The sequence below is a fragment of the Oreochromis aureus genome, linkage group 6 (assembly GCF_013358895.1).
Source record: "Oreochromis aureus strain Israel breed Guangdong linkage group 6, ZZ_aureus, whole genome shotgun sequence".
Taxonomy (NCBI): Eukaryota; Metazoa; Chordata; class Actinopteri; order Cichliformes; family Cichlidae; genus Oreochromis; species Oreochromis aureus.
In genome coordinates, this window is record NC_052947.1 from 8,502,568 (window position 1) to 8,574,656 (window position 72,089).

The following is a 72,089-nucleotide window of genomic DNA, read 5'->3' on the forward strand; positions in this document are numbered from 1 at the left end:
AACGAGGCGGCCTGACCCGGAACTGCAACCGGTAACCCATGGCAACGGTTCGCAGCACCCACGGAGAGGGGGCGCAAGCGCGCCACTGAGGGAAGCGAGCAGCCAGCCCGCTGACCTGCAGCACCGTCGGCGGGGCGTTGTCGCCCCCCAGTGTGTCTGCAGGGGACTGCATCACCTGCCTGACCTGGCTCATTCTGCCCGCAGGCTGAGCATTTGTGATTGTTTGAGAATAAACAACACTCTTTATTGATTGTAACATGGGAACATGTACATTCATACATTTTGTTGGAGGCACCTTTTCTGGGGCACAACAAAGAAAAACAGCGGGAACACTTGATGTGGTCACCTGAACATTTAACACACCTGAACAGGGAGTTACCTGAGGCATTTTGTGTGCAGGGGTTTTGTGCTTGGGAGACTGTGTTAGGAAAGTGCAGCGCCTTCTGGGGCTGACAACCTGAACAGAACTTAAGTGGCACCTCTTGGGCGGCAACAGAGGGGTAAAAGCAGCGTCTCCCTGCTGCTGGACCCCTTCTCCACTCGAAACCACAGCTAGGAGGGCTGAGGCTTCTTCCTCCTGGGCGTCGGGTCAAGCCGGGGGCCCGAGGGTGGGCCTCTGCTCCAGGCCGACTGGCGTGGAGCTCGGGCCGGAGGATGTGCTCTCGCTGGCGGCGCACCCACTTCAGCAGTGGGCGCCGGTCTCTTGCCAGTCGGCAGAGGAGCGGCGGGCCTGTGAGAGCTAGCTGCGGGCTTGGGCTTCGGCTGACGTCTGGGGATGATGTCGCGCAGAGCTTCCGTCTGCTTCTTCCTCAGATCGAATCTAGCCTGAATGGCTTCAAGTGAATGTCCGAATAACCCAGCCGCAGATACTGGTGCGTCCAGATATACAGCTCTGTCCCTATCCGGGACGTCAGAGAGGGTCAGCCACAGGTGCCTCTGCGCCACTACTGTCGAAGCCATCCCTCTGCCCAGGGAGAGCGCTGCACAGCGAGACGCACGGAGGATGTAATCTGTGGCGACTCTGACCTCGTTAAGAAGAGGTGCCAAAGGCTGTCATCAGGAACCAGCGATCCGAGCTCCGCCAGGCACATTGCCTGGTACGTCTGGAGCATGGTGACGGAGCTCATGGCGCGAGCAGTGCCGGCCTGAGCCCGATAAATCTTCTCCAGCTGCGAAGCAGAGAATCTGCAGTGCTTGGACGGCAGAGTTGCGGGGCCGCCGACACCATGGTTATGGGACGGGGCCAGATAAGCAGCCAGAGATGGCTCCATAGGGGGTGGGTTAGCTAAGCCAGCCCCCTCGGCGCCGTCCAACTCCATGTACTGTCCATAGCCGGGCACAGTGATGCGGGTAGACAGAGGTTTGTCCCATGATGCTGTTAGCTCGCAGAGAAAGTCTGGGAACATGGGAAGGCAGTTTTTGGCCGTTGCGGGCTCCGGTGGGAGGAAAAAACCCGCGAACCGTGACGGCTTCTGAGCTGGCGGAGGAGAGGCCAGTCCACCTGCAACTTCTCAGCAGCACGGCGGCGAACAGGGAGAAAAGAGAGGTGTCATCGTGGCCACCGGCGCAGCAGCGGCGGCACATTGGGCCGACAATGAGCTCTCCTGCTCATCCTCCGACAAACCATGGATGTCCAGGCCGATGTCCAGCACGTCATCGTCTTCCTGGGGCGCTGGCGGGCTTCAACCCAGGCTGAAGCCCGTCAGCGCTCCTGCATGGTTCCGGCTCGTCATCGGCTAACCTGTCAACATATTCCATGTGGTCAGCCCAGCTAATTGCGGGACATCGACCGGAAATCCTCGTCTTCGGAATTGGACGAAGCTGGGGCTCCAGACTCGGAAAGGAAAGGGTCATGCCGTGCGACAGCCAAGCATCCCAGCACTTTTTCCACAAACGTCACCCGTCTTTCCAGGGTCGAGCGCCGGAGCTGGCGACAAAACGCACAGGCTTCGGGCTCCGTCAACGCTCTCCTAGTGTGGACGATCCCCAGGCAGACAGGGCAGGCATCGTGCTGGTCGCTGTCGTGCAAAGAGAAACTGCATCCCTGAGGACAGGGGCGAACACAAGATTTCTGCTTTGCTCGCTTCGGTTTGGAGTCCATTCCAAAGCGCAGCGAAACGCTGCACAGGAAAAACTTGAAATTAGCGCTCCGCATGGCAGCCTACACACCAACTGGGCGGTGGAGGCTAACACCAACAGGGGCAGTTAAGCTAAGTTCAAGTCGGCAGACAACGGAGCTAACTAGCAGCAGCGAGCTAGCCCAACTCAGCAGAGGTATTCTCAGCGAGGTGAAGAGCGTAAGAACTGAGGGATGACCGTGATGACAGCGACTATATGTGCAGGCGGGACGTGCACGCGTCATCACATCGTCATCTGCCTTAAAGGCGTGAATAAAGGTTTCTTCAGCCAGGACACGCGAGGGCGTGATATCCCATACTTATGTGTTGTACCGAGTGAATCGACTGAAAGGGAACCATCAAGTGTTCCAACAAAACTGGCTCACATGAGGACGCCCAAGGAAAGGAAGACCAAGAGTCACCTCTGCTGCTGAGGATAAATTCATCTGAATCACAGGCCTCAGAAATCGCAAGTTAACATCCACTCAGATTAGAGCCCAGATAAATGCCACACAGAGTTCCAGTAGCAGACACATCTCTACATCAACTGTGCAGAGCAGACTGTGTGAATCAGGCTTTTATGGTCAAATAGCTGCTAAGAAACCAAGACTAAGGAAAAGCAACAAGCAGAGGAGATTTGTTTGGGCCAAGAAACACAAGGAGTGGACATTAGACCAGAGGAAATCTGTGCTTTGGTCTGATGAGCCCAAATTTGAGATCTTTATCTTTGTGCGAAGCAGAAAAGGTGAATGGATGGTCTCTACATGAATGATTCCCACCGTGCAGCATTGCAGAGGAGGTGTGATGGTGTGGAGGTGCTTTGCTGGTGACACTGTTGTGGGATTTATTCAAAACTCAAGGCCCACTGAACCAGTTCATGTTTAGTTGGATCATCATACATTTTTCAACAGCACAATGAACCCAAACACACCTCCAGGCTGTGTAAGGACTATGTGACCAACAAGGAGAGTGATGGAGTGCTGCACCAGATGGCCTGGCCTTCATAGTCACCTGACCTAAACCCAATCGAGAGGGTTTGGGATGAGATGGACCGCAGAGTGAAGGCAAAAGGGCCAACAAGTGCTCAGCATCTCTGGGAACTCCTTCAAGACTGTTGGAAAACCATTTCAGGTGACGACCTCATGAAGCTCATGGAGAGAATGCCAAGAGTGTGCAAAGCAGTAATCAAAGCAAAGGGTGACTATTTTGAAGACTCTATAATATAAACATGTTTGGAGTTATTTCACACTTTTTTGTTTACTACACAATTCCATAATTTCATTCATAGTTTTGATTCTGTCAGTGACAATCTACAATGTAAATAGTCATGAAAATAAAGAAAACCATTAAATGACAAGGTGTGTCCAAACACACACTCATATATTTGACACACATATGCATGCTCACCTGATCAGCTGTGATGGAGATGTGTGGCTGGGCTGGGCTGGGGTTTGGTGGGTTTGGGGTGGGGCAGAAGACAGCACAACTGATCAGGTGAGAAGTCAGCTCGCCTGATCAGTTGTGCTGTGAAGTAGGGGTGGGGTGACGGGTGGGGCTGGCTCCGTTGTGCTGTCTCCCCCCCCACACCCCGAGGAGAAGGGGGTGGGGGGGGCAGAGGATGGAGGGGGGTTGATGGAACCTGGGGGGTGGGAGAGGTGGTAAGTGAGGACATATATGACTCGATAAAAACACTGGATGTTACAAACCCTAATGGGATTTATAACTATTAAGGAAGTGCCAACAGAATGTTACAGAACTGCTATAAAGCATTAAAGGGTAATCAGTTCAAATTACTGTTCTTTATTTATCACTGTCTAAGTGACACTAACACAAGTTACAAGTAAGTACTGTAAGTAAATTAAGCTGACGAAAACCTTTTAGAGCTGAATAGATACTTGCAAGCTCTACATTCAAGAACAATCTGAGCACACTGAAATCGTTTCGAGGTCAGTAAACACAACCAGAATTCATACATAAGGCACACGGGATTATAAGGGGCACTGTCGATTTTCAGAAAAATCAAAGGATTGATTTGAAGTGCGCCGTATTTTCCAAACAACACGGTAATAACGACGGCCCGCTAGCATGCGCTACCAAAAATAGTGCTTTGTTGTGTATCTGACGGACGAAAGCTAAACCAGCTCCACACCACTGTAGTTGCAGCATTTTTACAAACCAATTCTGGTTCATCCGTTTCATTCAACGATCCACTTTCGCTCTTCTCATTCTGCGTCGCCGCCATGTGCGTATGTAAACATAGGCACTGCGCATGCGCGCTTTACCCACATTCTATCGCGATATTTCATTTTCCTATCGTTGCCCAAAATTACACCGGTATTACCGTGAACGGTATGATATGGCCCAGCCCTAGTAGAAAGAAAAGTTTTATATTGGTATTGTGGTTTCTTGCAGACTTACAGGATGTTGCTTTTTCCTCCAGTTACCATCATTGGTAATTATGGTCTGCTTCCCCACAAAGAAAAAAAGAGAAGCAAAAAAGATATTACAATTTTGTCCAGGGATATTGTTTTGTTTCTCTGTGTTGCACTGAAATGCAATTTAAATGTTTGTTTTTTCCTAATAAATTGAAAGAGCTTGACTTTACAATATTTATGTCCATGTCTATTTTTGGTTCTCTTGCCCACTAAACCTTCAAAATGGAAACATTTGTGCTTTACAGCAAATTTTCTTGTACAATTAACTGAGATTAAGTAATTACAAAACCTCTATTTAATTAGATTAATTTTTTTTAATCGAGTCTCATCCCTAATATATACTTTTATAACACACACACACACACACACACACACACACACACACACACACACACACACGGGTATGCCTCACCTGATCAGCTGTGAAGTGGGGGAGGGGTGGAGGGTGGGGCAGGCTCCATTGTGCTGTCCCCCACAAGGAGGGGGGGGACAGCTTATGGAGGGGGTTGATGGAACCTGGGGGTGGGAGAGGTGGTAAGTGAGGACATATATGATTCAATAAAAACACTGGATGTTACAATCCCTAATGGCATTTATAAGTACATAAGTACCTCCAACAAACAATCCTGCCCAGGACAACGAAAGTGACGGTGGCATATCTTCATGCCTCATCCCACACATTTGCCACTTGGGGTGGGGTGGGGTGAGGGGTGGGGCAGGCTCCATTGTGCTGTCTCCCCCACACCCCGAGGAGAAGGGGTGGGGGCAGAGGATGGAGGGGGTTGATAGAACCTGGGGGTGGGAGAGGTGGTAAGTGAGGACATATATGACTCAATAAAACAGTAGATGTTACAATCCCTAATGGCATTTATAACTATTAAGGAAGTGCAAACAGAATGTTACAGAACTGCTATAAAGTATGGAATACTGTCTGTACTGGACATACCTGCAGACATGAGGAAAACCAGTCAGCAAACGTGTAGCTATCACATGTCAATCTGATGGGTGTGATTCTTCCAGACTGCTGCTGTATTAAGCAAGTGCCAACAGAAAGTTACTGAACTGCTATAAAGCATTAAAGGGTAATCAGTTCAAATCACTGTTCTTTATTTATCACTGTCTAACTGACACTAACACAAGTTACAGGTAAGTACTGTCAGTTAAATTAAGCTGACGAAAACCTTTTTGAGCTGAATAGATACTTGCAAGCTCTACATTCAAGAACAATCTGAGCACACTGTCGCCGGCTGATTCAATCCGAATCGGGAAATTTATCCTAAGACAGTCAGAGGACGGAGATAAAACAATCTCTTGTTTCAGACAAAATCTAAAATAAAGAGCTGCAGGTCTTTATTTTTACTACTTTCTACACTATAGATGCAAACTAAAGACATCAAATATATGACGCAAGATATATGGAATTAAGCAGCAAAGAAAAGATTGATAAAAACTCTAAACATGTTTTATATTTTAGATTCCTGAAAGTAGCCGCCTTTTGCTTTGTTGACAGCGCTGCAAACCCTTGGCCTTCTCTCACTGAGCTTCATGATGTCGCCACCTGAAGTGGTTTTCACGTCACAGGTGTGCCTTGTTCACTTGTGCAATTTCTTGCCTTCTTAATGAGGTTGGGACCATCAGTTGTGTTGTGCAGCAGTCAGGTTGGTACCCAGCTGACAGTCCTATGTGACAACTGTTAGAATTCATATTATGGAAAGAACTGATCAGCTAAGTAAAGAGAAACAACAGTCCATCATTACTTTAAGAACTGAAGGTCAGTCTATAAAACTGCTAAAACTTTCAATGTGCAAAAACCATCAAGTGTTCCAACAAAACTGGCTGACATGAGGACGCCCAAGGAAAGGAAGACCAAGAGTCACCTCTGCTGCTGAGGATAAATTCATCTGAATCACAGGCCTCAGAAATCGCAAGTTAACATCCACTCAGATTAGAGCCCAGATAAATGCCACACAGAGTTCCAGTAGCAGACACATCTCTACATCAACTGTGCAGAGCAGACTGTGTGAATCAGGCTTTTATGGTCAAATAGCTGCTAAGAAACCAAGACTAAGGAAAAGCAACAAGCAGAGGAGATTTGTTTGGGTCAAGAAACACAAGGAGTGGACATTAGACCAGAGGAAATCTGTGCTTTGGTCTGTTGAGCCCAAATTTGAGATCTTTATCTTTGTGCGAAGCAGAAAAGGTAAATGGATGGTCTCTACATGAATGATTCCCACCGTGCAGCATTGCAGAGGAGGTGTGGAGGTGCTTTGCTGGTGACACTGTTGTGGGATTTATTCAAAACTCAAGGCCCACTGAACCAGTTCATGTTTAGTTGGATCATCATAAATTTTTCAACAGCACAATGAACCCAAACACACCTCCAGGCTGTGTAAGGACTATGTGACCAACAAGGAGAGTGATGGAGTGCTGCACCAGATGGCCTGGCCTTCATAGTCACCTGACCTAAACCCAATCGAGAGGGTTTGGGATGAGATGGACCGCAGAGTGAAGGCAAAAGGCCCAACAAGTGCTCAGCATCTCTGGGAACTCCTTCAAGACTGTTGGAAAACCATTTCAGGTGACGACCTCATGAAGCTCATGGAGAGAATGCCAAGAGTGTGCAAAGCAGTAATCAAAGCAAAGGGTGACTATTTTGAAGACTCTATAATATAAACATGTTTGGAGTTATTTCACACTTTTTGTTTACTACACAATTCCATAATTTCATTCATAGTTTTGATTCTGTCAGTGACAATCTACAATGTAAATAGTCATGAAAATAAAGAAAACCATTAAATGAGAAGGTGTGTCCAAACACACTCTCATATATTTGACATACATATGCATGCTCACCTGATCAGCTGTGATGGAGATGTGTGGCTGGGCTGGGGTGGGGTTTGGTGGGTTTGGGGGTGGGGCAGAAGTCAGCTCGCCTGATCAGTTGTGCTGTGAAGTAGGGGTGGGGTGACGGGTGGGGCTGGCTCCGTTGTGCTGTCCCCCATGAGGAGAGGGGGGACAGCGTATGGAGGGGGTTGATAGAACCTGGGGAGTGGGAGAGGTGGTAAGTGAGGACATACGATCCAATAAAAAGACTGGATGTTACAATCCCTAATGGGATTTATAAGTACATAAGTACCTCCAACTAACAATCCTGCCCAGGACAATGAAAGTGACGGTGGAATACCTTCATGCCTCATCCCACACATTTGCCACTTGGGGTGGGGTGGGGTGAGGGGTGGGGCAGGCTCCGTTGTGCTGTCCCCCCCCCGGGGAGAGTATGGAGGGGGGTTGATGGAACCTGGGGGTGGGAGAGGTGGTAAGTGAGGACATATATGACTCAATAAAAACAGTAGATGTTACAATCCCTAATGGGATTTATAACTATTAAGGAAGTGCAAACAGAATGTTACAGAACTGTTATAAAGTATGGAATACTGTCTGTACTGGACATACCTGCAGACATGAGGAAAAACCAGTCAGCAAACGTGTAGCTATCACATGTCAATCTGATGGGTGTGATTCTTCCAGACTGCTGCTGTATTAAGCAAGTGCAAACAGAGTGTTACAGAACTGTCATAAAGCATTAAAGGGTAATCAGTTCAAATTACTGTTCTTTATTTATCACTGTCTAACTGACACTAACACAAGTTACAGGTAAGTACTGCAAGTTAAATTAAGCTGACGAAAACCTTTTAGAGCTGAATAGATACTTGCAAGCTCTACATTCAAGAACAATCTGAGCACACTGTCATCGGTTAGCATCAGTAGGTAACTTTAGCTAAAGACTGTATGAAAGCATTAAGGTGCTGCATCATCTCATCCTCTTCTTCTTTCTCATCTCCATCAGACCAAAAAGATGAGAGCGAATTCTTGTCATCTCTCTTTGTCTGACTGACTGCTACACATTTTGTACATGTTGAGCTTCCACTACTATTGAGGTGTATGGAGTGTGTGATCTGAGAAGGCACAGGACTTAAGTAGCTAAGCTGAAGCCTCAAAAGCTTCTTCTCACTGCAACAGTGCCCACTGCTGCTGACCTAAAGGATTACACTGTTGCATTTATTTTTTAACGCTGCTTGCTTCAATAGTTGTTTCTTATTGTCAGACAACGAAAGCCAGGATTCAACTACAAACATGAAACTTTGGATAAAACTTGTTGTGATTCATAAATGCAATCTGGATATCTTCACCAACACTCAAGTTATTCTTGAAATATTTATGCACTTCAGTTTACCTATTTTTATTATTATTATTATTATTTTCTTTCTTATTCTAGTCCAGTTATAGTAAAAGCTACCTAAAAAATCCTCATTTGATTAATAGTACACAGTACAATTGTACATTACAGCTTTGTGAAAACAAAAGAAAAGACTATTACTTATTATTTTAGAACAATAAACCTGAAGCAGATGATGAGAAGATATTGCAGAATTTTTGCAATGTCCATTAGTCTTCACAGATGCCAGGATGTCATTGTCTTTCCAGGAGGGTGGGCAGCATCATTACAGTTGAAGACCTTCTCCATGTGGCACATCTTCTGGAACAAGTCATCATCTCCACAGCAAGTAGACATGTTCCAGATGTGCCAAATTCCCTTTTTTCTTAAGCAATGAAGACAAGAGATAAAAAGACAAGAATATGTCAATCGTAAAAACAACAACTTAAATATGTATATCGACCTAGAGCTGGGCTATATATCGAGTTTTTTAAAAATATCGATATATTTTTATACGAGATATAAGATGTGACAATATCCTTTATATCGATATAGTCTATGTTACGTTATAATTATAGTTGCGGAGCCGCAAGTTTGCCTCTCTTTCGTCCACTTTTGTCTCTATGCAACGTTACTCGACCTCGCCTCTCCTTCACTGAACACAACTCCCCCTCCTCCCCCATCGCTTCCCCTGCAGGCAGCGACAAGATGGACACGGCAAATCTCCGTTAATGAGTTACTGCGCATCGCCCCGTGCGTGGGGCTGGACGGTGTCAACGTGTTAACGAGCTAACCACGCTAACGAGCTAGCCACGCTAACGCCATGCTCGGCCTGAAATCCTTTCATCTTCTCAAAAGTTGACTGCGCGCCTTTTGTGTGAATTCTGGTTGTGCTTGATGACCGCGAACCGATTTTATGTGATACACAGCGCTCAGCAGTCTGTCAAAAAATGTTTTAGTTCGACTTTGGTAAGCTACGGAGCTGCACCGCTTGATGGATTGTCGGAGCATTAGGGCTACCGAGGAGCCTCGCGGAGTAATACGTACTGTGATTCAACGTAATATTACCGTATTGTGTGTGTATAAGGACCATAAATGGCTCCTGTCCAGAGACCTGGTTACGAAGCGGATTTCAAACTCCAGGCTGTCAGTCACGCAGTAGAAGTTGGGAACAGAGCAGCTGTGAAATCTGTCTATGTTATTATGCTCAGCGTCTTTTAGTTTACATTTTGACTGCACAATTGTGAGCTCTTTGTTATGCACAAAACAACATAGTTTTCTTTTATTTATAGAGCATCATTATTTAATAAATGCTCATAATTTATTTTTGAGTAGTTTTTTTTCATGTACATCTATGCTGTATGTTAATAAAAGTGCCTGTGTGACATCTGGGACACAGCTTTGACTAAGAACTCTCTTTTTGTTCTTACTTTATGGCTTTAAAAAAATATTGAGATATATATCTTATATCGCCATCCAGCTAAAAAATATCGAGATATGAATTTTGGGTCATATCGCCCAGCTCTATATCGCCCAGCAATATAAAATGGAAATCAGTGTCAGAGATTATGAAAAACACAGGTTTTATTTCACATCTATTTAAAATCTTGGACAAAACTGTAAATAAAAGGTAGGAAAAGGACTAATCCACACTTCAGACAGTAAGCAAGTAGGGTCATACACTCAAAGACTCTTGCACTGGTAAGCCAGTAGGGGTTATAGAGCAGTATAAAATTAAAAAATTCAAACTTGTTCTCTTGGCTAACAGAACAAAATTGGATCTGAAAAGCAGTTTCAATCAGTTTTAATAAAACTGATTGATCAGAAGTAAAATGAGAGGTACTTGCAGCTTGACTAACCAACTAGAATATGTGAAGCAAGTTTACTTTGTTTTGCTCAAATTCCAAGAAATCCATGAAATCCTGCTCTTAAATTTTCTTAACTATGAAATTATGGTTCATATTTATAACCAATTAAAGTATTGATTGTTAAATCATCGTTTAAGTTTTTGTAGATCATGAGATGAAATACAACTAACTTATCACTCAGCTACTGGGTGTATGATCGCATAGAATTTACTGTTAACTTTCACACAGTAAACCACCAAAATATAAATTTTACATCAAACAAACATTACATTTCACCACAAATAGTGCATAAAGAACAAAAGTGCTTCGTTACATGCTTGTGATCCAAAATTCAAATCTGGTAAAAACAGATTCTAACACAAAAATCGTTTATATTGCTTTTAAACACAAAAAAACACTCCGTGAATTATCGTTAGCAAAATGCTAATTTTAGCAAGAGACTAGCATACTTTTTTAGCTAGCACGTGGTCTCAAATCACCAAGATGGGGTATCAGCGCGAACACAGCCACGTGGCACGTGGCGTGCTCCCGTTAACTTAGCACATTAAAGTTTGCAAGTCAGCTTTCGGACAGTGCAAACACTTGTTTATAACACTTTTTTCTGTATTAAAACTCACCAAAACGACCGACAGTTCAGCACGGACCACATGCAGCTTGTCTCATTTACTTTCAGGGTGTGAAAGACCCAGCTAATGCATGATGGTGATCTGATGCTTGGAAGGCGGGACTGCTTCTAAAGTTAAGTTAGAGAGAGGATCATACTTCCTGTTTTCAAAATAAATATTTTTCAAAGTAAAAGAGGTGAAATGCATTTATACAAATAAAAAGATGAAAGAAAATAACAAAAGGCGTTTTATCTACACAAATTTCTGTTGATTTGCTAACTCGGCCTGACAGTATTTCAAAATAGATTTTGGCACAGCTGTTAGCAAGCTTGGCTAGCCGTTTGTTTGTTTGTTTGTTTGTTTGTTTGTTTGTTTTACTCACATACACAATCACACAGAGTACACCATGCAGTGAAATGCTTGCCCGTTTGGCTACGGCAGGCAATGAGGTGCGTTTAATGTGTCTCTGTTAATTTGAGTTTTCAATGAAACCGTGATAAACAGGTATTTATGGTTCTGTGGTGGATCACTAGAGGGCTCCACTCACACCCAGTGTTAAGGAAGTGTGTTCCTCTTTTTTGTGGCGCGATATGAGCAGTTGATGTTAGAGACGAATAAAGAAGGAGTGAGAACTGAGAGCTCTGTGTCGTTGATGCTTACCTCCACAGTTCTACACTTTTACTGGCTGGGTTTATTTTGATAACAGTGTAATTGCAAACCATGCCACATGATGGTTTAAGTTATTTAATTTCGCTGAATATGTGAGAAAAGCTAAAGTAGCATTATATTTTTATGGTGATGTTTCTAAATGCAATTGCCTTTATTTTAATTAGTTCTCACAATGAAGACGCTGAGCGATCCTCTTGGTGAACTTGGAATAAATCATCTGTAAACAAAGAACTTGTCCGCGTGGTGGCTAAAAGGCAAAACAACGACTTGTGAGATAATTAACAACTAATAAATACATCTATATTTGTACAGTCAATGTTCATTACCAGGCCTCTGGAGAACTACAAGACATGTTGAGGAGGTAATTTAGCCATTTGAATCTGTAGCTGTATTGGCTCAAGGACACATCTAAAACCTGGAGGAGACCGGCCCTCGGGGCCTGGGGTTGCCCACCCACTGCCACTGAGTCTTCACTGTCATCACAGACAAGATACTGTCCTTTGTGGTTCATGACGGGGGGAAAAAAAGTATCATTAGAGTATAAGACCTTCTCCATGTGCCACATCTCAGTAATAGAATAATCTGAGTTATAAACTTCCTATTTTGTTTCATTCAGTGTTTGTTGGAAGTACTTATGACTGGAAGTAATTTTTTTTTTCAGGAACAGCTTGAATATCAGCCTCCACCAGTAAGTATTTTCCCAGATTTATTTTTCTTTATTTCCTAATGTTCATGCAACTTAATGCCCTTAACAAAGTGGTTTCTAGCTAGGGTCTCTCTCTCTATCAATATCTATCCTTAGATATTGATCCATATACATATGTATCTCTATCGATAGATAGATAGATAGATAGATAGATAGATAGATAGATAGATAGATAGATAAGGAGAGAGAGATCTACAGGGTGGGCCATTTATATGGATACACCATAATAAAATGGGAATGGTTGGTGATATTAAAGTCCTGTTTGTGGCACATTAGTATATGTGAGGGGGCAAACTCCTCAAGATGGGTGGTGACCATGGTGGCCATTTAGAAGTCGGCCATCTTGGATACAACTTTTGTTTTTTCAATAGGAAGAGGGCCATGTGACACATCAAACTCATTGGTAATGTCACAAGAAAAACAATGGTGTGCTTGGTTTCAACGTAACTTTATTCTGTCATGAGTTATTTACAAGTTTCTCTTTCTACACAGCCATTGACATGTCAAAGAGGTTAACATGTGAGGAGCAGTTCGAAATTGTGTTGATATCTGGTGAATGCAGTAACCGGGTCATTGCAGCAGATTTCAATGCAAGACACCCTACGAGACCACTCATCTCCCATGCTACAGTTAGCAAACTGCTTGCTAAGTTTCGTGAAACTGGTTCAGCGTTGGATTTGCCAAAATGTGGACGCAAGAAAACTGTCACTAATGAAGAAACATCAGTGGCTGTCCTAGCTTCATTCAACAAGAACCCACAGCGTAGCATAATGTCACTGGAGAGTGGCATTAGTTGAACATCCCTTTGGCGGATATTAGCTACTCACAAATGGCACCCTTACAAACTCCAGCTACTGCAGCATCTCAACGAGGATGACCCAGATCGGCGCACAGAATTTGCAGAATGGGCAAAACAAAAATTGGAACAGGACCCTCAGTTCACGCAGAAGATTTTGTTCAGTGATGAGGCAAACTTTTATGTGAATGGTGAAGTTAACAAACAAAACCACCGCTATTGGTCTGACACTAACCCACATTGGATGGATCCCTCCAAGACTGTTGGAACAACAAAAGTGATGGTTTGGTGTGGTATATGGGGTACAACGATAGTGGGTCCATTCTTCATCAATGGAAACCTCAAGGCCACTGGATATTTGAAATTGCTACATGATGACGTGTTTCCCTCTTTATGCACTGAAGCTGGCACGTTCCCTGAGTTTTTCCAGCAAGATGGTGCACCAGCACATTATGGGTGCCAGGTCCGAGCATTCCTAGATGAACAGTTTCCTGGAAAGTGGATTGGTCGTCGTGGGCCAGTTGAATGGCCCCCAAGGTCTCCCGATCTGACCCCCTTAGACTTTTATTTTTGGGATCATCTGAAGGCAATTGTCTATGGTGTGAAGATACGAGATGTGCAGCACCTGAAACTACGGATACTGGATGCCTGTGCTGGCATTTCTCCTGCGGTGTTGCTATCAGTGTGTGAAGAGTGGGAGAAGAGGGTTGCATTGACAATCCAACACAATGGGGAGCACATTGAACACATTTTATAAGTGGTCAGAAACTTGTAAATAACTCATGACAGAATAAAGTTACGTGGAAACCAAGCACACCATTGTTTGTCTTGTGACATTACCAATAAGTTTGATGGCATTCTCTGAATTAGCTCGATGAGTCACCTGAAATGGTTTTCCAACAGTCTTGAAGGAGTTCGAAGAGATGCTGAACACTTGTTGGCCCTTTTGCCTTCACTCTGCGGTCCATCTCATCCAAAACTGTCTCGATTGGATTTAGGTCAGGTGACTGTGAAGGCCAGCCCATCTGGTGCAGCACTCCATCACTCTCCTTCTTGGTCACATTGTCCTTACACAGCCTGGAGGTGTGTTTGGGTTCATTGTCCTGTTGAAAAATTTATGATGATCCAACTAAATGTGAACCAGATGGGATGGCATGTGGCTGCGGGATGCTGTGGTAGCCATGCTGTTTTAGTGTGCCTTCAGTTTTGAATAAATCCCCCAACAGTGTCACCGGCAAAGCACACCCACACCATCACACCTCCTCTGCAATGCTTCACAGTGAGAACCATGCATGTAGAGACCATCCATTCACCTTTTCTGCATCACCCAAAGACACAGTGGGTGGACCAAAGATCTCAGATTTGGACTCATCAGACCAAAGCACAGATTTCCACTGGTCTAATGTCCACTCCTTGTGTTTCTTGACCCAAACAAATCTCTTCTGCTTGTTGCTTTTCCTTAGTCGTAGTTTCTTAGCAGCTATTTGACCATAAGGTACGTTTTGTTAAATTAACTAACTGTTGTGGAAAATAAAAATCACAGTGATTTAACAATCATTAAAATGTGTTCAGAATTTGCAGATTGATGATGATTAGTCATGACACATTCCTTTCCCCTGCATAAGCTACCTCTATGAGTTTAAAGTATTGGTATCAGCAATACTGGTGCTGCATTTATCACAGTATTGCACAGCACTACTAAGTGGATTCAGTGACAGGCAGATATTGCCATACCCCTTTTTTTTACAGCCCTCCTGCCCCATATAAACCGCTCACCTGCCTGCAGACTTGTCACTGGAGGCATAACCCACTGAAGATCAGACCGTCAGCACAATCCACTGAAAACCATCACCATGGTATGTGGACTTTCTCTGCGTGAACAATAATCTGCATCTGCTACCTTAGTTGTGGCATTATATTCTATCCTGATGTATGTGACCATTTGCTTTGATTCTGTGGCTGAACCTCATACTCTGCCGTTTCATGGTTTACTTTTCTCGTAGCATATACAGTAGTCAAATAGTCATATATATTAAACACATAGACTAAATATTTATGAGGCTGAGGAATAAAAAAGCTCAAAGCTTGTGTATCAACCAGTAATATTAATAGAGCGTGTTTTATAGAAGTGATGATGGCTACATATATTCTGTGAACATGTGTTTTGTGTACAATAGAGAATCTCCCTTTGATTGTGAAAATGCTGAGGCTATAACCAAATTTGGGCTTTAAGTAACAGTCAAGAAAATACGTAACCCTTACACTGATTGTGCTTACCTTACAGTTATAAGTATATAAGAGATAATTCTCGAGTCACAGCCTGGTAACAGAAGAAAAATCCTATTCTAAGATTTAACATATGCCACTGTTGACTAATCTGAATAATTCAAATCCCCCAGAGGGATTAATAATGTATAGCTTGATCTTCTATCAAATTCCCTGTGAAGTCGGTGATAAACCAGCATGAATCTGAAATGGGTGAGCAGAATAAACCGAGGAATCTGTGGGTGCTGTACTGGAATATAGGGTCCAGCATGATGAAGTTCTCGTTTGCCCATTAGGTGAAGCCCAGCACATAAATAGGAAGAACAGGTGAAAGGAAGAACAGTTTATTGCTTTATTGATCAGGTGAACAGGTTCACTGGCTTTGTTAAACATTGTTTAAAAGTCATGTTGGGTTTCTCATTTGTATACATGTAAAATCGATCTTTAAACACATAAAATCAATTTAGACTTACTTCATTTCTTTGCCTCTTTTGTCTGTTAATGGGCACATATTGTACAAAGATATGGTAGATGTGACTAGTGTCCGAAGAGCTATAGGTCACTGTGTGGGTGGGGGTTTTTTATGGCGACCACGTCAGTGAACAAATACGACACCTTCCTGTTTTGTTAATTTTACAACTGTGGGTACGTTGTTTTACCTGGGTTGATCATCAACTGCTAAGATAAGACAAGCACTAATCATCAGTTTGCTCATGGCAGTTCCACTGTCTTAAACCATCATGTAGATAGTTCCTAAAATTTAATAAATAAAACTGATAGACCAGATCTATACACACTTCTACAAGGAAGAGTTTTTATCACCCAAGAATGAGGACGAGTACTGAAGTCTCCCTATTATTATTATCAGTATTTCATCTTGTGTCTTCCCTCCAAGAAGTTCCCACCATAATGCTCTGAAAGAATCCAAGTATTGTTTTTTTTCAACCTGTCTTTTCCTGTGTCGCTTTCCTTTACAGAAAATCCAGGATATGTCAATCAAGCAGGGCTTGGAGTTGAAGGTCCGCGTCAAGCCCGGTGCGACTGGTGACAGGTGGGTCCTTCTCCTAATATGTTCATGCTGAGAGTGTCCTGTCCATTTCACACAGCAAAGTCGATTTAGTTATCTGTCAGGAAGCAGCGAGTCGAGTTCATGTTCCATCCTTTCCTTCCCTTCCCACCTCTGTCGCAGTTTTGCCATCAACATTGGTCATGATAGTGAGAACATCGCCATGCACCTCAACCCCCGGCTAGACTCCAACACCATCGTCTTCAACTCTTTGTCCGGGGGCACCTGGGGTGACGAGATCCAAGAATCGAACTTCCCTTTCAGACGCGGAGAAGAATGCAAGGTTTGTTTGAAGGCGCGTGGCGTCTGAAAAATGTAGTCACCAACACACAATACTCTGAAGAGGTTCGAATGGTTTAAGTGAGGCTTTTACACACTGGCATAACCAGTTTAACATCAGTGCAAATGCCAAAACACAGTTCTCTAGAAGACAGAGAACAGTGTCATCTGTGTTACTGGACTGAGTGCAAATTTCACAATATAAATGAAAGCTCATAAAAGTTACAATGTCTCAATTGTGTATATCAGTCAGATGATAAAGTTAACTAAGATAGGGCCTTGATTTGCTGATCCTTTGATTTATCACATCTTTGCATGTCACTCTATGGGCAAGTTTTTACAGCTCATAGCTTGAAAAAATGTAATTGTACTCTTAGACACACACACACACCTGCTGCACTTTAATTTAAAGAATATTAAAGTAAAGCACACCCTGGGTAAATGAACTGCATTTCCAAGCTGTTATCATTTCTTTGACTATCAGGGTGTAATTAATGGGTTTGGTGCCTGCGCAGTAACGCTGCTAGGTCAACGGGTAATCATGCCAGGCTTTATAGGCCCATAAAAGTTAATAGCTGTCGAGAAAGATTGCCCCGGATGTTTCTGGAGGAGGATTTTCTGTCGAAACGGCAGCTTTCTTTCAGTTGTGTAACAATGAAATTCAAGGAACAGTTTACTTTCTTGGAAGTGGAATTGCTTGAAGTACTTATCTGTAGTCAGTGTATTATCTGTAGTAGATAGCTGCGTGCATGGCCACATTTGGGAGAGGCAGGAGTAAAAAAGCACCTAACTGCAGCATACTGTGGACAGAGTCAGAAGCAAATGATATAATATCAGTATCTGATTTGTTTTGTTTTTTTAATTTGGAAGATTTTTACTTTTTTATCTTGCATTCAGCTACCTGCACAACTGGAGACACAGAAATGTGCAGCAGGATGATTAAGTGATACTATTAAACTATTAAAGTTGGCCAGGGCGCCAGGCTGCACGGACACCCAAGATTGTGAATGCGGTAACTCGAGAAAGAGGTGATGTAGGATTTTGAAAATCATACCATAGGTTTATCTACTAAAAATCTCTTATGAGATCAAATATCAGTGAGCCTGACCTCAACGCTAAGGTCAGAGGTCACCTAATATTTTCAAATTTATACCATAGGTGTATCTACTAGGAGGCTGAGGGGTAGCCCTGGTGGCCCCCTGTGTTTTTAAAATCTGTGCAGTCGTGCCCTTCTAGCTGATCCTTGATATGATATTGATATTTATAACCTGGGGTTTTGTCTTTTTTTTAATAGATGGCTAAAATAAATTTGCAGCTGACTGCATCCACAGCAGCTTAGGTTCTGAGCCCAAGCTTCAAAAAAACAAAGGTATCCTTTTAACCAAAAGATAAATGTCATTCACCTCCCTTTTTCTCCCTCTTGCTTTTTCTTACTTCTTCAGTTTTACATCAGCTTGAACAACGAGGAATTTTACATCAAGCTTCCTGACGGCAGCATGATTAACTTCCCCAACCGCCTGGGTGATGTCAAGTACAAGTACTTCGATGTGAGCGGTGATGCGAGAATCATCGGCATCAAGCTGAAGTAGAGGCTGACCTCTTCTTAAGCCCCAACCCTTCACCTCTCTACCTTTTGCTTGTTGATAAAAGAGTCTCATGTTTTTACATAGCTGAAATTAGGCTTGACTGCTAATCTGAAATCTGAAAAGTAACTCTGGAAATGTCAACCGATTTAGATTGCTGATGTTGTAATGAGACGAAATGGCCTTAAGATGGAGCCCCAGCACATCTTACCTTACTATGGTTGGAGGACAGCTCAGCAAAGCTGGATTTGTTAATAAAACCCTGAAAGAAAAGAGTCTTCTTCGTCATTTACTTCCTCTGATACACAAATACGAAACACCACATGTAATTTACACCTACATGTTCTTCACAATATTTATGCAACAAAGACTTATTTCAGTTTTTTTTTATATCATTGTAACATACATGAGTAAAAGCAGTGGGTGTTTAAAAGCACTAAAAGAAGATGCCAACGCATTTTTGTCAATGTCTGTAATTCAAAAGCAGAATTATTATTTTTCCCTATTTTTTAAAGTTATGCAACATTTAAAAAAGAGGGAGAAAAAAGAAAACCTGGAATTGTATTGGTCATTATCTTTAATATGCGATGAGGAAATAGGTTAAAAAAAGAATAAAAGTGGACATGGAAAAGGAGGTGAGGTGGGAGATGTAGCACACACTTACACAGACAATTTACAGGAGGACTCAAAAGACAAGCGTCCGGAGGCTGAGGAATGTGGCACAGTGCAACGACATTCCATAGATGGAGATGAAAAATATTTGTCTGTAAAGCTGGTTTCAAATTGGGCCATTAAAAAATATTAAAACAGTTCTGTACAACTCATTCACTTTTCTATTGTATTGTTTTTACAGCAGTTTCACTTTAATTGTTACAATGTACACAGTAAAAATATGTAAATATGTCATTCTATTTTCAAATCTACAGGCTAGATGTCTATCTGCTCAACAGAACATAACAAATACAAAAATAATGATCACAGTGAATTCTAGTCAGTTTAGTCCCTACCTCTCTACACCTATAATTTTATTCATTATTTAACATTTGAGATATCTCATATGCAATTTGGTACAAAATGAACAAAGTTCGTAAGTTAAATCATCCAAACCTGATTCGTCAGATTGAGACAGAAGGCAGAACCATGTTTGTTATTGTGATTGAAATCCATTTGATTCAGCTAAATGTATAGTTTATTAAATGCTTTCAGTCAAGTTTGGTTAATTCTGCTAATTCTACTTTCTCAAAACTCACAAAACCTTAACAAGACGAGTTAACTGTCTCTTTAAGACAGTAGAGGAAGTTAGGTTTAAGCTGGGTCAACTCGATGTAGATAATAAAAAATGTCCTCTCTGAATCAAAACATATTGCGACTGGACAGTTTATGCTAGTTCACTAAAAGTCCTGCAGTGGGGTTGTCACAGCTGACCCGGGATCAGCCCTGCTGGATCCTGATGACTGTCCTTTCTGTGCTAAATAATCTTTGTAGTTCCGAGTCAGAAGAGTGTAGAGAAATGGATTTATACAGCTGTTTCCATATGTGAGACACGTGACAAAGAAATTTACATAATTATGAGCAGCTGGAGACAAAGCTTTGAGGGACTCTGGAGAGAACAGTTTGGCTAACTGCCATCCCCAAAAAGGCAAGAAGCAAGCCCAGTAAGCTACCACAATGCTAAAGATCATTGATACGACTTTTTGTTTGAGTCCTGTCCTTCTGGCAGAGCGGCTGCTACCCCCTAAGTTAGCCTGCGCTACCCAATAGCGCCTAGCCAGCCCTGCATACAGTCCAACAATTACCAATCCAGGGACTAAAACACTGGTGAAAAACAGAGCAATGATATAAGCCTTGAAGGCCTCAGGGGTCCAGGTTGGATAGCAGATTCTCTTGACTGAACCAGCCACAGTGGGTTTGCCCTCCCTGACTCGGATCATCACCATCATGGGAAGCGTTAGCAGAAAAGATAGACCCCAAATAATTCCTGACACTAGCCGTCGGTTGCGGGACGAAGACTTGTGTGCACTGAAGGGTTTGGCCACAGCACGATACCGCTCCAGGCTCATAACACCTAAAATGAAGACACTGGCATGCATGGTGAGGAGGTCCAGACTCAGCAGGATGCGACATCCGGCCTCACCAAACAGCCAGTCATGGGCAAAGTAGGTGCAGACTACAAAAGGGATGGTGCAGAGGTACAGCAGATCAGCCAGAGCTAAATTAATGATGTAAACGTACATAGAACCTGTGCGCCGCAAAGCAGCTGAGCGTGTAACAATAAGTGTGTATGTGTTGCCAGACACGCCCACGACGCACATGATAATCAGTGTAGTACCAAGCAGGGATGTCACCCACAAGCCACCACTACCTCCAGCACCGCTACCACTCCCTTGGGACTCGTCAGCTCCTGCCCCTGGGCTCAATCCAAGACCCAGCTGGGGAGTTAAGGTGGCATTAAAAGTGCAGTTCATTGTGAGTTCATGCAGTTCAGTGCAGTTCAGAGAGGTCAGAGGTCAGGCTACAAAGCTGAGGAGCCAGTTTACACAGGGTTATTTGACTCTTACCTCACAGGAAAGGTTTCATCTCTGTGGAAACATTTCACAGTGTGAGGTGAAGTGCAGAAAGAAGATGCCAGTGGACCTTATAGACAGTCAAATATTTCTGTTAAAGTGAAACATTACAACACAGTTCCTTCCAACTTGTAGTGCTTATTCCCAAATAAGTTTGTGATGTCAGATGTCTGTTTAACATCAATAAAGTCTCCAGCAAAGATTCAAGTCATATGAACACCCCAGACTTAAGAGATGTTTTCTGTTGGGCGTAGAACTTAAGCAGATCCAAGCTGGGTCATTTAAGAGCAGTGGGGAGCAGCAGTGCCTTTTAGCTGGACAAACTGTGCTCAAAGTCCCTGATAGAAAGTCCCTGCTGTGCTAAGATGTGCTTGAGAAGACTTAACTGGCTGACATCTCCAGAGCAGTCTCCACAGCAGGGGAAAAAACCAATCCTTTCTCCTACATTAGCACACAGTGCTGTGTAGCTCTTAAAAATAAAAGTTGCCTTGCTTGTGCAAAGAAAGATTCACTCAGCAGCTTCAGTATATCCATTCACATTCTCCGCATTTTTGGTCTTCTATGTTTCTGTCCTAATGTGGATTGACATACAGAGCATTAGGTGTTCCTTTGTTTTATCCACGTCATCCATATTTTTTCCACATAGCTCTTCCAGACCTCTGTGGATCCACTTGGTGACAGATGAAGCTTCAGTTTCTCCCTGAAAATTGAGCCCACCCTTATCTCCAGGTTTTGATACTGCTGTGCTGTCTTTGAAGTTTGCACGGTTGCACTTCTCTCCTCCCATCTCTCCTCAGTGCTCCCTCCTTCTCACCGCGGTGAAAAAATAGCAGGGACCTATAGATTCATGTGATATTCATCGTGGGCCTCAACCTGCAGTCTGTGTAGTGAGGGTGTAGTTTTAGACACCCAGAAATTGCTGGCAGGGGCAACTGCCTGCAACTACAAACACAGTAACCAAACCGCATCAATGTTTAGCCTAATGCTTAAAAGTAAAACACATCTATTTTTTAAAAACTTGCATCATATTATTTTTACACTCATTTATTTGCCACATTGTTTTACTTTTACTTGTAAGTACCTCATCCTTAGTGACATATTTGAAGAAAGTGATGGTGTTAGGCTCTAACACACCACTTCAGCCATAATTAAAACAGTTTATTGCTTAAATATAGACACACAAATCTATGTGGAGATCATCTGACAACATTTTAAACATTTCTTTTATTCATGGTCGGCAACAATTTCATATTCTATTGCAGCCATGGTCAAGCATATGCCTAAAAATGCACATATCAACATAAACGAGTACCTTTTAACCAGATGAAGTCTGATGTCTGATTTGGGGGTTTTTGACACTGATGACAATGAGACAAAATAACTTAATGGCATTCTTGTCTAATTTTTAAAAAGATTTGAATATATATGCACTTTATGCCACATGAAGGTGCTGTTACACCATCCAAGGTTTTGTAGCGTTAACAGCTTTTCTGCAAACCTGCTTTATTGTCTTTCCAACACATCTTTGACAGACGACTTCAAAAATATATACATTTGTGTTTGCTTTACTTGCAAAACAGATGATCAAAGAAATGCCTAAGTACGTTATATTGCTTTTAATTAAAAGAATAAAATTACAAAAAACAAAAAAACCCCACAAATACCTCAGTTTGATTTTACCCACAGTAACTGGATGATAAATGGTCTGTTCCTGTTTGACTAATATGTCTTTTTTCACAGCAGACATTTGGAATTATCACAGTACCAAAAGCACCGCTCCATTCAACTGTCAGTAAGTGAACAAACCAAGTCAGAAAATGAAATTCAGGTGTCATTAACTGTATAATGTTCACCTGTGATTTTCCCACTGTGACATGTCAAAATGTCTTTTGTGAAAACAGGCATATTTGACTACCTGCACCTCATTAGCATTACCCAATCATCACAACACATTATGCTTAATACAAGAGGTCCAAAGCAAATACTTCTAACTTTGAAATTGTTTTTTGTTAGAATATATGTTTGACATACGTTTAATTCTACTGTTCCTATTTTGTACAGCAGTATTTACATGGCATACCACAAGTCCAGGAGAAACAATGGATAGTATTATTTTGTTTACATTGTATTTGATATGGGCAGAGGCCACCATGACCACAAACCCAAAGATTGCCATCCGTGCATTTGTAAGTTAAAACAAAAATATTACAAATTTGGTTAAACCGCAAGTAATTTTATCTGAGCACTTTTACCAATAAAAGCTAATATCATTGACAATACTATGGTCTTATCAGTCAATACTTTCTCTTATTTGCATTCTTAATATCCTGTCATCCCATTAGAATTATGAAGCAAGCTCCAGTGTGACCACAGTAACAAAGAAGCTCAGACTCCAGGTCCATGACGCAGAAGCGAAGCGGGTCTTTTGTCACACTGGTCATGAACTGAGAGGTGAGGTGGTTCTTCAGGCTTCTGATCCATCAGTGCTTATGCCTGAACGTGGCTTCCACTTAAAAAAAAAGGTCCAAAGTTAGGAAAGAAAATGTCCAGTTAACCCATAAAGACCAGCCAATTTGTATGACTGGCTTTTATTGGTATTGTCATTAAAACTTGTTGTTGACAAATGTAAACTGCCACGATGTACTTTATGTTCAGTGCTAATTAGCATGTATGCCAACATGCACCCCAAGAACACAGTAAACATTTCTTTCTAAATATGGAGTTATTGTTACTGTCAGTCAGTTAACACAACAACCGGTACAATCTTTACTTTACATCTACTTATTAGACTACTAATGTTAACATACAAACTTTGGACTTTAAGGCCATTTCTACACTTACACAGATATTTTGGAAAATTTAGCTTTTTCTACACGTTTTGGCCTTTCATCCATATATAAATGACATTTTAAGTCACTCAAAACTTTTGAAAAACTTGTTGACATCAGACAGTGCACCATGTTATTGTATTATATATTATATTATATTGTATTATTGTATTACACTTTGGTTTTTCTTGATGCTGCTTGATGCAGCTTTTTGTACTTTCGTGTGGATGGAGATATTTTCAAAAACAAAGCGGAAAATCACAGTTTTAAAAAATACCCATGTATGTGTATCCATAAACTAGAAGGCATTTGCGGAAATGAGTACACTACCTAGTGTGTTTGAAACTTTCTTAAATGAAATGCTAGAGTATCTGTGGTATGCACAAAGCTTTTTACTAATGCTAATATTTCTGAGGGTTTTTTTTTTTACCTTCTTTACACAATTTATGTAAAGAAAACACAATTTCTTAAAATGAGGGCTTGGTCCTTCTCAAGCTGTAAAATCAAACACTAGTAAATATTGCCAAACTGTCTGATTTGGCAGACTGGAACAATAATTTTGGACCAGGAAAGTTGAAAAAAAATTAGCCACCATGTTTATTCAAATACAAAGTTGATTTAGAAAAATCTAACCAATAAGCTTACCTGAAAACTGTTTTTAAAACTGAGAAGGCACCAATCACAGCCCACACAGATGTAAAAGGGATGCAAAATAATTAGTCTACCCTTTTTATGAGTGTATGGGAAGCATTCAAGCATCGAGGAAAAGCATGCTAACAGTGACTGAAACTGAACAAGGGCTATAGCAATGTACCTTAAATAAAATAAGTATGTACGATTTTGCAAGTGTTTTTGGTGGACCTGTCTCTGTCTATCTATCCATGCATACATCCTTGAAGCCATCAATCCATCTATATAATACACTTAATTATTTTCCAGCATGTCCTGGGTTTCCCCCAGAGACTCCTCCTGGTAGGACATGCTTGAAGCACCTTGTTCAGGAGGCATCCATGAGCCCTCCTAGTTAAATACCCAAACCAGTCCACATCCTTTAGATGTAGAGGAGTAGAATCCCCTCCTGCATGACTTAACTCGTCATCCCATCTCTGAGGTTGAGCCCAGCCAACCTACACAGGAAATTAATTTCCGCAGCTTTTATATGTAGTCTCATTCAATCACTACACAAATACCGTGGCCATGGTTGAACATAGATCAGCTGGTAAATTGCTTTCACCTCTTTCTTCGCCATAACAGATTACAGCCTTTCGCATCATTGCTGATGCTGCACCAATCCCTCTGTCAATCCACTCTCCCTTCACTTGTGAATTAGGCCTGGAGTACTTCCACTTGGGCAAGTAACTCATTTCAGACTTTGAGTGGGTACTCCACCCTTTTCCAGGTGAGAACTGTACCCTTGGACTTAAAGGTGGTAATTCTCATTTCTGCCACTTCACACTCGGTTGAAAATTGCCCCAGTGTAAGCTGATGGAACCATATGATGAAACCAACATAAACATCATCATCAAATGGTAAAGATGAGATGCTGAGGGCTGTGATCAAATGCTTTCTCTAGGTCGAAGTCCTTCTCGAGCACTCTGGCATAGACCTTCTTTGGAAGGCTGAGAAGTGTGATCCATGCATCACTAGAGTATCACCCCCAATCTGCTAATTCAGAGAAACATCCCCAAACACATTGCAGAGACATGTCAACCAAGACAGTCCCACAACATCCAGAGCCTTAATTCATTCCGGACAAACCTTGTTAGGTGTCCATCTGCATACAGGTTCCTGTTCAGTCCCATTACCCACTGCAAAGCTACATTACATTGACTTAGCAATGGTGGTGCAGAATTTGGTCCACTCATACTTAGTGTCTCCTTCAGAAAGCTAACGCTTTGTTAGAGGTGGGAATTGAAGATTTCACGAACTGTGGCCTCTGCCTTAGCTCCCAGCTCAAACTCACTATACGTTTGGGTAAACCAGTCTTGTCTTCACCCATCGCCTGATCCAACTCTCCATCAAGTGATAATGATTTGACAGCTCAGCTCCTTACTTCACTGAATGTCCAAGATACATGGCCACAGATCTATAATTACAAAATCGATTATCCCACATGCACTTATGAGCACCTTATGCTAAAACATGGTGGACAAACTGTAGTTGGTGCTGTAATTAATAACGATCATTTAAATAACATGAAAAACCATTTGCAAAAAAAGAAAAAGCAATACATAGATACTTAGTCTTACTTAGAATATAAAAGTCTTACTTGTATATTCCTGCGGAGACATCTGAGCACTCATGATATCATTGAAGCGCTTCAGCCAGTCCTGCTGGTCACTCTCTGTCTCGCAAGTAAACAGGAAGCAGCGGTCAGGTGTTTGTATGGTGATACCATATTCAAAGGCACCATTGCAGTGGGTGCCAGCAGGCAAGCCGGAGGAGGCACTGTAACCATAGTTCTTGTTCCCAAGGAAAACTTCACCTTTGGCAAAGGCATCCTTCACGTAGAGAATAAGAGAAAAAGAAGTCAGCTGTACAGACTTGTCATCATGTATATGAGAGTGTTTATTAAGATATACACCCCTTATTTCTTTTCATTTTGTCAGGAAAATGGGAAATAGGTGCAACAATTTATTAAAATGTGCACAAACATACATTGAAATACAGTATTTAAGGCAAAAACAGAGTTTCTGCTATTCTAACAAGCTTTAAAGTCAATATTTCTATTCTTTAACAGCCTGAAGTCTCTTAAGAATTCTCAAAGCTTTATTGTAATATCTTTATTTTCACTGCTTTTTGTTCTGTTCTCTGATTAGTCGATTACACATTGCTTCAGTGTTGAGAACCAGACTCTGCGAGGAGACCAGTCAATAACTAATAGTGTTCCTTAGTGCATTGTGCCAAAGAATGGCTTCTTGATAGCCACATTTCCACCGTGACAAATTTTATTGAGGCTTCATCAAAAAGTAGATGGTTCAGCTGAAAGGCCAGATGCATGTTTCAGGTCCTGCATCAGATCTTGTTTTCTTGCTATTCCTTGACAACATGACTTTCAGATGCTGTTCATCGACTGTAGCTTGCCACTTCGTCTTTTGTCAGGTTTCCTCAATTTTTTGAAGGACACACTGCACACCAGGCTGAGATATGTCGTGTTTACACCTAACAACTCTTAGTGCAAACGTACAATATCATGCCTGTCAAACTGTGTTATCTGTGGCATTTTTATGGATTTAGTTAAAGAAATTGGAAAAAAATCTTGTGTTTATGTGACAGGCTGCTAGTAAAAGTGACTGAAGAAATGTGGTTCTCTCTAATGAGTGGACACAAAGTTAGTTCATCCTATGAGTTAGGCCTTTTTTATGCTTGAATGATTCAAATGTAAGACTCCGATGGTGAGGTACAAGGACTGGCCTGAAAATGAGTGAAAAAGTTGCCAATGTTCAAAGACACACTTTGAAACACCCTCAGAAAGCCTGGAGAACTATTACTCAAGATAATATATAAAGAAATATGAAGTTACTAAAGATTTTGCACAGTACTATAGGACAATAATCTACTATATTATAAACTAAATTATTTATTTTAGTATGCTATTATGATTCCAAATCGAAACGGTTTATAATACTGTGTAACCAAGGATTTGCCCCACAGTAACAATATAAAGGGTAAAACAATGATTATATTTACACCTGGTCACTTTCAAGAAAAAATGATTCATTTTGGGAGCAATGATGATAAAGTAACAATATTTGTTATGTGAAAATGCAAAATGGGAAGAATATTTCTGTGGCGGGCGTGGCCTGCGGTGCCGTGCAGGGAAGGCGGACGCACCTGCACGGCATCCGCAATCACGCCTCGCCGACATAAATGTTGTACTGGGTCCTGTGGTTGAGGTTGTTGTGGTTGTTACGTTGAGCTAGCAGCGGGAGAGCTGCAGCTCTGTGTGTATTGTGGACAGCAACCGTCAAAGAATTAATAAACATGATCAAAATGCCACTGGGTCTGCCGTGTATGTTTACAATTTCAAATTTAGTTTATTTCCTCTTTTTTCTCTTCAAAATAAAAGCTCATTATTATCTGCATGTTTTCTTTTCTTCAACATCTTCTTTTTTCCTCATCACCTTCTATCTATGAAAGGGCATTTTGCTTCACTTTTGTTTTTAAAGCTTTGGATTCACACAAATACAGCCTTTGAATTACGGCATAATGCTTTGAGGAAAGCATGTGGTACTGGCCAAGGGAGTAAAATATGCATCTTTCAACTGCAAGAAATTCAGTTAATTTGCATGTCTTAGCCACTTTAGGAACCCCAAGCCATCACCAGAAGTTTTCTGAAATGAAGCTGACCCTGTTTCAGATGCTTTGTTATGGGATTTAACATCACGATGGCTCTAAAGCACCTGAACTAAAAAGCAGCAAATCATTTCAGCCTCAGTTCAAAGCACTTGAACTGAGGCTGAAATGAGAAAATGTTTAGCGTTTTTACTTGAAAAGTGTTTGAAATATGTGATTTTGTGTTAAAGTTTGAACCTGTGAAATACGGTGGTTTAAAACTACCATTTTGCACCGTTTTGCAAAGCTCACACACACACAGTGGTAGTTCATATCATTATGTTAATATGCAAAAAGATGAAAAAAATGACAGCAAGTGAGTTAATAATAAAGCTGATGTATTCATAGGATGTTTTCTCAGTGTACAATTGAAATTTATAGGATTATATCCAGAATACTTTGTGTATTGACGCACATACTCCATTCAGTCTCCTTACAGATCGATTTTGCCACAGTCTTTGCTCAAAGACACTTCAAAGGACTGTCACATGGCATCCTTTGCCTGTTGGAAATTTAATTCTGCTGTAGCCAAAAGGTTGTGTTGTAAACACTTACTGACATATTTATCAAATTACACAGCTTCCTCTTCAACCTCAATTGATTATCACTAGACTTCCTCTTTCTTTCATCTTCTAGATTTCCTTGTGTCTCTCGGGGTAAGTTGGACAATTCAGTAACTTAGCATCTATAATTATTGCACTTCTCCACTGAACTATTGCATCACCAGCAACACTTAGATAATCTGCTTTGGTTATCTAATGTTTTTAACTCACTTGGGCAATCTGAGCTACCCCCTCTTAAGGTCTTTGGCAAAGTCTGTATGATAATAAAATTCTCTGTAATCATTCAGGATTTTCTTAAACAACATCTCAACATTTCTCAACATCATCTATCTGATAAAACAGGAGGTCTGCACACAGTGTTGTGTGTAGAAGTGTCAGTGTAGCATATTCCAGGCTGCATCAAGGCACCTTTGTGCTCCACAATTTGTGGTCAGAGTGAACCAACCACATGCCTAAAATACAGCAGTCTTTCAGATGTGTGCAGGTCTTTGTAAAGAACACATACCAGTGGATCTTTGAAGTACATGAGCCGCCTGTGGTCCAGTGTAAACCAGCGTTTCTTGAAACCTTCTGTTTGCTGTGTAGACAAAGAGGCAGACGAGTGAGTAAGACAAAGACTGAGAAAGACTGCACAAAGATACAATGCAGCATTGTGCTTTTAAATAGGAAAAGTGAGTCTGTCCCGTTTGTGTAATCTTGCAAGACTGTAAGTTCCTACACTTCAAAACAAGGTCTTCAAATTTAGTCCGACCAATAGTCTATGATATGCAATATATAAAAATGGAGCTGTTACTCATTGGAGACCAATCATGTCAGCTGGAAACAAATTTGTATCAAAAAACAACAGTTAAATACTGATACTGTTAAAACTGATGGAAACCTTAAGAGCATGCAATGACTGTTTTTATCCCAACTGTGCAGTCTAATTTAATCATTTTACAAGGATACTTTACTTTTCATGAATGAGGGGTGTAGCCTGCTTTCGTATCTGTGATTTAGCCATGAATGTGCATTAAAGCTGATTTCGGGCTTTCAAGGGTGATATGAAAGCTTTCCTTATTGTTAGGCACTTAACATTGTCAAACAGGTTTCCTCTTGACAGCTCCCATCGGAATGTTTATCGCACTTCTCTCATAGCACTGATGTTTAATTTGAAAACTTGTCACGGCTGAAACTTTACACGAGTGCAGCATTTTCAAATCCACTGTGAAAGCAGCTATCGAAGAAAAGTGAAGCACGGCACCTTTGGAGAGTTTACTGAAGTGCACAAGCAGCTTGAGCTCTTTTCAAATAATCAGGACGCTCGGGTCCCCGACTGCTGCCAAACTGTGCTCGTAAAAGTGTTTGATATTGTCATTGTGCTGAACAACTGACTGTTCCCTTCTCATTTTGCAAGCTGACTCCTTCCACAAATAGGCCTCACACAGGTGCGAAGGAAATGAATTATGACATCCATTTAGTAAATCAGCCCAACGCAGCAAGTTGGTGACTTCTTTCATCTCTCAGCCCGACAGACCCAGATTAAACCGAGTGTCTGCGTTTGCATGCCTCTGAATGCAGAGTTGCCTGTTTCGCTGAGGATCAGGTTGCTGGGTGTTTCCTGTGCAGGTACTTGTGTCTGAATGATTCCTCTGTGTGACAACAGCTGCCTGTCTGTTCAACCGTGCGTGAGTATGTGCCTGTGTACAAATCCCCTCTTTGCACGTCTATGTTTCGTGTGTACATTTGACACCTGAGAATTTAGTCCACCCTCAGCTGGAAGCCCTTCATTCCCTGTCGCACAGATGCAAGTAGGTGCTCTCAGCTGTCACTCAGCATGTTAGGCAGAGGTGAAAGGCAGATGCGCTGACGGCTGAGCTTGTTAGCATATTATCCCAGCTGCTACTCAATTAACGATGGGAGAGTGAGAGCTGGGATCACTGAAGATTTAAAGGAAGGGACTGTGTCTGACTTGTTGAATAGAAAATTGGTCTCGATCCTGGTTTAGTACTCAAATTTGGCTGAGGTATTTATTTTGCTAAATTCAATAAATAAGGGATTTAACACATTATAGATAACATCAGAATTGCCACGTTAAGATGTTATCTATAAAAGAAATCTCTTCTAGATTATTTAAACTGAAGATTTTGTTTTAAAGCGGTAATCATCTAAGAACTGCAGTTGCATCATTATTGCATGACTACTAAAAGAACACCACCTGACATTTGCTGGCTGTAAATAGGATTTTCACTGAGCCTGCCCCTGTGATAAGATGTATGCATAGCTCCAGAGGAGGTCGTTTTCTGATTCACCACAACAAATCACCTCCCTCCGTCTCACCCTATCCCCATCACCCTCATCTGTCACACTAATAATGTCTTTTTTCAACTCACTTTCATTCATTCTGTCTCCTGCACATACCTCCACCTCTTCAGGCTATCTTCGACTTGCTCTCTACTCTCACAAACATTATAGTCCACGTAGACTCCTGCCTGGCCTGATTTGTCAACCTATCCATCATTACTGCAAACAAGAAGGGGCTCAGAGACGATCCCTGATGTAATCCTACTCCTACCTTGAACCCATCTGTCACTCCTACCGCTGTCTCGCTGTCCTCACACATGTCCTGCATCAGCCTAACAAACCTCTCTGCTACTCCTGACTTCCTCATGCAGTACTAAAGTTCCTCTCTTGGCACCTTCATATCACATCACCACATGCTTTCTAGATTCCAGGAGAAGTCTGGTTATCAGCAATAAATGATGGTTGGATAGCAATGACAAATCCGAAGCCATTTTAAAGACAGATGTGGGGAAGTCCCACGCTTGGTCATCAGAGTGTGACGTTATAAACACAAGGAGTGCTTCCCAAACCTTCCTATGTGAGGAGGGGGGACTGAGAGTAGTCTCACTATTGCAGAAACAGATGCATTAAGGCACCTACATAACCTCGTCTGTATCGCTGGCAAAATGGCAGGCTTGCTGATTATGGCTCAGAGAAATGTATATAACCTTTGCAGGCTGATGTAATGGTATACAGCACAGTTCCTACTACCTACTTGAGAGCTATTAACAAGTAAAGTACAGTGGATTTAATGTAAATTATTAACCGGGTCTACTAGTAAATTGACCCACTGTCGAGACAAAAACTGCAAGCAGGTGGTTAAAAAACATAAGGAACAGCAGACCTCCACTCTACACCACCTGTAGCAAAGTATACAGCACCACCTTATTTTTAAGTATATTTAGCAAATTGTGCTTTTATTCTTTTATTCTTTTGTTGTTGTTGTTGTTTTGTTTTTTTTAAGACTTGTAAGGTTTTTTTCAGTATCTCCAAATCTACATTTATTGACTTGTGGAAAATATCCCAGTGTGCTTGAGCCTGCCACTGTAAGGGTCAGTGGCTGCATTGAGAAATAGAAGGAAATGAAAAGGCTAAATAAAGCAAAAAGAGGTATGAATGCATAAATGTGTACTTGCCCTGGGACCTGTCTTTTCCATATATCCTTCCTTGACAAAGTTTCGGGTAAGTCTGGGTACCAGCTAAGAGCAATAAGCAAAAAGAAAAAACAATGAGATTAAAAAAAAAAGAATATTATAAGAATATTATTGTTTTAGTGTAATGGAGTTCTATGGTTCAGACATAGTATTCATGAGCCTACCTATTAAAAGAAACCTAAAAACAATGTAAATATTTATTTTAAGGTAGGTGGGCGTGCATGTGTGTGTTTACCTCAGCATCAGTTGCCCCGGGAAAGGCCACCTTTAGATAGTGAAGCTGAACAGCACGAATTGAATTAAACCAGTCAACAATCTCCTGAAAGGTTAGAGGATAAAAAAGAGAGTATTTAGTTCTTACTCTATTTTTCTTCTCGTTGTGATTTAGAAAAGAGGAGGTACATTTTTTATTTTTTGGATCAAATTATAGGAAAATCCAGGAGCAGTTAAAGCCAAAAATGTTAACCTCACTGACTAAAAGACGATTATCGCCGTCATTATGACATGAAATGGTTTGTCAAATCCAGTTTTGAAGCCTCTACTTTAAAATTTTTCCTTTTTGATGTGTTGAGTCAGAGGTGAACACATCTGAACCAGAGTGTGAGGGGCAAGTGTTTAATGTCAAAGTCTAACGTCATTACCCATTTCTGGGTCCAATGCTAACTCTGGCAGTAAGAAGCTAGCAGGTGGTTACCTAGCTAGTTTTATCCTAAAGATGATATACTATGTTATGACTGAACTATTTCTAAAAAAAACAAAAAAACAAAAAAACACACAAAAAAACCTAAAACCTATGGCTCTGCTTTCACTTTGGACTTAAGCAAAGAAGACTAAATACCAGCAATGTTTGGAGGATTAGTGAAGTTGGGCTTGTTGGCATATAATCTAAGCTACAACATGCTAAAAAGATGAAAGCCTCTTTAGCTGAACTGAACAGGTGTCTACTAATTATCTGTTAGTACAATAATTGTATGACACATTCTGTTATTTAACACATAATTGCATTAAAAATATCCAAAATACACAAACTCAGCACAAACAGTTCAGTTTAGCGACAGTTAGCATATGTGTTATTTTTGACTCTGAGCTTGGTTTTATCCCACATATTAAACATGTAACAAAAATTGGATTTTATCATCTAAAAAATATAGCCAGAGTCCGCCCTATTCTCTCTCGGGCCAACACGGAGATATTGATGCATGCTTTTATTACCAGTCGCATTGATTACTGTAATGCCCTGCTCTCTGGTCTCCCCAAAAAGAATATTTCACCTTTACAACTTTTACAAAACTCTGCAGCTCGTGTGCTGACGAAGACCAGAGGGCGGGCCCACATTACACCGGTTTTAGAATCGCTGCATTGGCTCCCCGTGTGTTTCAGGGTCGATTTTAAAGTTCTTTTATTGGTTTTTAAATGTCTTAATGGTCTTGGGCCTTCTTATCTCTCAGATCTGCTTTTAATATATGAACCCTCGCGGACCTTGAGGTCCTCTAGTACCGGTCTTTTGATTGTCCCTAAAGTCAGGACACATACTCATGGAGAGGCAGCTTTTCAGTGGTATGGTCCTCGTCTGTGGAACAGCCTGCCGGAGGAGCTCAGGGCCGCAGAGAACGTACGTGTTTTTAAGAACAGGCTCAAGACCCACCTTTTTAATTTAGCTTTTACCTAACGTTTATTTATTTTATGCTTATTTATTCTATCCTGTTATTCTATTTATATTATTAATTTAGGTTTAACCTAATATTTATTGATTTTATTCTTATTCATTTTTTATCTTCTTACTCTATTTATATTTATACTGTATCCCACTCTTATTTATTTTATCTTTTTATCCTGTTTATATTCTTATTAGGTCATATCTCCAGTGTTTCCTCGGAGGGGGCTCTCTGCACTGGGGCTGTGATCGACCGTGGCTGCTGGGGCTCTGTGGGTCCTCTCAGCCTGGCTGGGGGGCTTCTTTGCCTCCCTCCTGCTGTGTGCCCAGCCTGGAGGCTGCGGTCCGTGACCGGCTCCCGGTGCAGACGGCTCCCTGTGTTACAGTTGGGAGGGGGGGGTGTATCCATGATTGTTTATGTTAATGAGAGTGTGGGGAGTGACTTGGAGGGCGGGGTGGGGTGGGCTGCTTTTCACCATGTAAAGCACTTTGTGCTACATTGCTGTATGAAAAGTGCTTTATAAATAAAGACTGATTGATTGATAGCTAGTAGGTAGCTACTGGCTGTGTGAATCTACCTGTTAGCCAAAACCCAAATGAAACAGCTCAGTTATATAAAACATAGTTGTGACATGTGTACACTCGTTATTATGAGGAATAAAAGCACTATAAGTTGTTATAGATGTAGAGAAATCGGTAAAACACTTCAGGAAACCCCATTAAGTCAGTTTTACTAGCATTTTTTACTAGCATTTTACCACTGTTTATCACGTGTACATTTCTTTTGTGGCAGAACACATGGATTTTCCTTCCTATAACACTGTTGTTTATACGTTTTATCATTATTTTTTCAATTTTTATCTGTTATATGTTTTGCTCAAAATTGTAAGAGTTTTTTTTATGCCAAAATGTGCAAGGGTATTTATAGACTGGAACAATGACTTTCCAAATCAGAAGTGATTTTATGATTGTGATGTGATTTTGCAGGAGACTCAAGTCTCTAATGTCAGACTGCTACAAATAACTCCTCAGCCTGATGGCAGTTCTGAACTGCTCCATATATTTCAGTGTGGTCTGAGTGACACAGAATAATGGATGCCGTGCTTGAATGTCATCTGCTAATGGATTCCGTCAGCCTGCACAAATTGGTACAGATGGTTTTGTAAAGGTTTGGAAACTCTCCCCCAACGACAAGAGCCAGGTAGTTTTGAACACGTCTGTCTCTTAATGTGACAGATGACAAATATCCGATGCCAGCTTCTGCTGTTTAAATTAGTGGACAGTCAAGAATACATAAAAAAGCTTTAGATTTTCTCTAAGAAAGGTATTGTATTCATTCAGCCCGAGAGGTTCACACTGCTTAAGCGCAAAAGTCCTCACTATTTCTCCTTAGGACTTTTAATACATGCTGATTGATTATAAACCAGTGATCACAGAAATGCAGACCTTGCCATTGTCATGGTAGACAAACATATTTCGGGTGCTGTAGTCTTTGAGGTAAGTAATCTGCAGGCCGTTGGGGTTTCCTATCTTCTCTGGCTGGAAGGTTGCATTGATGCTGTCCACCTTTATCACTGCTTTGGGCTCCTTAGCCTGCAGAAAACAGGAGGGAAATAACTGTGTATTTGTACGAAATGCAGCCGTTTGCATAGATAGATCTCATAATAAGCCCTGGTTAGAGCTGTTTGACCTATTATTTGCACGTTTTATGTTGTTTAACATAATAATTAACATGATTAATTGAAAAATATGATTTTCTAACCAAGGCTGTTGTTACTTGTTCCTGCTATATGTGCAAAAATATGCCTAATGCATCTTGTGGACACACTCTGATAAACTATTACAGTGAAATGAATTTGGGATTCAGGGGGTGAAGTGCTACAAAAAAGTGTCACCATCTCAAATCATAAATATATAGAGCACATGAAAATCCACTCTTGTTAATCATGTTTTATAGAAAAGGCCTCAGAGATTCCAAAAAGAAATAATCCTGCAATTTTCTTTTGTGGTCTTCAATGAATAAACATTCCTCTTTGGGACCCTCAGTTGAATAAAAACAAATAAATCTCTGGGACAATCACACTTTTACGGTTTTGAACAGGCGTGGTAATAAAAAAGAACTTTTTTTCATCACTTCTTAACCAGAAAAAATGTATATTGATGCAGTGAGTATCTGTATGGTATCACACCCTAAGCCTGTATTTTGTGTTGTGTCACTGCATTCAAAGCTATTATCTGCACATCAGTCCGCATCACTGATAACCATCATCTCTAAGACCGACACTAATCCCAGCAAACATGTTTGTGGATGCTGTGCTTTAATCTTCCCTGACTTGAATTTAGATGGGCATCTCTGGAAGCTGAATCCATGTCTGTTCTCTTGTCCTTGACTTACACAAAGAACAAATACAGCTATGGTTATTTATGAAAGATTTGACAGTTGATGACAATTTCCCTTCTTGGTTTGGGTTTTGCCTCTTCAGCATGATAAATCAGCAAGAAAAGTGAAATTGGCTGAGGAGCAGCCAGTTGGAGCTTAACATTTTGCATACCTCAAGCTTTTCCTGAGTTCCAACCAACCTAACAGCATAAAAAGTCTGAAAAGAAATCTAGTGACACTTTTACCTTTACTACTTCTCAGACTGCATGAGATTTGTTTTTTAATTGTTTGCTATAGCATATTCAACATGGCACCTACTCCCCCCCCCCCTTACAATATATTATTCCCTCTTCTCCTGAGCTGGTTTACTGTGACAAACAAAGTGCTCCCAGTGCTTCAAGGCCTAATTGGTTTGGGTGGTGTACAGCTTAGTGAATCAGCCACACTGACAGAGGGGACAGACTGTTGGTTAAGCTTGTCTGAACACGCTTGAATGCAGCAGAGGGTGCAAGTACTTATTTTGCTCTCTTTTGGTAGGTATACATAATTACCAAGACAGTGTATAACAAAATACTGCATTATACATCACAGGGGTGCTGTCTGCATGATACTATGTCTTTGTCTTTAAGGTCTGCTCCAAAGGAGGTATTTGTGTTGTGGTTGTATGAATGGGAATTGGTACCTGCATGTGGCTGCCAAGAGCCTTGTCTAAAGAATGCTTACATCATATTTGGTAAAATACTTCAGAGTCCCCTCCCTCTCTGAAAGGACAAATCGCCTGTTGAGGAACTGCCCGTTGTCCCGCCCTCTTTTCATCAACATGCCATCTCTTATTCCTGCAGGAAGCCAACAAGGTCAATCATGAATTTGAATGTGTCATAACATAGAGGGGGTTTGTGTAATTATACACCTGTGCACTCACCTTCTTCATATGTGAATTTTCCAGGCTCAGAGAACTCTCTCCTTTCGTACTTCGCTCGTATCCACTGCTCCCTCAACACCCTGAGCACACAGATGAAGTGTAAACAGAACTAGCTTGTAAAGCTTGTGCTTGTGCAATAAAAGCACATTAATAGTCTTGTGTATTTTGTGAACAGTAAACACAAACAACACCAAAAATTAAAACCAATTCAGATCTGCAGGAGACTCACAAAACAATCCTTTTTAATATTCCTACTTTATGTGAACTACATGCCTAAACAGTGACATCTAAAGTATTTAGAAAGATGAGTTTGGCAGCATCTTCTTTCAGCTTGTTAAATTGCAACTATCCTGAGTTATAAAGAAATTACATGCAGATTATTGCCTTTGCAAGTAGCATTGCACCTGCTGCGTTGGGCTGATAGATATAAACAGACACACTCCTGAGTGAAAAGATCCTTTTGCAGATTACTGCATCAGTGTCATTTAGAACTTGCATGTGCTACATTAAGATACACAGCAACACTGAGCAGGTTAAAGCACCAGTCCCCAACCTTTATTGCTCCGGCCTTTAAGGTGCCGCGGATAAATACAACAAAATAGAACCAGTACCGGTACACCCCCCCCCCCCAAAAAAAAGTATTCATAACACAAGGGAAAAGACCCAGGGAAACCAAATTAATGATAAAAACAATAAAAAAATAACAATAAAGACTGACCGATAAAAACCCTGAAAACCATCAATTTCCACACCCGACCCCTCAACTCTTGCTGCCTAGTACCAAACGACTCACGGACTGGTACCGTTCTGTGGCACTGGGGTTAGGGACCACTGTGTTAAAGCATCCTAAATATCTCCAACTGAATATGTAAAAGTATATTGGCAAAATGTTAGCATTGTCAATTAGCAAAATGTTGAGGCCAAATACAGAGGATCATTTTACTCATAAATCATAGAAAGCTATCGAAGATCGGACAGCAACTGATTTTTTGGTGGAATAATTATAAGTACTTGCAGCTGCCAACTGACATAGCCTGCAGGGCTCTCGAACACTAAGCAAACATTTGTGTTTGCAGGGCACCTGATGGAAGGCAGCCTGTTTCAGTCGATCTCAGACTGATTGCAGGCACTCTTAGATAGGTCTGCAATTAACTGCCGTCTAATTTAAAAACACAGACAGATTGCTAACATGTTCGTATCAGTCTGCAGCAATAAGCACTATTTGTTTGCTCCATCAAACAATGAAACACAAATCTGAGTTACTAAGTTTGTGGCAGGAAATTTACAGTAAATTACCCTGATTTAATACCAAGCATCTTATTTTGCGGATAATATGTGTGTGATAGTTCACACTAGGAGTGTTTATTTATTTGGCATTAGAATGAGTTATCAGAATGGATGTGCAATCGGCATGCCTGGATGGCTCAACGTTGTGAGCGAAGTGCCAAAACTTTATGTCTTTCCCATCGCCCTTTACTCAGTAATCACTCTGACACGAGCCCCACATATTCCAAAAACAATAATACTAGGATTTTATTGAAAATACAGCAGAATTGAACTGAAGTTAACGCTGTGTCTGAGGGAGGAGGACAATCCCGATAAAAGATGCATACAAGAATACAGCTTGTTTTCCTTTCCACAGTGAGCAGAGATTCCAGTATTTCAGGCTTTTAGTCATATTTTTACAGAGATTAGTACATAATGAAAACATCTCCCCATCTTTTCTCAACGTTGCACAAACACAGAGCAACATTCATCTTTCTTTCTTTCAGTTCCCTTGAAAGGTGCATATTACACAATATATGTTTGTCATGTTTGTAGCTATTAATGGGTCTGTGTCAGTGTGCTACAATAATGTCTACATGTTGCAATGTTAGGGGTGGTTAAATTCATATGTGTAACATTCAAGTAATCTCAATATAGGGAATGGGACATCTTGTTATATTTACTGAGAACAACAACAGATATTTAGAGTTTGAAAACTTACAAATATGTGAAAATACTCAACTCTGTAACATGTTTTACAACATCATGGGCCACAGTGAATGATGGCCAGTTTAGGGTTGTGCGTTTCACTCAGAAGTGTGGCTGTTCCTCTCTATCAGCCCATCGCAGTGCCTGCCTAGACTGTGGGATGTGAGACATCAGCCCCATTGCATATTTATACTTGAAAGAAAAATGGTGCAATACTTGGCTTCATTTTGAGCACTAAATTTACAATTCCCTAGGCGGAAATCTGGTTATTATTGAAATAAACTAGCTGTATGTGTTTGTTTATAAATTTATAAATCTGGCACAGCCTGTGGCTGAGAAAGTCACACGTGAGTGTGGATAACCACTGACGACGAGTCCATACCGGCTCCCGTACAGCGCTACTGACTATAGATATAAATGCCAACAGAACTAGAACAGAAGGCGACACATTTTTTCTTAGTTAATTGCAGAATGATCGCGAACAGAACGTAAGCGCCAAGTTGACCCAGTTCACTTAAAAACTAGCAGACTAACTCTATTTTATTGCCATGTTATTCCAGTTTCACCATCATCTTGACCCACCAAAGTCAGTTTGACGACAGCAACTGACTATGAGTCTCAGACCTGGACCACCTTTAAAGCAACATTTCAAAAGCAAGGAGACTGCAAGAGTTACAGTAATTTGGTCACAGACTGGTCTCCAACCGCCATCTTCCACTATACTCTAAATGATAGTATAGGCATCATAATGAATTTGCAAAGATCCCACAGTTGAAGGAGTGATACCCATGAAGGACTAAGCACTCTAACATTAGAATCACAGAAGAAAACATATGTAAATGCAGGCGTCTTAAAGATAGCAGAAAAAAGAGTAGAAATAATTTTCCATCTCTTTAAAGATATGGTCTGTGTTAGGCTGAGGACAGAGCAATAATCTTTGTCCAGAGTAACTGATTCCAGCTGAAAGCTGACAAAAATATAACAAACCCAAAGGTAAATAAAAGTATTGATGTAACTACCGTCCTGCACAATAACTTTATTACATTAATGCAGTGCTGACTGAAACAATTACACAATTCACCGAAACAGATCAAATGGATTTAGACTCTCCACCTACTTTTATTCTATGCTAATAAAAATAAATGCTGTTAGGATTCTCTGTATCCTGTGGATTATTACTTCAGAGCAAAGGCTAGATTAGATAATTACAACCGGTCCAACAAATAAATCAGTTTAACCCCATATATGTTGCAGGAAAATGACTCAACAGGGTCAAACTAAAAGCTGAATATCTAGCTTGAGTTTTATACATATGCAAGTACCGAACTTACTTCAAAATCACAGTGCAAAGATTTGTGCCCTGGAAGAGTCAAAGCCCAGACTGGAGTCCTAAATCTATTGTGTGAGATGACTTGAAAAGGCAAACTTTTTCCAGACACACCCTCAACTTGGCCAAGCTTGAGCAAATCAATCAGGCAGAAAAGTTAAAAAAAAGAAAAAAACCTCAAACAAACATCTCCAAGAGCTCCTGTAGATTTCAGCCACAGGAAGTGAATAGCTGTTCATTTTACACTGAAAGATTTCAAAGCTGAGCGCGTGGGGATCACAGTGCAACGTAACAACACGTCAGCTTTGCAGGGAAATGGGAACATGGATTTAAACAGTCAGCTCCATGTAAAAGTATTTATTGGGAGGAACCGTTTAAACTGTGTAATCATCAAGTTTATTGCGTCCATTCACAGGCGAGTGTTTTGAGCATATCAGTGTTCCCCTTCTAGTCACACTGTTAATTATAGTTAATACTTATAGTTTGGCTGGAAAACAGGAGATTTTTCTTTAAAGAAAAAACCCACACATAGCTCTAAAAAAATAACTCCTTTCTTTATGTAACCAAATGCATGCACATTTTTTCCACAAACTTGTTCAAAAGAAGTTATGTGAGTGTGACATATGTGTTACTACTATGGTTACTCACTGGCAGTCCTTGTGGGTTGGTTTGTAGTAGTAGACTGGAACAGCGGCCTCATATTTGCTCTTCATGAGCTCATTGCCATTCTGAGCCATGAACTACGAAAACACACACACACACACACACACACACACACACATACATGACATAGACATATTATTTGAGGATGACTGACATCTTGGCAGAGCTATAGACAGTTTTACAGCTAAAGGACACATTTTCTCATCTCCTCAGCAGAAGCATTAAATTCCCAGAATAAATCTTCATTGATGTTACAGGAAACCGATTTCAGTTACGGGAAGATGACAGATGTGGCAACTATTTTAAGATAAAGATGTTCGGAGAACCCACATCATTAATTATCTGATTTCCATGAATCCAGTACAAAAATGTTGTGGGCAGGAATGCAGTGTTTTGACATTCCCGAGGACTGATTTATCATAGTGATTTATAATAAGGATTTTGAAGCAAAATTCTTGAAGCTAATTTTTTGTCTCTATTTAAAAATGTGGTTTTTGGTCTTCTAGGTTTGTGAAATGTGTTTGTTAGGTTCTTCTCAAAGTGAAAAACCCACAGGTGAGCCCATCAAAGACTTGTGGCATCATATCTGACCTGGAGGCCAAAGCTTCTCTAAAAAAAAAAGACTACACAGGTAAGTTCAACTTACTTAACAATGGGCATCAACCTAGCTCTGACAAAAAAAGTGACTGGTTTACACTAAAGATTACAAATAACTGCACAAACAGTGTAAATAAAACCCTCAATTGATCATTTTAAGAGGTGATATCTTGGTTGGTATAACCAAAAATCACTGTATCATTATTAAGATTGTTTCAGGATACATGGAGATATACATGGGGGAAAAAAAAACACGAGCACAAAACAAAAAACAACAAATAATCTACATTTAGACTCTGGTTTAAGCATATAAGGAAAAAGGAAACCACTTGGTAACTTTCTTTTCTTGAGAACAGGTGGTTAACCAGCCGTGGCTGGAGGAAAACAAGTAAAAAGAACCTCCAACTCATGGTCCTCCCAGCGGGACAGGGTCAGTGACTTGACCTTGCTGATGTCGGGAATGTTGCGGTGAATTCCAGAGCAGGCCAGGCAGATGAACACTCCCAGTGTGCAGGAGCCCCAATTAGGGTCTGCAGAGAGAAAGGTGGAGAGAACAGTTACAGTATGGTAGGGCACTACCTTTGTCAGACACAACAGACCGAATCTGAAGCCTAATCAGATATAAGAAAAGAGACAGTATGTAGTAACATTAGTTAGGCTGGATTCAGACAGCATCACTGCTCTTTTGTTTTCTGCATGGGCTTTTTTAAATGATTTGTTTGACTTCTTGACTAGCTGTCTGTCAATTTTTCCAACCAATACATTTACTGAAAAATGAATATAAGCCTTAAGGCTAGTAAAAAACAAACCAGTAATGTCCAAAGTGCATATTATTCTTACATTTTGAAAGCTAAATTTAAAAATATTTCTTTTAAAAATCCAGGTTAATGTCTTTAAGTTGTCTTCTGTGGAATGTTTTCATACATGATTTTCATTCTTCCAGCTTGATAATTTATTTTTATCATCCTGAGAATTCAAAATAAATAACTTTTAATGCATCACTGCTGAATAGCATAAGAAGATAGGGCTTCCTTTTCATTTTTGTTGTGACAGAGATTCTCAGTATGCCAATGTGCAGACTATATTTCAAGGTACCAACACAAGCTAGCAGTGTGTTGCTACATTTTCACCAACAACGGGAAATAATAGTAATTAAAGGATTAACATAGCCACTTTGATGTCACCCTGAAAATCTATGGACATTTTAAACCCTCACTGTTAGTGTTTCTTGTTAGTGGAACAAGAAATAATCTAATTTGGGGGTGCTAAATTGGCTAATGCTAGCTGGCTTTGATTAGCAAGCTTCAAAGTATATGGGTGTTTTTCACAGGTACACACATCTACCAGATAGTGCTAAGTAACAGACAAAAAAATAAATAAATCAAAAAGCACCAAATATAGATGTATGGTTCAGTTCAGTGACTCAGATTAGCAGAGGTAAGGCCTAGCAGCCAGCTATTAGCTACAACAGCCTGTGTCAGTATCCACTTGTAATCTCAATGTGGCCACTCTTCAACTTAATCATTAAGAAAATCTAAATATGTGAGCTATTAAAAATAAATAAATCAAATTTGCCACCCTAAATTTGCTAGGAAAGAAAATGTACAGACCCAAACAGTCCTTTCTTTTGTGCCAGACTGTAGACATTGTTTTACAGTCATATTTGACTCTTTAAATACTGTGAATTTAGGCACTTTAACATAGGCGTCTATGTGAAGCAAACTCTGCAAATATCAGCCAACACCTGTTGCAAGACCTGGTAGACAGGTGACAGCTGGAAAATTTGAACATACAACACACCACTTATCACTACAACATGCTTCACACATCAGGCTCACACTAAATAGGAGAAAGCATGTTTGCAAGCATTATTGAAATCTCTGAGCTTCCAACCAGATCAATGCTACACAGCGACAAGCCTGAAATCTATAAGGGCAATTTATCTGCCTCACCTCTAAACTCAAAGATACGAGAAACATTTTCTTTGCTCTGGCCACACCTGTCTTATCTTTCTGAGAACCTTTCGAATTTCCTAGTAACCAGAGCGAGGAAGGCTTGGTCTTATCAGTATAAATCACAGATGTCTGAGCAATGAGGGCAGTGTTTAATTTCCCAACCGTAGAAGGCAGATTGGAATACAATGTGCCTGACTGGTTAATACTCATGCCTAATTTTTTGCAATGTTTCACAATAGGCAGAGGCAGCTGAGTAAAACGAAACCAGCCCACGTGCGCACGAGGCATCAGAAACATAAAGGGATTCCCTTTAGTCTCCAAAAAGGAAGACACATGGTAAATATGCTTGAATGTAGCCAGAGCTGATGCTGGGAATCTGACAGCAAAACCTGTCTTTGAGCACGGAAGTTCCTCTCCAGCAATGCATGCCTGACTTCTCAATAATGTATTTTTTTCATTATACAAAGATTAGGAAGCGAGATACTATCTCTCTTACATGTCTCCAGGGCATACATTCAGTGATTGTTTTGTTTTTTCCCTTCTGATGTACTGAAACACATTATGTGCTGTGCATGACGGCTCTCTCATACTGTAACACAGACAAAATGTAGTGCCAGCATGTTCGGGCAAAAATAACTTTGTGCCATTTTATCTGCCACAGCAGGATATTCATTCACACATGGGTAGCTTGTATAACCTAAACAACTGCTCCACATTCCACACACTGACTAATCTGTCAATCACGGAAGATGGCTTTACAGGCCTCCAGTTTCTCTTAGTTTTCTCATGGATACCTTTATATTTGCATCATCCAAAGGCAGAGGCCAGAGGTAAATATTTACCTACATTGTCTGCTGATCATTTCTTTGCACAAATAATCAGTCTAGAAATATATTTTAAAAAGAAAAGTCCATTACAACAGCCCAAAAAACCCCTTATTATTATTGTCTTTAATTATCCACCGTCTATGCATCTTATATACAGACATGGCCTCTTTATAATGGAGCTCCCCATATGTCCCCATTTTTAAAATTGTTTCTATTAAAAAACTATAACCAACTAAAAGAAAAAAGATCACCAAGAAGACCTCCACTGCTGAGCTGAGTGGATAAGGGTGTGTGCAGGCCCTTCTACTGCATGTCGAGACATGATTAGCGCTGAACTTCTCTTCTCTTGGCCCCACCACATCACTTCACTGCTTCAGCTGCTATCTTCTCCACCTTCAGGGAAACTCCTCCCTCCGTTCCTAACTCACCTTGTTACACTTACAGTCAGAACAGCGCCGAGCATGCCTGGAAGCCTTTCCTTTAAAAATGTGTTAAAGGTCTAAGCAAGCATTTAATCCTATGCTGTAGTGACTAGCATAAAACGAAGGAGACATTAAGGTGCACTTTAATAAACGGCTTTACCAGCAACGTTATCATAGATCCAGCATAGTCTGACTTTCCACTTTCATAGTTATTAAAGCCTTCTTATTTTTTTTTTCCCAACCTACCTGGTGCGCCACAGTCTGCGCAGGCGTCATTTCCAGGCTTCTGCAGGATCTCTCTGAAAGCTCGGGTCGATCTTTCATTTGCGGACATTTCAGCGAGCTGATCTGTTATTCCTCCGCTTTCAGAGAGCGGCAGAGACTGGGATGGGGCGGCGAATAGCCAAAAAAAATGGAAAGGTGTGTCTGCTTGGGTTTCACTCCCCTACTTGGGGTGCGGACAAGTCCGCACAGGTGGCCTCCTCAGCGCAGAGGTATGCCTCGCATTGAAGGGGATGAAAAAAGAAAAGAAAGAACGTGAACTTCAGGGTCCTTCACAAAGTTTCCACAGCAAAAAGTTCCAGTATCTCTCTTTGTTTGCTGAGCCCAAAGCCCACTAGTGGCACTCTTCAGGTGCGTCCTCACAGTTCTGCAGACAGATCACCTTTTACTGTCTGGGACTGGCTGAGCGGAGCGGATGGCATGAAACTCTACACTAGGAAGTGAAATACAGAGGTTGTTGAAACTTGCTTTTCCGCATAATTCGAGGTTAGATTGCATACCGCACCGGCGCCAACTACGCAGGGCTTATTCGCTTAAAAGGCGCATTTGGAAGAGCCTGTCAGACTATTAGACCCGGTGAATAATGATGGTGTAAATCACTGCAGATTTGGATCTGATATCAAGTTAGTACAGAGTCAGTATTGCCGATACTAATAAAGGCAGCTTATGTATGCAAAAGCAATATGTTGTGATTTATGAGATGAATCATCATTAATGTATCAATTCACACACATTTTAATGACCAATAAATCACTGTGATTTTTTTCTTTACTGAGTAATACAACAAAACACACCATTCAGCCTGTCTCTAAAGCACTTTGGGTCTTTGGGTCAGCTTCTGTTGTTTAAATCTGCTAAAGGCAATAAATAAAATAAACTTGACAGTCAGCACAAAAAGGTTCAGGCATTTTTCATAGCGCATGTTTGAGGTAGGCTATATCTTTTCATTTCCAAAAAATTACTGATTTATTTATTCAGTGGGCTACATACTGAACCCCTAAAATACCAATATCAATGTTGGTATCAACACTATCGATAGTTGGATCAATCTGCGGACCGTAGTTTAAATGTATATTAAAGCATGCGGTTATCTTTACTCCAGCATAAGATAACAGGATGTGGTTAGAATATAGACTTTGGGTTGTTAGTGCACACGGCAAAGTGCAGCTGATTTTAACACCTTTTCACCTTCTAGATAAGTGTTGTCTCTGGCAGGAAACACAGAGAGCAGGAGTTTCGAACCATCATTCTGCCCCTTTCTTCTATTTAAGAGAAGACGATACAAAGACTTTAAGTTTGTGGCAAGCGGCTATTTGGGGGAGGGGGAGAGGGGCTTTTGTCTTTGTTCAACAGATCTTCATATGTTAAAAAAAACAGAAAAAAAAAAACCATGTAGAATTTGACCAGAGCCTCATTAACCACCTCTGGTCTTCTCACTCACATTGTTGCAATTGAATGTTGGAAAATTCTGCAGCCAGGTTTGGTAAAAGGCAAGCACCCAAAAGCTGTTAAAGCAGACAGTCTATCCCCACATGTGCAAATTAAAAGTCAGCAACAACATGTGCATCTAATATTTATATATGGGACACATTTATCACTGCATCCATTTTGTTTTATAGCTTATTGTAGCTCCGTATTTAGCCTGTAGATGGCAACAGCTCACTATTCTTCTGCACATATGAGCACCAGGATGTCTCGTATCAGTGCTGTACCTTTGTAGCCTCATATAGTGTCATCAAATATCACTCTCCTCCTCTCTGGATCATAGAGAGTGTGAAGCCCTGACAGATGCTTAGGTTAGTGGGAGGGTGCCTGATTACACGACTAATCAGCACCTCAGTAGTCTTCCCATTACTTCCCAAGGAAATGATAATCTGTAGAAATATAATGGCAGAAAACAAAAAAAAGTTCCCTTGTGCCTGAACGTTCACTCTCCTAATTTGGTTCCCTAAGTGAGACAGATAATGGTTAGGCCAATTTGACAGTCAGTGAGGGTTTGATGTCATTTTGCACTGGCGGATTTTCTCTGTGACAGCAAAAGGCTAATGCCCCTTTACCAAGCTCATTTGTCAACACCACTCCAGCAGAGAGTCGTTTGTCTATTTTCTAATGCCTCAGTCCCTAAATCTTCTTTTTTTTTCTGCCAGTTGTTGAGTTGGAATCTGAAAGCTGTCAAGTTGCGGGTTTGCTTTGCTGCAGCAAATTGATTAGGAGTAAACTCGGTGTCAGTGTAGGACAAGACGTGTTGAGGAACAACTTCAATCAAATGTTTTTTTACAGATAAAAATGAATCAAGGAGACAATTTTGTTATTTTGAGTCAAAGTAGTGACAGTCGTGTCTCGTATCTGTTATTTTTATGTTTGACTTTATACCTCTTTGACCCTCAGGAAGCCACATTATAGTAAATAAGATCTCTGACTGCAGTGATTTGTGATTTGTCATTGTATTTTATACAATAGTGTTTATTACTTATAATCTTTCCTTTTTCCAAAAAGGACTTTACAGAACACCATCTCCATGAAAATACTTGTTTATTACTTCTTAAAAAATTCTTAGTTTTCATAAGAAGTTAAATATCATTATTATTATTAATCTCAAGTTGCACTATATTGCCAAAATTATTCACTTGTCTGCCTTCACACACATGAACCTGAGTAACATCCCATCTTAGTTCATTTACTATGACAGCAGCCCACCCTTTGCAGCTATAACTCTTCAGCAAAAGCTTTCCACCATGTTTAAGAGTGTTTATGGGAATTTCTGACCATTCTTCAGAAGCACATTTGTGAGCTCAGACACTGATGTTGGATGAGAAAGCCTGGCTCACAGTCTCTGCTCTAATTTATCCCAAAGGTGTTGAGGTCAGGATTCAGTCAAGTTCTTCCACACCAAGTGCGCTCATCCATGTCTTTATGGACCTTACTTGTGCACTGGTGTGCAGTCATATTGAAACAGGAAGAGGCCATCCCCAAACTGTTCCCACAAAGTTAGGGGCATGAAATTGTTCAAAATGTCCCTGTATGCGGAAGTATTAAGAGTTACTTTCACTGGACCCTGAGGAGCTGAGCCCAAGTCCTAAAAAACAACCACACACCACAATCCCCCCTCCACCAAACTTTACACTTGGCACATCCAGTCACACAAGCACCGATCTCCTGGTAACCGACAAACCCAGACTCAGATGGAGAAACGGTATGTGTTATTTCAAAGATTACGTCTCCACTGCTCAAGAGTCCGGTGACACCGTGCTTTACACCACTGCATCCAAACTTGTATTGAGCTTGGTCATATAAGGCTTGGATGAGCTGTTCAGCCTTGGAAACCCATTCCATGAAGCGCTCTACGCACTGTTCTTGAGCTAATTGAAGGGTGCGTGAAGTTTAGAGGTCTGTACTTATTGACTCTGCAGAAAGTTTGCAGTTTGCGACCTCTGCACACTTCTGCCGTGATTTTACATGGCCCACCACTCCGTGGCTGAGTTGCTGTTGTTCCCAATCACTTCCAGTTTGTTATAATACCACTAACAACTGACTGTGGAATATATAGTTGTGAGGAAATTTCATGACTGAACTTGTTGCACAGGTGGTATCCTATAATGGTACAATGCTGGAACTCACTTAGCTCTGAGCTCAACCCATTCTTGATTTTATACACCTGTGACCGTGGAAGTGATTGGAACACATGGATTCAATTATTTAGATTACCGAATTAATACTTTTGGCCATATAGTGCATGCTTGAGGGAATTACTGCATTGTGAAAAAGTCTTGAGCCACGATTCATTCATGATGGTCTTGCATAGAGAAGAGAACAAAAAAAGCCAACATTCAAAGTTGGCTTGAATTTCTTTCAAGAAGCCTGGAGAACTGTTCCTGAACGAAATGACAAGAAAGCTCTCCTATGCCTTATATACATGTATATTTCCACTTTTCTAGAAACAATAATCAGGAATTTTCCCAGCAAAATATTAAAAAATGTGGGGCGACTCTAGACTTTAGACAAATACAGCATGTGTTATTGTATGCTAGTCCCTTTTAACACCTAAATATAGATGAACTGATGACGCTGTAACACAACAAATTAAAAAGAATACATCTGAGTGCCACATTTAAAGAGAGGGCTGGGGTGATGAAGTAAACCAACTTGGTCACTTGAAGGTTAATCAGTTCAGCAGACACTTACTGCCCCTGTAGTCTTCAAAGTGACAACATGCATTACACTCTTTATAGCATAATTACATTTTGACAGTCTCATATAGGGTTGTAAATCCTCCCCTTATCTGTAACAACAACTGGAGCTAAAAATGCCCACTTTATCCCTTTTCTACTCCTCTCTGTGATGATTTATATGCACGCAGTTGGTGGCATTTTGAAGCTCGCTGAGTATGACAGGGACTAAATGGCAGGAAGTCCAGGCCATTAGTATTTGTCTTGCTGGGTGCTGCTGACATATCATGCCCTGCCCATGGCCCTGCCTTTGAGTCTGGACTGTTATGTGATATATAGCCACAGATTAAGCAACAGGAGTTGTCCAAGAAAGTTGAAATCAATGTGGACTGATAACCGAACAGCTGAAGACTTTCTATTTTTAACAGTGCTCAACTCTGACGTCATGTCAGGAAGTGTACAACCAGTCACGGTTACAGCGCTTAGAAAATCCAACAAACAGGAGGCAATCAGAAGCTGGCACTGCCAGGCAGAAAACTGTATTGGCAGGCATCAAGGGTAAAAGCAGAAATAAAAGCACATCAAGCAGGCAAAAACTGTCATTCAGTGAACTGGTAGCCTCACTGGGACTGAGAGCCCAAAGAACAAGTTGATCAGGAAGTGTAAAGTCAAATAACACAAATCAGGCCGACAAGATCGTATTTAGCACACAGTATGTAAACATGGCACTCTGAACTAACCACTACACATACAGAGGCAATAAATAGATTGCTTTTTAAAGTGTAACTGCTGTTTAAAGACAATGTTTACCTAGCATGTGTTATGTGAATTACAGGAAAATATCACAGAGTCTTTGCCTGTGTGGTTCACAGCAGCGGGTGTTCTTAACTCAGAAAATCCTTCTAAAAGGTTCTTTGTTTTTTTTATTTCAGTTGTTGGATTCTGCTGTAAACCAGACTTCCCCATTCCAGAGTGTTACAGAACTTTCTGTAATGCAGAGCTATTGTAATGACTCTTCAGCAGGCCTCATTAAATGAAGTCTGGTGGGTGGTTGTTGCTACACCAACTGCACATTTAAGCTGATGTGACTGCAGCACTGCAGATCTGCCTCTCTGTGTTCATGTTGTGTACATGTGTAATAAGAACAATGTTCTAAACAGGTTAGGCAAACCATGATTAAAAAGAAGAATATGCAGTAATACAGTTAAATTGCCAGAATAGCAATTGTCCAATCATATGTTAGCATAGGGCAACCTTTATCCTTAGACTGGACTGTCCTAGGCTCACTCTGTTGGGCTGTTAGGGTTATGTAGCTAGTGTGTGTAAGGGGAAGAAAAAGTCTTTATTCGAGAGGTAAAAACTGAGTGACGATAAAGACAGTCATTCACATATGACAAGGAAATTGTTGCAGAGTGCTCCCCCAATAGCTGTAATTTGGAAATAGTTTGCTTTTCTAAAGCTGTGTAAGTAGTAGAGCAAGAAGTTCTGGTGACCTGCGTCCACAAAGATGGAAAAGGTCCCTTTCACCATTTTCCATGCCACCGAAAACAAAAATATGTGTTCTTATACCGCTACGCCACAGAAGCTTGCTAATAAACCTCTTGTCATAACTGGGACCAGTATCAATTGCAATGTGTCACTTTGTGAGCTGCATTTTTCTCATTAACATATTCTTATTTGGTTAGTATTATGTGTAACATGCTGTATGTTGATTATTTCCAATACTAAATACTAAAACAACTGACAGATGAAGTAAATAACACTCTCTGTGAATGGTACTCATGGCCATTGATCAGTGGGTTTTGATCAGTGATTGTTGATCAATGGTCATGAGAATTTGCATAATTATGATGAAGGAACTGACCTCACAGCCCATTGTTCCTTCAGTGGGCTGGTTTCAGTCATTATGCAAATGTACTGTTTATAAGGTTTGGGGAAACCTGCAGTCAGCTGAGACTGAAGAAGTCACTTGGATGAGTGACGAAACGTTTCTCCCACAAAACGCTACGTCCAGATGAACAGAATCAGCTGTTGGAGAAATAACACTAATCTTCTCATTACAACATATTTTTTAATTTTAAACTTTCCTACAGCTAACCTATAGCCCACCTTCCCTTTGCAAAAACTGTTAAAAGATCAAGAAACCACATCACAATACAATCAAGCATAAAAAGCTCAGTCCACACAGGCCTGTGCCCTGGTGCCACAGGATATCCCCGGAGGTCCTTTGTCCGGTCAGCACTGTTTCAGCAGCACAAGAGGAACCTATGGAATATAACGGAATTTGATCACATCAAATTCTTTTTGTTGATCTTTTGTGTGACATTTATTTAAAAGCACTCTTCCCATGAAGCCTGTAATAGTCAATGATATCAACTATGGCGAGAGATTTGGGTTAGTGATTTCAAAAGAATGATAGATTAAGAGCTTCCGATTTTATATACATTTCTGATTCATTTCAGTACTGAGGTAAATATATTGGTAACTTCTCCAACTTCAAATAAAAAGGTCCTCCGTGGAGTGCATTCCCACCAGCCCCACCTGTACACCTCTATTAACAATCCTTCAGCTACTTCAGGTCTAACAAACATGACAAATATGCTTCTTCCCAAGTTTAGCCATATACACACCACTAATAGTAGTGATGAGGCATTATGCTGACATCAGTTTATTTAAAAAAAAATCATGGTTATTCAAAGTCAAGTGGTACAAAGTAGGACCATAATAAGGAGAGAAGACATGATACAGAGAAATGAACAGATGGGCAGACAGTTAAATTGGGAAAAGTGGAAAACACACTGAGAGACACTGAAGAGAGAACAAACACAACAAAGGTAATTGAACAGAAAGAAAATAAAACACAAGTAATGCAGATAAACCAGGGGAAAATGAAAGATGAGGTGTTAAAAGAATGACACAGAGACAGATCCGAAGTATGAGGCAGGAACAGAACGGAGAAGAGAGACAGGACAGGAGAGGATCGGAGTGAGAGGCAGAGACTGGGCAACAGGCAAAAGGAGAGTAGACAAGAACAAAGCAGAAGACCGCATATTACTCGTGGCAGACTCTGTCATGGAGTTAATGGGGTTTCGCCACTTCCTATCATCCCAGTACCTTTTGAACCGTGGCCTTTGCATACAGAAAGATCATTAACTCCCAGCTCTGCCTCCTTCAGGGCCCCTTGTCTTCTCTTCATCTACAGGACGACTTGTCAGCAAAAGCCCGGCGTCTGCCCCAGCAACCCCTCCACCCCTAAATCTGCACTCCACACATTTTGTAGAAATACACCCATATAAGCAGGCCAAATCACAAAGAACGAGAGAGTTTCTAATTAACTGAGATGTGGCTGAAATCGTCACGCACAGATATCAATTAACCGAGGGTGGAGAAATCAGAGGGAAAAAGCAACTAGATGTTAAAACTGTACTTACACCAGAAAGACATTTTTTACATTAATAATTTATTTAAATATGTGGCGTTATTGTAACAGTATTCTTAAAAAAAGTATCGCACTGGTAATAGTTGTGGGTTTTGTTAAGACTCCATCTGATTAAAATAGACTAATAAAGTGGAACTAATGAGGTTAAAGGATAGGATCAGAGGGCAGTCACTGTCACGTCTCATTTCTGTAATACTTTTAGTACAGCTTATAGTACTAATGTAGTAATAATGTAGTAATAGGTGCAATAAGGTGACAACCAGAAAGTAATGTGGAAATGGAACATTATTAATCATTTAATTACAAAGGTGATATCAAAGTAAGTAGCTTGTATCAATAGTGGTTGTAGCTGAGTAATATTACATTGACATCTATGTAATTAGGAACTGATAGGCCAGAAACTGGGAGTAATAATGTGGAAGCCAACATGTGCCTATGAGGCGAACTCAGTTAGTAACAATGTAAATATATTTAATGTTGTGGCTTGTTAGTTAGATACGTGTGTAATACTTTCTTTGTAATAACCTGAAATCAGATCTGCAAAATGCTAATTCTCTGTTAATTACCTATTAAATAAAGCTGTAAGAAGTGTGATGAATGCATGCAGTAATTTATGTGCTGCTGTATGTTCAGGATGTTAAACAATGGTAATTTATTGTTTGTGTCTCCTTTCATAGGTCTTATGGTGTGATCAGGGAATATTTATGGATTCATATCGATGTGTACATTTAGCAAATACAAACATGTTTTTATGGTCCTAGATTTTCAATTATTATATGTTTGTTACCACATTACCCCTAGTTTCTGGCCTATTATCACCTAATTGTATACATTTCAGTGGAATATTAACTAGCTACACTGCTGACACAAGCTACTGTTACCACATTATTACCAAGCTGATGGAAAAAGCAACCATCCCTTACCTTCAGCTGTCCACCTTCATGCAGATTCATTTCATCTGCAGAGTCTAAACACATCTCGTGTGGAGATTTGAAATCAGTGTGCACTGGTATTTGATTCAACACCTGATATTTAAAAGTTTCGGGGAGGTGGAAAAGAGAAACAACTCCTGTGTTTTCATATCTATGCTTGAAATTGATTTAAGAAACAACTTTCATGCTTGCATAATTCAACAGCTCGCCTCCAGTCGTGTTTGGGGGAAGAATTAAGCAAAACAAATAAGCAAGGCAGTCTTGGTTGTGTTCTTTTCCTGTTCATCTTTTTTATTCAGGGGAACTGTGCCACCTGAGTGGCACATTAACGTATGCACCTAGAATACTGTGGATCCTTCTGTAGGCATAGGTGGTCCATTTTTTAGTATGATGCATTTGTTATTCAATCCTTTAATAATACTTTTCATATCAACAATACATCAAATTTCATAATGAAATGTGCTACAAGATGCTTGCAATTAACCCCCCCCCAGGAATTATGACTCTCAAGCAACGTTATTTTCACAGCTTTCGTTTTAGCTCATTATTTTGGCTTTCTAGCCCACAAGCTAAACTTTCATCAGTTTAAAATGAAAGTAAACCTAAAACAGCTCCATGCATTTTGGCTGTGAACAGATTGATGCTTGAACCGGCGCGGTAGCACAAATTCTTCGGTGCACAACTTCTTGAACGCACAACTGGAACCAGTGTTGTCAGTGGTGTTGTGAGAGGTGTGCCAACAGTCACAGATTGAGCCACCATGTCTTCATCGCACATTACATATGGTTTAATTGTATGACCTATCACGATGTAGCATGCTTCTCATAACACCTTGTTCATAGTGGCCATTGTTGCCTTCAAGAATGTCAGCCCCTCTTGGCTGTCTTACAACAACGTCAGCATGGAAATATTAACTTCCTAGAATAGAAATCTGATTTGTGTGTGTTTGTGATTTGTGGTTCATCTGATTTGTTTTTGATGACGGCGTGAGCAGTGGTAAGTCTATGGAAGTCTATCAACGGCAAAAAGACAGTCAGTATGACTTCAGTCAGTTAATAAATCCAACAGGACATGAGATGACATGTTGCAGTGTTTTCAAATGATGGGTAATGGTGACTACTTTCATTTTATGAATAAATAATACTTTTTCTACTGTGCTTGACTCAAGCCAGTTTGGATGAGATGGTTATAATGACAACTTCTCTGGTTCTTATCTGGGGAGGGCTGATATGTCTCACTGTTAAATTATTTAAAAGGTTCATGTTTTCCTATGTGAAGTCACACTGAGAATATTATTGGAAGAAAAAAAATGAAACTCAGAACAGAGCAGCGGCCTAATTCGCTGGGTAACTGTTGCATATTTTTTTATTGTTTCACTGTATTCTGGGTGAATACTGCATTACATCTGAAAGTACATTTACTTTGGTACTGTGCTAACTCCCTTTTGGTTTAACTTCCATATGTGATATTTGACAGTCGTAGAATTGAATGTGCTCTGTCACACTGTTGTCACAGTTTTATGGTTGCTTCCAATAGAAAGCAAAGGCAATCGACTGCCTGCAATCTCTGTCAGAATTGTGTTAAACCTACTGCATGCTGTATCTGTGTGGAAAAGACGTAATAGTCTATACTGGTTTATTTATTTGTGTAGGTATATTCCTTTTTTTTGTCTGTGTCTTTTATTTTGATCATAAATCTTATCTCAGCATCAAACCAGAAAGATCCCTTGGTGTTTTCTCTTATCAAACTTATGAAAACTTGCACAAAGTGTACAAAGAGCCAACCATCGCTTTCTGGATAAACAACAATAAGCAAATGTGTGCATAAATCCATATTCCATTCCTCCAACGGAAGCAGCAACAGACGAGGAAGATAAAGGCATCTTTGTGGGATGCCATGCAATTAATTACATCCCGGAAGCAAGAATTTGACATCTCCATTTTCAGCTCAAAAACGCCCTCTTCACCCCTAATTCATATACTTAGTCTGCAATATGTTTTCCCTCCTTTTGTTTACACACTTGCTCATAAAGAACACACACACACACACACACACACACACACACACACACACACACACACACACACACACACACACAATTTACAGTCTGTCGTTCATCATGTCTATGGTAGCAGAATAGATGCAGAGGGACATGCCACAGGGATTACATGAAATGATGCATGCCTTCTGTTTATAGAGGCACTGGCAATCATGCAGTGCAGTATCTGTGTACCAGTATGTGGATGGTGGTACTAGATCATGGGACTATATACTATATTGACAAAAGTATTCACTTACCCACTGAATTCAGTTGTTGCAATCTCCTCAATGGCCACAGGATCAAACATCTAGGCGTGCAGACAGCTTCTATAAACATTTTCTAAGGAATGGCTCGTTCTCAGCGAATTCCAGCATGCTACCATGATTGGATGGCAGCTGTGCAACAGTTCAGTCCTCACTACGAAATACTCCACAGTCAGCTGCTAGCGGGCTTATAAGATGCAAGGCAAAGCGCCGGACATAGTGGTGTAAAGGACTGTAGAGCAAGACATTTTGAACAGTTTCATCAACATCAGTTACATTTAAACCTTATGGATTAAGAATGGGATGTGAAGACAGACAAGTGAATACTTCTGACAATATGGTGTATTTTAAGGATTTTTTGCAGGAGTATCTAGGCCACATTAAGAATTTTCTGACAGTTACGCTGAAATGATCAATGAGCCAAGGAAAGACACATACTGGATATAAGAAGCTTGCTAGCAGCTGCCTTCCAGTGCACATGAAAGTTGAGGTTAAGTAGTGTCAGTCAGCCAGGGGCCAAGCTGAAGGGCTCAATAGATTAAGGCGCCTCACAAACATACTTGCATTTTAATCAGCCTGCCTTTCTTTGTAGGTGGTGAAGCAGTGATTATTTTATGTATGCATACAGTATTATGCTGTGTTTTGCACAATTAAGAATAGTGATTGTGTACAGAGCTGTGGATGCTTCCAAAATGCTGCTTCCGGTAGCGTGTTGATCACAAGACAGGTTCTTTGTGAAAGGCAGTGTGATGGTTGTTCTATCTGCTGTATAATCTGTCCATCTTCTATGTTGGGGAAAATTTCTCACAGGGGGCTATGCGCCAGTGTCACCTCCACACACTGAGTGGGTTCGGTCTTGTGTCAGGACCTACAAGGGCAGATGTGTCAGCTAAAGTGGCTGGAAACAAGTCAGAGGGCTACAATTCCCTTTGTGACTATCATAGGAAACTACCATAGCATCATTGTGTCACAGAGAGGTGTTAAATCAAAGTGAGAAGAAAAGACATTTTACAAGTGTAAATGGAGCAAACGCTCAAAAGCGGCAACTTCTACATCTCCTCACAGTACAAACAAACACATTTGATATAGAAGCTGGGCGTACAATAACTGCAGTTGCAATAAAATTTGTGTTTAGTTTTGGTGATATGTTTGAAGTTGCCTTTCAGATTCTCAGCAGCAAATGTTCAGTATGGTTTCAGTTTCTTGTTCCATCAAAGCAAGTCTGTTCCTTTGCTGTGACTACATGTAAATATCTTAGCAGTGCAATGCAGAGAATGGTATTATTGCTAAACCTTAGGTTGCAGAGAAGTCAGCCTGAGCACCAGCTTGTGTGGACCTACAGTGTGTGATGGTGATGAAGTGTAATGTAAGTTTAAGCGAAATTTTGCCCTGTTAATTAGGCCCGACTCAAAGTTCAGTGTAACATTTTTCAAAATAGCCCATTACGGTTACCACGCATTCTGAAATGCTGTAACACTGTACTAAATTGGGTAATAACATTACAGTTAATACTGCAATCAAACAATTATGCTGTGATTTGCTTTACATAAGTTCTTGAACTACCTACATGCAAGCTGGAGGGAAACAAAAATCATCAAAATTTGTTCTTCCTGTAGACAGCAATCAGCTTCAGCTCACACGAAGAAGGAAAGGAGCTCATATATATGTGCATTCATTTATTTTTCACAAAAGAACTAGAATGTGTAGTAAGGTAGTAAGGTGCAAACTGAGCTCAGGCCAGAAAAAAACTATGCACTGCTACTTCTGTTAACAGGCCATCTGCGCTAACTATCGCCATAAGCGAGACATTAATCTAACTCAGTGATGCTAACATCAAGCTAACTCTGAAAAAGTTGGATCTAAAATGCTATCAGAATCAAAGGCTTGATTTCTAATCTGTTATTAAAGCAGTGATGAATAGTCAGGAATGTAGTTTGGAAGCCACTCGTGTCTACAGAAGAGCTGCTCTTTGGAGCACATTTTAACTTTGCTATTAGCTTCATGGCTAACTGGCTAACCTAACCCCTAGTGTATCATATATAGCATTTAATTAAGTTTAAAAATTGTCAGAAGCTTTAATAAACACTCAATTTAAAAAAATGTTCTAAAATTGTAATATTTTTCTCAAGTTTTCTAGCAATTACTTGGCTTTAATGATGAAATACTAGTTTAAGCTAAGGTTAAAATATAACATGTGGTTTATAGTGGTAAATATGTATCAAAGGCAAAGTAGTGAAATGAGAAGTTTAACGAATTACTGTCATTAAGGATTAAAAAATAAAACTGTAAATAATCAGTTTTAAAAGTAGAAAACCATGGGTAATACATTACATTTTTTATATGGCCAAAGCAACACTGATCATACTGTTGCTGAAAAATAAATACCTTTTTCTTTGGCTGCCTCAGAATTACAGCTAATTCTGTGTGTCACCAGTTGAACAGCAGGAGCAGTATTCTGTTTCTATTAATAACAATTTATTACATTTCACAGTGAGCTGAAATTAAAAACAATAATTCTGTATTACCGGGATGCCTCGTTTATGTGAATATATTGTGCAGACCAAACAGTAATCAAAATATGTAGTTTAATTAACAAAACATTGTTCAATTAAATGTCTAATAAAGGGATGGAATTATCTCAATGAAAGAAATGATAAATTAATATTATGTTTTGAAATTAGTTATTAGCTACAGGTTTTCTCATTATAGGATGTGTCTGTTGACAAACGCGCACAAAAGCAGCCTAAAAAAGAAATGGTTGCACGTTGGAGGAGCATTAAGAGGGTAATATACCGTGCTCTGTCTTAATATAGGTTTAGGCTATTAAAAATCACTTTTACTAGACAGTAAGTGGCGATAGGATCAGTGGGAGTATGTGTGTCTCTGTGTGTATCCATTCAACAGCAAAGACAAAAAAATACCCCTCATAACCTAAAAATAGCTACACCAGTGTAGGACATAATATCTCTGTATTATGCAATTTAAGTCAACGTTTTCTGACCTTCTCCTGCACAATGTTCCTATTCATATCACCATCTATTATTCACATGGCCTATACTATATGCAGTGGTTATTTGTTGTTTCACAATGTGTTGTTTTTATCATGTAACCGAGGTAACCGAGGAGCGACACAGCGACCTGAAGCTTCTTGGCTTTGTCACCGGAGATCAACAGCTGAAATAATGAGACTTTGTGTCAGTTTCAGCTTGTTTTCTGGTGGGAAACAAGCTGGTCTCAGAGAAATACCCAGACAGATCACAACCTCTTAACACAGTATTATTTGCCACCACTTAATCTATACAAAGAAAATCATATCATACAACATAAGGCCAATGAACATTTTGGTCAGGTGGGATAACATTGAAGGTCAATTATATGTTTTATATTTACTTTTTCCACTTATAGTTTGGTCATTATTTACCCAGACTGATTGTTTCATTAGATGAATCCTAATTTTACATTTACATTTGTAAATCTAAATTTTTATCTGTAAAGATTAAAATATGGAGAAACAGATCAGACACAGTTTACTGATGGACCTGTCATATTAGACACCTAGACAGTAATAGACTCTGGGGTGCATCCACCCTCAAGTTGTTTTTGCAGCAGTTTATGACCTTTTCATTTTTTCACTTATTTTTCAATAAACATTTAATGTACTGATGGGATGTAACAAGCACATTTTTATAGTGAATTTCATTTTTTCTGCCATTACTGGATAAAAACACTTGATGAGATTTACATGAAAACTCTGCTTTAATGTCCCCCAGTTTGACCATTTCTAATCTGATCTAATATCAGCTCCAGTGCTAGAGGAACGCTCTCTTACAGCTAGAGTAGAGATGTTTTACTGAGTTTCTGTCAGCAGACATACTAACTGTTTCACATTCAAAGGCAAACATGTTGGGAGAAATGGGACAAAATGAGCGATTATGGATGGATCTGAAAGGATAGCTGGGAAATGAATGGATCCAGGCCGGATCTCATCTGAATCCATTAAGCTTTTCCTGCAATGCATATGAACTCTGATTCAAATCTGGTTTACTCCACAGTTAAACCCACTGAGACTGATTTGACTTAGACTCTGAGTTTTAGACGCTGTACTTTTCAAAATGTAGTTTGACATCATGCAATCTTCAGAGCATGGACTGTCTGCAGAAGTCACTTAAATATACATTTATGTTTCAGTTGGAGAAACACTTGGAGTTAGTGCCTTGCCCCAGGATACTTGGCATGCAGACTGGAGCAGTCAGCGATTGGACCACCAACCTTTTGATTGGTAGATAGCTGCTGCTCTACCTCCTGAGAAACAGCTACTCAAAAAGGCAAAACTGAATCTCATCTACGCTTTAAATTTTCAGTGCATTAAACGTAGATGAGCAGTCTTTAACTTTCAAACTTATCTATCCTCTCCTGTCCTGTATTTTCTCCATCTTGGAGGGAACTTTTTTCACCTTATTTTTTCTTCCTGGCAAATATAGAAGCCGTGCCGTTAGCTAGCAGACACACTGTGTGACAGACTTCACAGAAACGTTGTGTTTGCCACATTGAAAAGTTACTTCCTTACTTATGTTTGCTCGTTTATTGTAGTGCTAGCTCGATACTGAAATACAATTATGGGGATCTGCGTCAAAAACATTGTCCTGGGTTGTTCTGGATCACTTTAACCCCTGAGTAAAAAGTATAAGTGACCCTGAATATAAATTATGCATACATTTTTGCTTCGTGTCAGGTGCAACAAGCACAAGAACATTTAGAGACCTCACACTCACTGATATCCCCCTCAGCAGGTTCATTTCTGTTGTGCATACGTTTAAAGTGTTTCAAACACGAGGTTCTCAAATCAGCCTGAAGATGAAATGAGCAAAGTGTTAAACTCTCCCCACTTCCTGTTTCTGCCGTCACTTTGATAGAAAGATGAAACTGATGCTGTGGGAGGCGCCTCTAACATTACTTTGCAGCAGCTAAATAATTACTTTGCCCCTGCCTGGTGCATTTATCATCACCAAGATCTCACCTCCCTCCATCTCTCTTCCAATCGACATGGCCTTCATTGCAGCAATAATGGCTTTCACTATCGATAAAGGACTCGCCACAACATCAGGCAGATTCATCAAGCATCGGTCTATTGTTATTGAAGCATGCAAGCGTGAGTGAAGCAGAAAGACAGGCGGCATACTGCTGCCATGCTTCCTTTAATAGAACAGACTGAATTAGGCTTTATTGTGGTGCGATCAGCGTGGAAATAGTGCACAGAGAAAAACTTTGGAGATATAATTATAAAGTATCTTAATCTCCTAAATTAATCCATTTTCTCTCTTATGTGTTCGTGATTGTGAGCTCCACACTGGATGTGGGTTGGAGTGCAGTTCCACTCATCTATACATTTCTGCAGCATTGCTCTAATGTCGTATTAATGGGAGAATAAAGAGAGAAAGCAGGCGTAAAAAATGGGGGGGAGGAGGAGACGGTGTCTGGCTGTTTCTCAGCTATATGAGCTGAGAAAAGTGCAAAAGCAGGAGAGATGGAGAGTAAGACAAAAATGATCACGTCATGATTGCATTTGACTTGCTAACATGACATTCTGACTCCTTCATCTGCATAAACTGTCACCAGCATAGGCTGAAACAAGCACAACTTAACTCCCTTTGAAGTTTGCTAAGAAGGCAACTACTGCTGTGTGTCAACTGTGAAAGCCAAGGGCAGCCGGGCGAACTATGCTATGAATGTAGCACTTGAAAGCCTCGTGGATAAAAGTGTCCACCACTGGTAAAATGTTAACATGTTAACTGTTATTGAAAATTACACTGGCTACCGCCTGCCGTCAAGGCATCCACATAGATTAGCAATTTCCACACTGAGAGGCATAGCATTTTTAAGAGGTTTATCTGAGTTATGTAATGAGGAAGAAAAATGATTGCCCATCCACATGACAGAGGGAGATACTAAAAGCCCCCATATATGCTGCCGCAGCAGAATGTGGAGTGTGGGTCGAGGCTTAAACCCTGCATGATGTGCTGCAAATTACTCATAGTGTAAAAAGAAAGGAGGAAGACTAGCATCTAAGTAGTGTTACACTATATCCTTTGTGTGTGTGTGTATCATATAGCACAAGTGGTAGTGTGCTGATTTTTTATTTTATTTTGTGTTATTGCAAGGAAAAGGGAAAAAAGAAAATCCCAATAAGTGAGATAAAGCTTGTTCCCTATGTAAGAGTTTCTTCTGAAAGCATTCAAGACATAAACTGATAAAATTAAACGAAGAAGTATTAACTTAGATCATTTGTAAAAGGTGTCTATGAGTCATCAGGATGGTAACCAACAAACCCTGCAAAGGCTGATGTGATGGCTGCAGTCACAGCCACACAGTGGTAATATCTATCAAACATCAGTGTTACAACAGAGCAGGCGTATCCAACTCCAGTCCTCAAGAGCTACTGTCCTGCAGCTTTTAGGCTACGTTCACACTGCAGGCAAAAGCGCATCAAATCGGACTTTTCTGACCCTATGCGACCCATATCCGATCATGGTACGACAGTGTGAACGGCACAAATCCGATATTTTCAAATCCGACCTGGGTCACTTTCCGAGTTACCTCAGTGGCAGCTGCTCCCAGTCCCTTGGTTGATGAGCTAAAAGGTGGAATTTGTTCTGTTAGTTTCAGTTAGGTTTCGGTGTGTTTTACCCCTTTTTGTGTTTTTTGGGGTCTGATCAGCCACTATTTAAGTTTCCCCCTTTGTCTTGTGTAGGTAGGTTAGTTGGTGTGTGTCGGTAGTTTGATTGTTGTTAGCCTTTGAATAGTTTTCTGTTACTTTGACCTCTTTTGTGGGCCCAAGGTTTAGTTTTTTTCTGTATAATTGTTTGTTTTTTAGAATAGTTTGTTTTTGGGTTAAATAAAAAAAACCTGTGTCTGACTTTCTTTCACTGCTTGGTCCATCACAGCTCAATAGTAGGTTGGCGCTGGGGGTTAAAGTGGGACAGAACAACATGGAATGCATCCTAAAGATCCCACTTGGCTTCTGATAGACAGTTTGATTACATTCTCACATCCTCTGAGCATTTATTCACTAAGCATCAGAGTGCAACAGTCCACTTCAAGACACTTTTACTAATGCTGGTAAAAAAAACTTTGAGCTTTTACTGCATGGTAGCAGAGTTTGCTGTTTCTAACTCCACTAAAGTTTTTCACCTCAGCTGCCTCTTGATACACCACAAAACATGTGATGTGTGCTAGGAGAAACTAGCATGACTATAATTAACTATAATACGGAGTGGCATATGATTCTCACACTGAGCTAAAAGGAGACGAGTTTTTAGTTGTTACCTTCTAATTTACAAAGTTAAGGAACTTTCAGTTGAGCCTATTATTGTCTTACAAGTTAAAGAATGATTCCAGCCTCTTCTTCACAGTGAGGACTATAACTTAGTAATTCAACACTGTTAACCAAACATCTGTATCATGCTGGAGCTGAAAAAGGTTGGATCAATGCATCTCTGCTAAAACTAAACAACACCAAGACCATGATGGCCTGCCTTATATTGAAAAAATTCAAGTTTTGTAACCCGACCTGGTCATGGTTCTTCCATTTGTGCTAATTATGCTTTCTATTTCTTCTGACATTTTACACTGAGCACCTAATATATGCAGGCTGTTCACAGAGCGGCTGTGCAGCAGAATGTATTTTATTTATTTCTCGCCCATGAGGCAGCAGTGCTAACCACAGAGCCACCATGTTGCCTGTGTATTTCTTATTTAAAAGGCGAAACAAGGCAACCGAGCCGTCCTTTTCGCACTGAATTCTTTATTCGATGTTTTGGTCCAGCATACTGCTCTAAACTTATAGAAAGTTACTGAGTTTGTCTAGTATGAGAAACTTCAACCAGTTCCAGTGGATTATGAATAGGTTACAGTTACTAAGCAACCCTCAGCTTGTTCTGCCAATTAAAAAAAAAGGTGTTATTTCCTGTTTAGTTTCATTTAGAAAAAAACTTTATGACCTATTTTTATGTAAAAGAATCAGGAACCACCGATATAAAAAAGAAAGCAGACACATTTTTATGCATCTCCAAGGAGCAGATGGATCGCCTACATGCCACCATCCCTGGTCTAGCCTGTTTCATAGTGGAAGCTATGTTGCAACAGCTGCTCCATGAAAAAGCATGTGTTCCACATACATAATTCCTTCACAGAGTAGCTGTGAGGTGCCAGCACTATGAGCTGATGGACTTTAAGCTTTACTTTGTGCCCTTTGATATTTCTCTTCGAGGCTTGACATTTATAAACTATTTCTACAGATAGTAAGTTGGTTTCATGCATTGACAGGAAGGACAAAAACTCTGCCACAGATGTGCTCAACATTACTGTAATTCAACAGAATGATGCAGAGCACTCTTAATGGCTATAATCCACTTTTCATCCATTTCTTGCCAAGCAGGACTTTAAATTGACAAGAGTTGTGATGGAAGGTAAGTGACAAACTCCCCATTGACTGAATGGCAGCTGCTGGCAGCGACAAGTTCAGCATCTGTCACTTTGACAAGCTGACAATCTTATTTAACATGTGAACACCATCTGAAACTTTTGTTGTCAAGCCCGTGAGCACCGCAGTTTGGCAGATTTTATTCAGGCAGTACAGAACGTGATCTGCTGCTGCTGTCCACCTACCATTTGGACAAAAATTAAAAGTACAAGAAAAGTAGAAGCTCCAGAACTCGTTGTACTTGAAGGGAGTTGACACACCTCCTTATTGCTTATGTCAGTGTAACAATATTTCATTTTTAAAGATACACAACTTACACGTGATATTAAAAAGTCAGATCTTGTAAGTAAATGATGTTGCAGCAGAATAAGCGACTGAGGTGACCGGCAGATGCTAAGTCAATAAGCTGATATTACACTGAATTATGGGGTTCTGGGAACAGTGAAGTCACGGTTCACTGATCTGATTGGTTCAGGCACAGAGGCCGTCTGCTCTCATCAAACAACACCAAGTTGACTAGTGACAGAAATTACAGCTGATTGAACTTGGAACTTGCCCTCTCTCCCATTGCTTCTCCATGTTAATGCATCATCCCTTCATGAGCTTGGTGAAAAAGTCAGTGATTATTTGGGGTTGCTATGCACTGTGAGCTCTGTAATAATGTTGAATATAATATATTCATATGTTTGTTCACCGTTCCAAACAGAAACACACAGAAGACAGAGAATGTGGCAGGAAATGAATGGATTATTGTTTTGTGTGCATAAAAAGGCCCTACGATGACTGGATTTATCTCAGATTTTCTTTACAAATGTAGTGTTGTCTGTAGCTGAGACGGTGAAAAAAAAGCAACCTCAGCAGATACCCAAGCCAGAATAAAGTGTACTTTATTTGCCCGTCCTTAGACTCTTAATTTGAAAGAAAAACTCCGTATTCAAAAATCTTTAATATATTAGGGAAACTTGGACTATAATGTAAGAAATAGCTATGCATAATCTGCATATTCATTAAGACTGAGAACAACTTCTCAGCACTGTACCCAGACTGACAATGAGTCAGAGCTCTGTTGAGCCAAACATTACTTTCAAATCAAATCAAATCAAAATTTATTTATATAGCACATATTTAAATCAACAATGTTGACCATAGTGCTTCACAGTCAGTAAAAGCATGAGACAATTAAAATAAAACAATAAGACAGGACAACAAACAATAGGTAACAACACAACAAGCTAGAACAACCAACTAGTTAGAATCAAAAGCCAAAGTAAATAAATAGGTTTTAAGACGTGATTTAAAAGACTGGATAGACTCGGCGGTATGAATATGAACAGGGGGGTTATTCCAGAGTCTAAGTGCTACGGTTTCAAAGGCCCGGTCACCTCTCGACTTCAGTCGAGACCTAGGTTGCGCTAGGAGCCTACTTTAACCTTAACTAGTAAAATTTTAACAATTAGAGAAGAAATAGTTCAGACTTGTACCATTACGTACAGCTGCTTTCAATAGTATTGATATTTATTTAGACTCCTTCTCTCCTAATCATTAGTTATTATTGATCTGTGGCTCTCTTCCACAGTGTGCCTTTTGTTTTGTCTTTTTCACTCCAATTTCAGACACAGTGGATGGCTAACGCTCCCTGAACCTGGGTCTGCTGGAGGCTTCTTCCTGTTAAAAAGGAGGTTTCCCTTCCCACTGTTGTCAAGTGCTTGCTCAAAGGAGGTCATTGGTGGGGTTCTCTCTGTGCTTGACTTTACATTATAAATTGCCTTGAGTTGAGTGGTGTTGTTATTTGGCAATATATGAATAAAACTGAACTGAATTGCCAGAGTTTTGGTGTTTTCACAACCACAAGCACCAACAGTTTGAGAACTTATGAAAATACAGATAAAAGTCTAAATTTCCATGCCCTCCTTAATAACTGACACCCCAAAGTTTGAGGAATAATTGTAATTAAAGTGCAACGAAGAATTTTAAGTCAGGATTTAAAGGGCTCAATCAAATCTGCCAGCATGATGTTAGCAGAGAGGCTGTGCATAAAAGATTGATTATAAGGTTATGAACTGTTACACTCGTGTTGGGATGAGTAGTTGTTCTTAATGTCCTACTTCCCAGGACACTACAAGGACACCATCCTGATGTTCACCCCATAGACAGTGGGAAAGATAAACCAGGATGTGACAGTGAGGGCTGGAACATTTGTCAACAACTGGAAAATCATTATGTTAGTTCACTTTGCTGATTCATAGAATGATCGTTATTTACAAAATTGGCTTAAATTTCTATTCAGTGACACCTGAAAGTAACAAGTGAGCCCATCAGGTCCCAGAACAGGGAGCTGAGAGCTGTTTCCTCGTTGAATTTATGCAACTTTTATGAACTTCTATGGATTTATTATTATTTATTTTTTTTGCAGAGGCATCATCCCCTGCTGTCCGTGAAGAAGATGTAAATTAAAGACAGTTACACATTAGTTTCACTTTTCAAAATCTACTTCCACTTTAGTCCTGTCAGTGGCTCACTCTCCGTTAATATTAAAATTTCCATTATTCAGACTATACCTGAGTGTAACACACAGAATGTAAACGTCTATTGATTTGCATTCACACAGGACATTGGCTTTGGTAAAAATAAAGAAATAAGAATTTGTGCTTGTGCATGCCTGCCAGCTCATTTCAGTGTGATGGAGAGGTGAGGGCATCCCTGTGAAAACCCTGTCACATAATTTGTAATTCCAGTTAAACTGTAATTCCCAGGCTAAATGACTTGTCAGGGGAATAAGAGGAGGATGAGTGCCGCAGTGCTGCATGCTAATGGCAAAGACAAAAGCATCAGTCTAGGAAGTCGAGTCCAGTGCAGCTAAATGAGAAAAAGGGGTCTAAGTTTCTCTTGTGTGCAGCCTCTCCTCCTATTTACATGATAATGACTCCCACACAACACCACCATAACAATTTGACATCCCTGTTGTTGTTTTTTTTCTTCCGTAGGCAAATTGCACGTGTTTGTGTATGCATAAGAATGAGGTGGTTTAGCTACAGTGCAGTGTGTGTGTGTGTGTGTGTGTGTGTGTGTGTGTGTGTGTGTGTGTGCACGTGTGTGTGTCATACACAGCCTGTCAGGATGTCATAATGCAGAAATATGTGTAGAAATGTTCAAAAAATGGATTTGGATGTCTTGTTATTCTTGTATCTTGGACGCGTAGCGGTGCTGGTGGTGGTGACAGGGTTTAGCCTCATCGAGCTGTTAACAACAAGAATCAAAAGGACTCTTCAGTCCTATTCAGATCACAGATGGTGTGCTTGACCTTGGTCATGTCTTGAGAGCTCGACAGCCTTAATCCTTCACTGAATACAGTTGTGTCACAGGAACTTCAAGAGGGCATTATTAACAGGCATATGATTGAGCCACAAACCGAATATTACTGTTACTGGCTCTGTCTTAGTTTGAGTTTTGGAAGGGTCTGTAAACTAGCTTTGTGTCTGAGGTAAAACAGCATTATTTTACTGTTTCTATAGTCAGTGCAGGTGTTTTGAGCTGCAAGTGCACTTGTTGCCAGATGCAGTGGTCTAATTGGTCAGATCTGCTATTTGCTTGCAAAAAAGTCTGAAAACTCAAGCAAAAAATAAACGCTTCAAAATTTGTCCTGCGAACTTACGCAGTCGGTGTGAAGGGCTGCATTAAGAATCAGTCTTTTTCGGTGACTGTGAAAGTTCAGATCCTAGCAAAATTCAAGACACAAGTCAGTATACTCGCAGTGCTGCCAAACTCGATGGTTTTCAGTGCTGTAAAAGTAGAAATATGACACTCTGGGGTCGTGCAAAAGCTATATAAAAAACACCAAAGGTTTTATATGTTATTTCTGACACAGCAAAACCAACAGCGCCTTGGGCAAACTACTTAGTTTCTTATATTTTCCACTTAAGTTAACTTTAACCGAAATATTTTCCCCTGCTCCCCGTGGTTAGCTAGTTAATTAGGGTGTTGCACAGCACAAATGATATAACATCTTTGCAGTCTCTGAGCTCGTGCTCTGCTCGTGGCTGCCTTTAAATTTAAGCAGGAGGAAAAAGCCTTTAACTGTATCTAATCTCTCATCTTATAGATGTGTGATTAGATGGAAAGGGATGGATTCTGGTTTAGGTTTCGTCTTATTTCCTCCCCACTTTTATCTGTCTCTGTTATCTTCTCCTGTGGGAGCTGTTCTTGGCTGCATGTATCTACTCTCCAAAAATTTGTTTTGAATAATGAATAGATGTAAGGAAGCTTCTTTGAAATAAACTTAATAGGTGCTGTTGTTCTGTTCTCTTTTGCTGTTTTCACCGCTCTATGCCATTGCAAACCTACACGGGGCTTTCATGTTTTCTTTTCTGCAATAAGCACATTGAGTTTTCATATAATCAAATATGCTATATATAAATAAAATTGTCATTGTCAGAGTCATTATCATTATCATCGTTAAGTCTTGTAGGCTGTGTTTTCCCCCTCTGGCCGTTTTTATTAAAACTCCCTCCTGTGTTGTTTGGGTGCAGATCGACAGACCACAGATTGAACTGAGAGAGGGCGGCAAATAGGTTTTTCTCTTGTTAAGCCACTAATTGGCCACAATGTTTTGCCCTGACCTCCCTGGCACGGACAACCGTGCATTTCCCATGACCTAACCACTCACGTCCAGCACCCACAGCAGTTTACCTTTTTTAATGCTCAGCGAGATGGCTCTTGACCGCTACATATGCCATGTCAGCTTGCTAATTAACAGCAAACATCTGGTGAGTGTAGTGGAGAGGAATGTAGATGCAGAGGAAACTCCCAGAGAACAAGGGAATCGACACAGAGCTCTACACCCCTTAAAGACAGATGGATAGAAACAGACCTTCACTGAATGTCCCCATCCACGTATGTATGAATGAATATACAAGCTTTCCACAGCTGGGTACTTGAAAAAGGTCAGTTTATTAAAAACTGCAAGGGTAAAAGATTTTTTGGGGTTTTTTGTATACACTTTTCCTATAATATGACTTGGAAATACGTTAAACTGGAACTGTACTGGATGTCACTCTATTACGCTGCAATTGCACTGCAACTTAAGAAAACTACAAAATCTCACAAAACACAACACAACACTTTTTAGACGGACCAGCTGCCGAGGTGACAGAAATCAAACACTGAACTGAGACGCTTAAAAGGAGTGGAAGATTCATCAGTGAGCAAGAAAAAGATGCACGCTAATGTGTATTTTAATCACATCATTCATGAAAGAGCACTCAGAGAGCGCCACTCCCCTGAAGGGCAAGAGCTGTGCTAAAACTTTGATGTTTTATGTTGTTTTTATTACAACATGCTGGCATCAATCAGTTATGGTATCACTGTGATGTTGTAGGGCATTCTACTGAAAAAATAAAACGTGTTCTACAGTTCTATCAATGATGTTTCATATGATTTATTACCTGATATGGTTTCTTGAAATGATTTTTTTTGAGGTCTACTGTCCTTCACGCCCTATTGTTAAATAATTTAAGTTAAAAGATTTGTTTGAAAACGATTGATAAAGAATTGTTGGTATTATAGAGTTTTTACTGATTTTCACATTTGGTGTGACCTTGACCCGATTTTCACCAAAATTAAATCAGCCCACGCTGTTACTGGTATCTATCATCAAAATGTAAAAATTATATATTAAAAATAGTGCTGTCGGTGTTAATCTTGTTAAAATGACGTTAACGGCATAACCGCATTAACGCGGCAAATCTCTGTTAGCGAGTTAGCGCGGATCGCCCGTGCGTGGGGCACTAATGAGCTAACCGCGCTAACGTGTTAACGAGCTAACCGTGCTAACGCGTTGATGCCGTGTAGCTCCATGCACGGGGTGATCCGCGCTAACTCGCTAACGGAGATTTGCCGCGTTAATGCGGTTATGCCGCTAACGTCATTTTAACAAGATTAACGCTGACAGCACTAATTAAAAACTGTGGATGCTAAACTGCTAACAAAAAGACAAACAAACAAAAGGAACCAGTTACATTCTCCCTCCCTTCAGCCGGAGAATAAGACTGTAGACACTTTGTCAGGGTTTTGTGGTTGTGGATTCATTTATATTCTTTGTTCTTAGACTTTAGGTTCCTGTTTCTTTAAACTCAGCGTGTTCTACGTTTCTCATCTTGTCTCCATGTCTCCCCAGTCAGCCATGTCTCTGTCTCTGTGTCAAATCTGCATCTTTGTGAATGTCTCTCGTTTCCTGTTTTATTTTGTTAGTCCTTGTCCTGTGCGCAGTGTATCTAGTTTTGCTTCCCCTTGTCTCATTATGTCTGATTAGGTCCAGCTGTGTTTCCCTCCTGTTTCCCGTTCCCTCGTTAAGCCCTGTGTTTCCTTTGCCCTTTGTTGTGTTGTAGTACACTCTCACTGCTGTGTAAATGGTAAATGGCCTGTATTTGTATAGCACTTTACTTGGTCCCTATGGACCCCAAAGCGCTTTACACGTTCAGTCATCCACCCATTCACACACACATTCACACACAGGTGATGGCAAGCTGTAGCCACAGCTGCCCTGGGGCGCACTGACAGAGGTGTGTGTGTGCGCGTCCGTGTCCGTGTCCGTGTCCCTTGTGCTCCTGTTTAGAGTCCAAGCTTCTCAGTTCCTGGTTTGTTTTCTTGTGGTCCAGCTTAAGTTATAGTTTTCCAGTGTTTCAGTCCTTAGTTCCTATGTTTAGGGTTTTTGTTTATTTTTGTGAGTTTATGTCATCGTCGATTTCCTAGCAGTAAAGCTGCTGTTTTCTCCCGTGTTGTGAGTCCTGCGTTTGGGTCCTTCCTCCTGCCTGCAGCAGACAAACCGTGATACACGTTTGCTGTTAACTAGCTTACCTATCTTACCTATCTTGTCACTTGCAAAGCTGTTCTGTTACTATTCTCTCCCCAAAAACACTTCTCTTTTGTTTTGTGAGGGTTTTTTTAAGCTTTTACAACATTTTTTTTCTATTTCCATCATGGTTTATTCAGCTTCCATTGTGCTTTGTGTGCTTTTGTAACATTTTTCTGTTTTCTAAACTGCTAGTTGTGTGCTTGACCTCTCCGAGCCACCATACATTCCACCATAAACTGCTATGTTGTGTTTTACTACCTGAAAACGTGAAGCATTTCCTTATATACTGTAACTGATCTTGAAATATTTCCTTTCTTAACTTCGGTTGTTGTTTTGCTGAAATAGGAAAGAACAGGTCCACAAATAATGATTTTCACCATAATTTCCATCAACTGATAATGCACACAAACAAAAGACCCAAACTTTACAACTCTTTATAGCATTACTCACACGTTGCGATGCTAAAAGCATCTATGGGGATGGTAGAAATGCATATGGGTTGACAAGAATAGAAGCGGGTGTCAATCATCACATTCACTTGAACA

The 72,089-nt window shown here is 40.4% G+C and overlaps 3 protein-coding genes and 1 long non-coding RNA gene across 5 annotated transcripts; 1 reads left to right on the top strand and 3 right to left on the bottom strand.

The window, feature by feature from the left end:
- Positions 1 to 7,710: 7,710 nt before the first annotated feature.
- On the bottom strand, positions 7,711 to 11,360 carry LOC120440477. Its single transcript, XR_005613276.1, has 4 exons — positions 11,254 to 11,360; positions 8,953 to 9,153; positions 8,006 to 8,087; positions 7,711 to 7,850 (listed from the first exon to the last, which is right to left on the bottom strand). It is a non-coding gene; the product is annotated as an uncharacterized LOC120440477 (long non-coding RNA).
- Positions 11,361 to 15,182: 3,822 nt separating this feature from the next.
- Positions 15,183 to 18,881, top strand: lgals2b (lectin, galactoside-binding, soluble, 2b). Its single transcript, XM_031736072.2, has 4 exons — positions 15,183 to 15,268; positions 16,655 to 16,728; positions 16,867 to 17,026; positions 18,465 to 18,881. Exons 1-4 carry the CDS (start codon positions 15,266 to 15,268, stop codon positions 18,609 to 18,611), a joined length of 384 nt encoding a protein of 127 aa, XP_031591932.1. The 5' UTR covers positions 15,183 to 15,265; the 3' UTR covers positions 18,612 to 18,881.
- Positions 18,882 to 19,076: 195 nt separating this feature from the next.
- Positions 19,077 to 21,417, bottom strand: LOC116317357 (urotensin-2 receptor). The gene is made up of 2 exons (XM_031736071.2): positions 19,713 to 21,417; positions 19,077 to 19,377 (listed from the first exon to the last, which is right to left on the bottom strand). Exon 1 carries the CDS (start codon positions 21,068 to 21,070, stop codon positions 19,997 to 19,999), a length of 1,074 nt encoding a protein of 357 aa, XP_031591931.1. The 5' UTR covers positions 21,071 to 21,417; the 3' UTR covers positions 19,077 to 19,377; positions 19,713 to 19,996.
- Positions 21,418 to 22,373: 956 nt separating this feature from the next.
- Positions 22,374 to 45,795, bottom strand: zgc:92360 (uncharacterized protein LOC436988 homolog). Of its 2 annotated transcripts, none has more exons than XM_031736065.2 (11): positions 45,339 to 45,795; positions 42,288 to 42,418; positions 41,277 to 41,368; positions 37,328 to 37,407; positions 37,129 to 37,241; positions 35,472 to 35,618; positions 32,607 to 32,690; positions 32,354 to 32,416; positions 29,401 to 29,472; positions 26,267 to 26,498; positions 22,374 to 23,678 (listed from the first exon to the last, which is right to left on the bottom strand). In XM_031736065.2, exons 1-11 carry the CDS (start codon positions 45,424 to 45,426, stop codon positions 23,650 to 23,652), a joined length of 1,131 nt encoding a protein of 376 aa, XP_031591925.1. In that variant the 5' UTR covers positions 45,427 to 45,795; the 3' UTR covers positions 22,374 to 23,649. The 2 variants fall into 2 exon arrangements, with proteins under 2 accessions (XP_031591925.1, XP_039469949.1); XM_039614015.1 differs by lacking the exon at positions 45,339 to 45,795 and adding an exon at positions 44,931 to 44,949.
- Positions 45,796 to 72,089: the final 26,294 nt, after the last annotated feature.

What these genes read in the sequence shown, in the direction of transcription:
- zgc:92360 (XM_031736065.2), bottom strand. Translation starts at nt 45,426, where the DNA reads ATGTCCGCAAATGAAAGATCGACCCGAGCTTTCAGAGAGATCCTGCAG. An exon ending in CGCAGACTGTGGCGCACCAG is followed by an intron (nt 42,419 to 45,338) that starts GTAGGTTGGGAA and finishes TTCTCTCTGCAG; the next exon opens with ACCCTAATTGGGGCTCCTGC. An exon ending in CCAACCCACAAGGACTGCCA is followed by an intron (nt 37,408 to 41,276) that starts GTGAGTAACCAT and finishes CTGTGTGCTCAG; the next exon opens with GGTGTTGAGGGAGCAGTGGA.
- LOC116317357 (XM_031736071.2), bottom strand. Translation starts at nt 21,070, where the DNA reads ATGAACTGCACTTTTAATGCCACCTTAACTCCCCAGCTGGGTCTTGGA.
- lgals2b (XM_031736072.2), top strand. An exon ending in CCCGGTGCGACTGGTGACAG is followed by an intron (nt 16,729 to 16,866) that starts GTGGGTCCTTCT and finishes CCTCTGTCGCAG; the next exon opens with TTTTGCCATCAACATTGGTC. An exon ending in GACGCGGAGAAGAATGCAAG is followed by an intron (nt 17,027 to 18,464) that starts GTTTGTTTGAAG and finishes TTACTTCTTCAG; the next exon opens with TTTTACATCAGCTTGAACAA.